At 43.1% G+C, this 71,819-nt stretch overlaps 1 protein-coding gene and 1 pseudogene across 1 annotated transcript; one reads left to right on the top strand and one right to left on the bottom strand.

Moving 5' to 3' along the window:
• The first annotated feature begins 15,477 nt into the window (after positions 1–15,477).
• Positions 15,478–49,141, top strand: LOC116438263 (annotated as a pseudogene).
• A 13,730-nt stretch (positions 49,142–62,871) lies between these two features.
• Positions 62,872–71,339, bottom strand: LOC116437774 (rho GTPase-activating protein 44-like). The gene is made up of 8 exons (XM_032095938.1): positions 71,118–71,339; positions 70,775–70,877; positions 70,481–70,629; positions 68,503–68,656; positions 66,923–67,219; positions 65,896–66,083; positions 64,267–64,387; positions 62,872–63,170 (listed from the first exon to the last, which is right to left on the bottom strand). The coding sequence occupies exons 1-8, from the start codon at positions 71,337–71,339 to the stop codon at positions 63,100–63,102; spliced, it is 1,305 nt and encodes a 434-aa protein (XP_031951829.1). The 3' UTR covers positions 62,872–63,099.
• Between the last annotated feature and the right edge of the window lie 480 nt (positions 71,340–71,819).

The following is a 71,819-nucleotide window of genomic DNA, read 5'->3' as shown; positions in this document are numbered from 1 at the left end:
TTAAAGCTAAATTTCAGCTTGGATTTTCCATCATAGTAGTATTAATAGTGCATGTTGTTTTAGAGTGGGACAGAAGAGGAAGGGAGATTTGCTTGTTTGGCAATCCATTTAGCAACCGGGGGTGAAGAATTTGCCGAAGATTTTGCCAAAGAATTCTGTGTTTCTACAATTGCACTAATGGAGAAATAACTCTACTCTTGTAATGCAAAAGATAGCCATAACTCTGTAGGGGGCTTTGAACAATTTAGAGAGTTAAATATTTCTGGCCTTGTAGCAAACCAGCGTGTATTGGGCTCTGCAAATGCTGGATCTTGGGTCTCTAGAAAAAACATTGCAGTCAAAATTCCTTCAAGACTTTGAGCATCAAATTTGAAGCTTTTTAGGAAGGGGCATTCATAATACCTTGAATATTTATTTATATTTACTTTAAAATTAATAGACATAGTCTCCTTTAGAGCATCTATAAGTTCCAGAGGTCATTCTGAGTCACACTACAGAGGAGACTGACTGTCTCCAGGTCAATGTGGCAGCTCAGTTGTGAATCATGCTCCTTGTTCAGGCACTGAATTTATGTGTCTAACGTTAGACAGTGTTATCGTTCTCATCTCTTCCCCCCTCTTACTCTCAGGATGGTGCTGAGCTGTGCTGAGCCCACATTTTGTAAAGCTGAGCTGAAGCTCTTGCCCGTGTGTTCAGACAATGGAGCACTCCAGCCCACTGATGGCTGCAGAAAATTTGCAGGGATCTCCCTTTGCTGACCAAGATTGTCCTCTGCAATTGGATTGTTCTCTTTCCTCAACCCCCAGACTTGAGAAAAATCAATTCAGAAAACAAAGGCATTCTTTGCTTTAGCGAGTTGTTTAAACACAGGCTGCATGTGATGTAAAACCATTAAACCTACGCTTAATCTTATTTACTTGCTTAAATCACTCTCCTGTCCTGTTTAAGTGCATATATGGGATCAAGTACCTCCCTGAGCACTTGGCTGAATCAGAAAGGATTGCTCCTGCATGGTATTTCTGCACACAACGAGGGGATATGATGCTAAAGTTCTACTCAGTTATTGCAAATACCCCCTTGCAATCCTATCTTGAGTGTGTGAGTCATGCCTGGATTTCCATACACTGTGCCACCAAGTCTCATGAGCTGCTTACATTGCTTCGTACTGGGTTTCAACCTGGCATGGTGAATCACTTTCCCTCCGGGAAATGCGTGCAAAACCTTCTTTATTAGGGAAACAACATTTGCAGAGCCCCTAACAGGCCTCATACATTTAGAGAACTTCCTTCCATGCGGGATAGCTTCATGTCCTTAATAAACACATCAGGTGTTCAGGTATTTCACACCTGTGTGACCCTACTCTTCTTGGGAAGCTCAGGGAATGCTCTTCATTTATAAGAAGCTAGACCATGTGTAGTGTATTAAAACAATCAATTTATTTTCATATTATGGGGCTGTACAGATGCATCGACATCGAATAACAGTCAGAAGACAGATGCTTTGTTATGGATTTTGAGTAACTCTGCAATGCTCACTCTGAATGCGTTCACATACCCGAGAGATGAAACAGATGAAAATTATTTGAGTTGGGTGTTATTCCACAGCAATTGAAAAGAAAGACATGGCAGGTTGGAAACAGAGCCGGGCAGGAAGGAATGCATTTTGTGCATGTTGTGCTTTTCCATTCTCTTTATTTGAGCAGCTCTCAGTTACAGTACCCTGGCTTCAAATGACAAATTTTAGAGATCTTCCTGCTGCTGCTGAGTCAGATATGGTTTGTTTTGTGACAGAATTAATTGCTTTCTTGATCTCTCATGTCTCTCTTTCCTATCAGAACTCTAATTAAAAAATCTAAAGCCCAGCATTTCCAGCTATTCAAGGTTCATCAGCTTCGCAGCTTGTGTTAATGAGCTCAGTTCTTTGAATTCACCCCTGCAATTTTATACTAGCTGAGAGCCTAAGCCATTATCCATTTTTAGGAACAGTCATCAACATGTACTTACCTTTAGAGATGATCAGAGTTTACTCTTCTCAGAGAAGCTAATGGCAATTTCCTCAGCTCAGTTTGCTGCACTGCTCAAAAACCCTTCAGATACCTATCAAAAGCATGACCACCATACACCATTCTTGCTAATGGAAGGGTCTGTCTTTACAGAAACTTTTAAAGGAAGCAGAGGGAAGGAGGGGACAACTTCCCTCAGCTTTCAGTGGCATTGGAGAAGTTAAATCCCTTCAGATATATTTTAAAACCCAGCCTATATTGCAGCTCCCTCATGCATGGATTTACAACTGTGATTATGCATTAAACTACTTGAATATTATCATCTTCTGCTAGCTCAAAGTCAAGGCTCAGCCTCCAAATGTCTTGTGTTTGCATCTGCAGTACGTGCAGTCATACAATTAGTTTCTCTGTGTGTGGGAGTAAGAGTGGAAGAGGAAGAGATTTGATTTACTGCACTGCATGTAGCATTGCACCTGATGTCTAGATCACCCTGCCCCACCATCTCCTCCTTTCCTGAGTCACAAGTGGAGCTCATCAGCTCAGGCACTTCGTTTTCATCAAGCAGTACTGCCATCCCTCAGTAATAACCAAATCATGAAAAAGAGTTAACATGCTCATGGGATTTAGACATTTAAAAACAACAAGGATTTATCTTCATGGAGGCAAGCCCTTTGCCCTCAACCTTCTTGGCCTTCACCCTCAGTGAAGGGCATTTTTGGTGGAGTGAAATTAATGACAAAACACAGTATATCTCACACATTTTATTCTCATTGCCATCACTTGGATCTACACATGGTTTGCATGATTTGCAGGTCCCATAACACATGAGAATATACTGGTTCTCTTGAAAGTACCAAAGGAGACTCCAGGCAGTAGCTAGCCTGAAAAAAAAAAAAAGATATACTCAGGACCAGAAAGCTGTAAATCAGCCAAGAGCTGTTAGATTTGAAACAGAACTACCCAGCCTGAAGGTAGTGGTCATTGTTCTCTAGAATTACCAATATCATACACAAACAAGCATGGATATATCTCTACATAAATCAGTAGAAACCTTACAAAGGTAGGTATCACTAACTGCTCTCGAGTAGCATTAATTTTCCTTCGGTGACAATGCTCCACATTTTTTTGTAGACAGCAAATGGAGTGCCAGAGCCCTCCTGTTCCAGCAGCTGTCATGGTTTTTAATTTTTTCCAGCCCACAGGTGGCCAGGAGAAAGATAATAGAATTATAGAATCATGCTGAGTTGAAAGGGGCCCATCAGGACCATCGAGTCCAAGCCCTGGTCCTGTGCAGGACACCCTAAGAGTCACACCATGTGTCTGAGCGTTGTCCAAATGCTTCCTGAACTCTGTCAGCTTTGGTGCTGATCCTCAGCACTGCCCTGGGGAGCCTGTTCCAGGGCCCAACCACCCTCTGGGGAAAAACCTTTCCTGATACCCAAACTAAATGTTCCCCGGCCCAACTTCAGGCCATTTCCTGAAGTCCTGTCACTGGTCTCAGAGAGTGACCAGATTGGTACCTGCCCCTCCGCTGCTCTTTGTGAGGAAGTTGAAGCCCCAGAGAGGTCTCCCCTCAGTCTCCTCCAGCTGAACAGACCAAGTGCCCTCAGCTGCTCTGTATAGGGCTTCACCTCTAGGCCCTTCACCATGCTCATGGCATCCTTTGGATGGTCTCTGACAGTTTAATATCATTTTTATATTGTGAGGCCCCAAACTGCGCACAATGTTCCAGGTGAGGCTGCTCCAGCCCAGGGCAGAGCAGGACAATCCCTCCCTGGCCTGGCTGGCCATGCTGGGCCTGGTGCCCCCAGGACAGGGATGTCCCTCCTGGATCCAGAGCACTTCTGGCTCATGTCCAGCTGGCCATCAACCAGGGCCCCCAGAACTATCCCAGGGGCAGAATCCAGCACTTTCCCTTGTTGAACTTCACACAATTGGTGATTGCGCAGCCCTTAAATTTGTCAAGGTCTCTCTGCAGGGCCTCTCTGCTTCTGAGGCAGTCAACAGCTGCTCCCAGCTTAATGCTGTTGTCAAACTTAGTATTCCTTCTAGTTCTTCATTCAAATCATTTACAAAGATGTTGAAGAGAACCTGCCCTAAGATGGAGCCCTGCAAAACCCCACTAGTGACAGGTCACCAGTCTGATGTTACCCGATTCTTTATAACTCTTTCTTCCCAACCCATAAGCCAGCTGCTCACCCATCTCATGATGTGTTTATCCAGCTGTGGGATGAACATTTTGTCCAGAAGGGTCCTGGGAAAGACAGTATGGAAAACTCTGCTGAAGTCCAAAGAGATTACATCGGTTGGCTTCCCTTGATCCAGTAGGTGGGTTATCTTGTTGTAAAATGAAATCAGGTTTGATAAGCAGGACTTTCCCCTCATAAAGCCATGCTGGCTGTGACTGATGACTGTGTTGCCCTTCAGGTGTTTTTCAATACCTCCCAGACAATCTTATCCATTATTTTACCAGTCAGTGAAATGAGACCGACAGGCCTGTTGTTTCTGGGGTCCTCCTTCTTGCCCTTCCCGAAAATCAGAACAATGTTCACTGGCTTCCAGTCGTCTGGGACCTCTCCAGTTCCTGAGTGGTCACAAGTCATTGAGAGAGGCTTTGCAATGACATCAGCATCTGAGAATTCTCAAACAAATCCCATCAGGCTCCACAGATCTGTAGGGATCCAGCTGGAGCAGCCGGTCCCACAGAAGGGTCAGCTGGGAGTTAATTATTCTTGCAGCTGTGGTCTTCCAGCTGAGGGCTCTGAGACTCCCATGGTCCATCATCAGTGTTGAAGACAGCGGTAATGAATGTGTTAAACACCTCTGCCTTGTCCGTGTCCCTGTTGGCGAGGTGACCGTCCTCATATTCCATCCTGGAATGGGGCAGTGTTATTTCTACATTGTCTTTTGTCATTAATATATTTGAAAAAACTCTTTTTAGATGAGCACTAGCACTTCAGGTAACCAGAAAAATAACACAGGTGGGGAAGGATCACCTTTTGTTTGCCCTGGAGAGGGGAAGGTTGAGTCATCTTCTGATACATCTCATGTTTAACAGCTTGCTGTGCCATTGGTGTGACTACTGTTCAAAAACCTTCTGATCTGGGGTAATGCTTGGCATACCCTAAGTACTGCTGCTGACAAATAGGGTTGCCCAGAAGCCCCTCAGCCAGATTAAAAGGTTATACTTGATTTTTTTAGCTTCAGGTAATACATGAATTCCCAGCACTGCTTTTCTCTGCTCGATAAAACTCTGGCTTTATCCTGATAAACACTCTCCGAACCAGATGAAGCTGGCTGCAGGAGACAGCTGGCAGACAGGATTTGTGTGACAGTCCCTGCACTGAGCAGACCAGAGCTGGAGCAAAATGAAGCAAGAAGAAGAGTGAAAAGGGTCCAAGAGACCTGCAAGGAGGAACAAGGAACTCCTGTCATTATGCAAGAGTAAACAGGAAATACACAGGAGACGAAAGCAGACCACTTGGAATGAACATAAAGAGGTTGTCAGAGTAAGTAGAAATGAGACAAGAAAGGCCAAGGCCCATTTGGAATTAAATCTGGCCAAGGATGTCAGCAACACTCTGAAATTCAATAAGGGCAAGTGCAGGGTCCTGCACCTGGGCAGGAATAACCCCAAGCAGCAGCACAGGCCTGGGTGATCTGCTGGAACATGGCTCTGCAGAGAAGGACCTGGAGGTCCTGGAGGACAAACAGCTGTCCCCGAGCCAGCGGGTGTCCTGGGCACAAGGAGGCCAGTGGGATCCTGGGGTGCACTCAGAAGGGCATTGCCAGCAGGTCAAGGAGGGATCCTGCCCCCTGCCCAGCCCTGGGAGGCACCTCTGGAGCGCTGTGTCCAGCTCTGGCTCCTCAGCACAGGAGGGACACGGAGCTCCTGGAGCGGGGCCAGCAGAGGCTGTGGAGCTGAGGAAGGGCCTGGAGCATCTCCCTGCTGAGGAAAGGCTGAGGGAGCTGGGGCTGTTCAGCCTCAAGAGGAGCCCCAGCTGAGAGGGGCCCTCAGCCCTGGGTGTCCCTGGCTGCTCCCAGCAGGGCCCAGGCTCTGCTCTGTGGGGCCCAGCAATGGCACCAGAGCAACGGGCAGGAACTGATGCCTGGGAAACTCCCTCTGAACATGAGGAAGAACTTCTTCCCTGTGCAGGGACCAAGCACTGAGCAGATTGCCAGGAGAGGCTGTGGAGTCTCCCTCACTGGGGATATTGCAGAACCCTCTGGACACAATTCTGTGCCCTGTGTTCTGGGATGGCCTTGCTTGAGAAGGGAGGTGGGACCAGATGAGTCACTGTTGTCCCTTCCAACCTGACCCATCTTGTGATTCTGTGATTCTGTGAACGACTTGCTTTCTTCTGCTGTAAACAGAAAGGATGCAAGCATTGCTGGGAGCTGCCAGCTTCCAGAGCTCCTTCTCCCTGGATGCTGTTCAGCAACTTCCTTGACACAAGTCTGCTTTCTGCTCAGGATGAGCAGAGAAGTCCACATCCCAGTGCTGCCCAGACACAGAATAATCCTCCCTGCCTTTGCTGCTCCTCTGCAACAACACTCTGCAGTTTTGAACAGACAGGTCCCTCCACTGAGGGGATTTTATAGGTTTTCTCTTTCATTAAAATTTACTGAGTGGTCTTATATTCTGAAATGTGGGAATTTCCATGTGCACTATGGCCCAGATACTTTGGAAAGGGTCCCATCTTCCTTAGTCAACAGGCAAAGCTGTGGTTCTAGTGTTCTCAGCTGCCTTTTGCTTTCCTATGCCTCCTTCCTCTGCCAGTGATGGATGTGCCTCCCCATCACCTTTTCCAAGCCATGCCTTTCCCAATCTGTGCTACTGCAGTGAAGCTGCAGCACTTGCAGGCTTTTCCGGGAGATCGAGCCACCCAGCTCCTTTCCCACCGCTTTTATTGCTCTTGTCTGAATTCTGGCAGCAGCAGGGACATGCAGGGCAGGGCAGCTGAGCACAGTGGTGGGAATTAATTCCCAGTATGGTGCCAGGACCCAGAGATGTTGGAGCTCCCTGCTCGGTGGTGTAGCTGTATGTGTCCCCAGCTGTCACTGGAGCATCTTCACAGCACAGCCTGGCCTATGATAACTTGTCAGGTCTCCTGCTGAAATCACTTCCCATATTACCCTTTCCTAGGTTTCCTCTTGCTGGATTGATGTTTACTCTGCCTGCAATTCTCCCAGGTTTCTCTTTATTAAATTTTGCTTCCCACACGTGTGCTCTGCGCCTTTTGCTTTTCTGTGCCTGTGATTCTGGTGTCTGTTGCTTTGCATTAATTTGCAGCTCTCACCCATTCTAACTAATCCTCCCAAGTATCAAACCTCATTACTCTCTGCTTGTTTATTCTTCTGAATCACTAATGAGGGTGTTAAATAGAACAGCTCCTGACACTTACCCTTGTGCCATCGTATTATACAAACACTCCCCAGTTTGCTATATTGTCACCTATCATTTTGTTCCAGTCCTTCAGCCAACTTTGAAATGAGAATGTTCCTTCCAAGCCTGATTTACATTGATTTATCAGAGAGAAATTACATCAGTGTGTCAAGTGTTTCACTGCAGTCCAAATCTGGTTGGTTTTGCACTCCTGCAACTGTGCCCTCTAGTGCATTTTTTGGCTTGCATTCTTTCAGAATAAAAACATCAGTAATATTGCCAGGCAACACTTGTTGCTTGCTGCTCAGGTGGTTTTGGCCATCTGAATTCCTGGTGGTACAAAATAATGCATGTAATCTGTGTTTCACTTCTGTGTTAAGACCCAGACAGTCTTTTCAGTGACAAAGTTCATCTGCTAAAATTATCAGGTACACGGTATTTTTTCTTAAGCATAACCTACTGCAGATGTAATATTTTCCAGGAAGCATGGAAGCAGATGAAAACATGGATTTCAGACAGCTGTTTGGTTTTCATCTTGTTCAGCTTCAAACCCTTAGAAGTATTCCTTGCTGTTTCAGGTAACAATGCAAGAAAAGCTGGGGTGAAAATGGAGAAAGGCAGGCTGGAAAGTGGCTGCTAAGTACAGGAAGCTGGTAAATAGAGGTAAATTAAGAAAGGTTTTCTCTTTGCAGCTCACAGGTCAGGTTTGGTGAAGGTTTTCCTGGTGCTGCTGGTGTTACTTGTAGCCTTGTGCATTGCAGCTGGCTGTAACAAGCCAGTTCCTTTCTCATCCTGCTGCTGGTGCTGAACTTGCCAGTAGCTCATCTGATGGGAGTGACCATGCTGTCAACAAATTCTTCCTCTGCTCTGGGGAAGCACCAGCCTCCCCAGGGGTTGTCATCTCTATCAGTAGAGTCTTTATTTGTGGATAGACATGTATGCAGTGCATCAGTGGTACCAGATTTAACACTGCATCCAGAATCATCACATTTTTGGTGATAGCTGTCCCCACTGAGTGACACAGAGCTCTTTCAACTGGGCATCATTTTGTGCCCTGGTAGGCACTAATAAATAGCATGGTTTTTGAAGTGGAAAGGGAATTGGGTAATGTTTGTTTTGTGTTCTGGTGTGAGAAAATGTGATGTCTTTTTCACAGTCAACAGTAAAAAACACCCTCAGGTCTTATTTTCCTAGTTAGCAAGAAGACTGTGTACAAAAAAAACATTGACAGGTGCCTTCCTATTCAGCATGCTGACACACCATGCAGAGCACTCGGTCTGCCTTGAAGCTCATGGAACTTGTTAAAACATAAAAATTGTACCAAATAATTGAACAATTACAAATTCCTGAGAACATCCTTCATTTTACCAGCAGAAAATTACACCCTTAACTGCCTAGGTAATTTTGATAAAATCAACACTCTGGGCTAGGAATTTATCAAGCAAATAAAGCTTGATTACCATTACTTGATAAAAGCATCAAATTGTCAATAATAACATACTATCACCATGAAAACCTCTTGCTCTTTCTATTTACCAAATCACCTTATCTATTCGTGCAGCAATTGCAGCATGCAAGTTGAAACAGTAGTCTTGATTTTGCCATCTGTTAAACGGAGGAAAAAACCAATATTACTGTGAAGAGCTGAAAAGCTGTTTTGTAATTTTCATATTGCCTTGAGACCTTTGGAAGGAATTGCTCTCTTGCAGGAAAAGCACTGCACCTTTTTCTTCAGCTCGTCTAGGCCGTATGTTTCATTTTTAATTAAAGCATGATCTTGCAATGAGGATGGCTGCCACCTCATCATTAGCTGCATGAAGTGTTCCCCCTGACTTCCCTAGGTGAACCAATGCCATGATTTATGCCATCCTTTCATATGTTTCTATGGCAAACAAGTCTCCCTCCAGCTGAAAACATTTTCCCTCAGCCTCTGCTTCCCCAATCCTAAATGGAATTCCCTCCCATAACAGTAAGATAGATATAGTCTGTGGTGTTTTACTCGGCAATGTATCATCACAGACTCATAGAATCACTGAGGCTGGAAAAGCCCCCTAAGATTCTCGACTCAAACCTCTAAACCAGCACTGCCAAACCTACCACTAAATCATGTCCCTGATCGCCATGTTTACACAGCTTTTAAATCCCTCCAGGAACGGTCACTCCAGCACTGCCCTTGGCAACCTGTCAAAGTAGAGGCAGGTACTGAATGAAAAAGCACTTGTAGTAGAGCACAGGCCTTGTGATTGGAGATAATGTCCCATTTGTATTGACATGTGTTTTACTTCCCACAATTTTGGCTTTGTCTGAGGTCAAGTATTTCCTATGCATCACTCAAATATGAACAAAACAGGTAGGAATCTTCCTCATCAATAGGGAGTATAAACTCGGTGACAAAGGGCAAATGCTACTAAAATGCTGACATTTAGGTAGAGACCACTGGAGGTGGTGCCTTCTGATCCCAAACACAGCAGGCTCAGTGTGCCAGCCAGAGGCATATCACCTCTCCAAACTGATTCCAAAGGGCTGGGATGTGGAGCTCAAAGCCCACCTGCAAGGCCTGGGGCCACCAGAGAATCCCTCGGAGCAAATCTGCCTGGAGCTGCCAGGACTGAGCCTTGCAGGTGACACAGGGACTGAGAGCACCTGTAGCGCAGCCCAGGGAAACACCGCAACCGCAATCTCCCTCTGCGGGAACAAGGACAACTTCTGCCTCTCCTCAGGTGACATCGGGGTGACAGCAGCACTGCTGCCCTCTACCTTAGGAGAAAAACAAGCAGAAAGGCTGCTGAACAAAACCATCCCTTGCAAATGTGGGCAAGATCATTCTAATGACTCACTTGGTCTCCAGGCCAGCTGAAGATACTGGGAGTTGTCTGTGCCAGGGCTGCAGGAGGGACATTGAACTTCCTGACACACTTCCAGAAACTGGAGAATGGTAGAATTACCTCAACATCTTCAGCAAAACCTTGGCAGTTCTTGACCATGCTTCTGCCTGGGTCAATCTCCATTCACTGTCATTGCCAACCATCTGTGCCCACCCACAATCCCTGCCTTTGGCAGCTTTCAGCAGGGCGATAGAGTGAAGCTGCCCTGATGCTCTTTGCTCGCAACTGGGCCCCACTCTCTGGTCAGACTCCCAGGTTGGTATTTCTCACCCAGCAAGGCCCGTGGCTGGACAAGAGAGCAAGCCAGAAAAGTCAGAGAAACAGATGATTTCAAATTGATGTTTGAAATAAGCACTCATTCAATAAGCAAATGGATTACACACCCACAGTTCTGCAGGAAGGAAGATGGGGAAAAGTGAGTGCAAAGAGCAGGAGGAATTGTGCTCACCCAGCTCATCCTCAGGCTCGGAGCTCCATCTCGTGGGTGCTGGCCACCAGCAGTGGCCACTGGCCAAGGGGGCAGGGGTCCATCCAGCCTCTTGGGGACCTGGAGTTCAGCAGGGCCATGGACATGCCTTCCAGTGGCCTTTTACTTATTGCTTTTTAATGCTGAGAAATGCAGGGTGGGTGCCATCAAATCTCTCTTAAATGTCCACGTTGGAGTCACTGATGGACAAACCTGTGGGTCTGTCAGGCCTGTCTGTGAGTTCCTCCTGCTCTGTCATGGTTCAGGGCTGCTTTGTCTCAGCACAGTAGTGAGCGGACAAGCATTTGTCATCTTTAAGCTGAGATGTTGCCCCGATCCTTCCAGAGACACTGGGTCAGCTGACTCAGACCTTCTGAAGGTGTGCAGTGTCCGTATGTCAGCTGCGAAATACAGTCCACCATAAATGTCAGTGTTGTACCCCATCAGCTACAGCCTTTGCTTCAGTGGGAACCAGGACAAAGCCATGGGAGAGTGGGATGGAGCCTCTACCAGGTGTGTGCACTGAGAATAATGATGGGGCAGAAGTCAGTGGAAAGCTGCTGGAGAAACAGAGTATCATGGACTCTGATTGCACATCTCCTGCAGAAGAAATCCCTTGATAAAAAGAGATGTAAACAGCTGAATTGATGTCCAAGGCAGTAACACAAAAGCAGTGGTGAGCAATGCTAATCTGGGGACATTATGGACAAAGTGAAGAAACCCTGCACTGGAAAAAAAAAGGGTGTAATTTAATCTTCTGGACGAAGAATACTTCACAGTGAGTACTTATTCTTGAAGTACAACCAAACAAAAATGGTTGTAGCTCTTTAAGGACCTTTAGATCCACACTAAAATATTTACAGGGAAAAGAAAAAAGAAAAACTAAAAAGCCATCCCCCTACAGCACTGATAAATGTGCAGAAGCTAAAGTTTTTCAATTAAAACATGAGTTAATGGCAAGTGCCTAGGAAAGATTCAGCTGGCAGCTTCTAACAGTTCCCTGGGTACAAGGGAGAAGATCCTGGAGCAAGGTTCACACACCAAAGCTCGCATATGCTCCCTGAAAGCAGAGCTGTCATTTTGCCACATCACACAGATGTGTGTGGCTGCCAACACAGCCCTAAATAAAGCAGCCAGCTGGACCCTTTCCAAAAGCCTGATGGGACCTGGATACTCCTGGTGGGAGGAGTTCAGGCATCACCCCAAAGCAGACTCACCTGTAGATGTGCAGGACCAGGTGGAACATTTTGGGAAACAAAGTGGAGCCTCTTATTCCCCAGAGATGCTCAGAGTATAACTACAAGACTAAGGAAAGGGATATAAAAGCATCTGGCTAAACCCAAAATAAAATCAGCTGGGTGGAACCCTGGACAAGGAAGGCAAGAAAGCGGAAGATTGTGTTATAGAAATACTCACGTTTCTTAGAGCTGTAGTTTTACCCTACAGGAGATACATACCTCAAATCAGAGAGAGATTAATTATTTTCTAACAAAAACCTTACACCATGTGCTTACACCTTAAAAAAATAGCATCTTGAATTTCAGTAGTAGTCAGTGATGTTTAAGCTGCCTTTCTGCAGCTGAAAATCTGGCTGATGAGACCAAACCCAAAGTCATCTTCTCCTGTACCAGCACCTGTGACAGAGATGACAGCAGGCTTGCAGGCAGGGCATGTTTTTTAACAAGGAAAACAGCTCCTTTCCCCACATGCACCAGGGTGTGCCGGTTTGGCCAAATTTAGAAATATATCCTCTGAGAGAAGGCAGGTCACAACCATCCCTCCCCCACCAGGTTTGGGAAAGAAAAATTTTCCTTGAAGGAAAGTGAAAGAGATAAAAACTATTTATTTAACAAACACACGGGAAAAGGATAATAATGCTAAATAATAAAATCTCTCACTGTGGAGGAAAAACCTGGGAAAGTGTCAGAGTCCTCCCTTTGGTCTCCTCGGAGCTGGGACTTGGCCCAGGGCCAGGCCCTCTGTGCTCGGTGGAAAGTCCTCCCGATGTGTTCTGATATTGAAGCAGTCCAGCAGAAAAGGGAGAAAATCCGAAATTCCAGGGAAGAAAAAAAAGTCCAACTCTCAGTCTCTCTCTGGAGAAAAAAGAACTGAACAACTGGCCAAAAGCTGAATGGCAAGCAGCAAGCTGGGTGCTTCCTCGGTCTCCTGCCGCAGCTGAGAAAAAGTGTCTGTCTCTGTGTGACCTTGAACAAGCTGCAAACTGCTTTGAAGAAGTTTTGCTCAGGTTTTCCTTTCCCCTCTCAGGCTCAGTTTAAAGGCATAGAAAGGCACAAAAATTAATTTCTGGGCATAGGGCAGCGATATGGGATACACATCACAAAGTAACCCCAAGGGAGATTGAAGGCAGGGTTAAATGTCTCTAAAGTCTTCGGCTGCAACAGAGGTTTAATCCCCAGAGAATAACAGGGTTATTAAGAAAGAGGTTGTGCTCCCAGCAGCAGGATTTAAGGCTGAACCCTGTCCAGCATTTTCTGCTTGGTGTAACAACCCCAAAATCTCCAACCTCTCTGTCCCAATTCTCCTCCTGTCTGTAATTTTGCACTGTGGTTTTGCCTCAGGATCTGATGGATGGAGAATAAACTGCTGAACACTTCAAAACCCAGCTCCCTAGGATCAGCTCTAATTTGTCCAATTTATAACTACCTCGCTTTCATGAGGATTTCTCTTCCCACCAGCTAACTGGCTCAGAACAAGACAAATCATTATTATTCCTGCAGAATTCAGAGTGGCCACTGGAAGAAGATGATTTTTTCTGGCATGTTTTCTTTCTGAAGGATATACTCAGTGTGATAGGGCATGTGCTTGCCGGGCTCCAGAGTAATGGTGAGCTGCCACAAACAGATCTGCTGACTTCCAAATCCTCAGTAGCTGGGTCTTGCTGCACATACAATACATGGTCTCACATATTTTGTATGCAACAGTGGCTGTCCATTTGCTCTTGATTTCAGTCTTCCTTGTTTGCACCTGTGCTTAATAGCGGCCTTTTTTACTTCACTCCATGTATAGAAAACTTCCATAAGCTTCTAATTGTTCTTATTTATGAAACTGGGGCGATCTCCAGGACATTTGCAGGCAATTTAAAAAAGGATTTAGAAAATGTAATGAATAGGAACAGGCAAACAGGAGCGTGTCATGGCTGCATCCTCTCTACAGCCGTGTGCTGTGTTATCCCAAAGGGACCCTCTCCAGGACCAGGTGAACATCCACGAATTAGTGAAACAGAAGATCAGGAGCCTCCTTCATGCTCCCCCTGCTGATGTGGAAAACAATGAGGACAAAGCAGAACCGAAGGCCTGCTTTATGTGTTCCGAGGAGATGTGACTGCAGTTTTGGCAGCTAACAGGCTTGAAGATTTAACCCAGTCTTCTTGTTCCCTTTTCACCTGGACAAATGGCTTGAAAGGAGGCACTGGATTTCGAGTGTGTGTAGGAGAATCCAAACACAAGCATAATCTTCCAGTTTGTGAAGAGGAAGAAATTGACTGCTTTGAAGCACTCAGCTGGTTTCCTGGTTAATTTCCGTGCTGCAATCATCAGTTCCATGACTGAATTGCAGAATATTGTTAACCAACCAAAGTCCTGGCTTTGTGGACGCTTACAAGTAGGTGCAGCCAGAAACTCCTTTTCAGAGATTATGGACAAGATGAATGTAATAATAGGAACAGTTCCACTAATCCGCAGCAAGTGCACCACTTGTCTGGAGAAAGGCTCCTCGTCTGGACTGTGGATTGTGTGACAGACTGTCCAGTATGAAGAATAAAGCATCCTTGCAGAAGCCAATATTTGAATTTACAGGAAGGCTTCATGCAGCACAGATGGAACACCACTCACTGCACCTACAATTTCCAGAATTCAAATGGAGTTTCAGTGAGATGAAAAAAAGAAGCTGACAAAGCCCAGAGCCTGTGAGAGCAATTAATTATGCTTCAGCAAAAATTACTCACTCGTGAGAAGTTTGACAGTGTAGGAGGATTAAATAATGCATTACATGGGAAGCAGCAGGCACAATCACTTTTGAATGAACAGGAGCAACAGCTACAGGAGTAAAATAAAAAACTAGAACTGCACTCCAGTGAAGAAGGAGATAAAAGCCAAGTCTTACATGAATCTCTAAAAGAAGACACACAGAGAGCATCTGGCTGTGGACCGGACCTGGCAGCTTCTCTTCACAAAAGCAAAGAGAAAGCAACTGTGAAAAATTCTATATTCTCTAACTCAATCTTTATTTCATATATCCAGATTTAAACTTCATTTTTCTGTGATTTGTCCATGGAGTTAGTTTATTGTCTTACTCTCTACTTTTATTTGTTTTAAAATCACAACCTTATGCATTACAATCTCTTGGAAATAATAATGAAAAAATGAAACAACACCCCCTCTTATTTCATCTGGCACAATATATTTAAGATAATTACGTGATGCAGAATTAGCAAAACCACGGCCAAAAGCCATTTATAGAGATCAGGTCACAAAGGAGAAATGAAGTTTTGAGACTTATCGCAGAGGGTGTAAAATGTAACGGAGTTTTTGTCTCTTGCAATTAAAACCTTCAGTCTTGAAGGATATATCCCGGGGATCCTGACGGATGTGTGCTTAGGACACCGTGGTTGGTGCCAACAAAGAGTTAAATCATCTGCACGCTAAGAGTGCAGACAGAGAGACTTTAAAAGGAAGTTTAAAAACGGAGCTACAGGAAGTACACCAGTGTTCGGAGGAGAAAGTGCTTTTCGAACTTACTGTAGGGTGGATTTTTTCAGTTGTTTGCCATATATGCTCACACCTGGGGCTCGGAATCTCTCGACTTGAGAGGTTTCACAACAACCTTTCCCTTTGCGCAGCAAGGCAGACGCAAGGGGAGTGGTAACCTGCTCTCCCTCATCTACGGAGATGTGCTCCTGTGCGCCAGAGAGCCGCCTGCTTTGAATTTTGTCCACAGACTTTAATATCTTTCTAGCTGTTTGCTCCTCTCTATAACCTGGGTGAAGGGTGTGCTGCCCTGAGGACACCCACATCTCAGTCTGGCTTTCGTGTCAGGGGGTCGTTTTAACTCCTGCACTTTTATTTTACTGTCCGGAGCCCGGATGCCTTAAAACATGGCTGGGACGGCGGGAGAGGGCGGCGGGAGCCCGGCGGAGCCCCTCGCTCGGGTCGGGGCATTGCGGCATCACCGTGCACGTCCGCGGCAACCGCGGAATTCCCGGGCGCCCGCCTGGGGCTCCGCCTTCGTCCCGCGAGCGGCCGAGTCCCAGCGGGGCCCGGGAGACAAATTCCTGCGGTCCCGGGAGCCGCTGCTTTCCGATGGTGCCGGGCTGTCATGCTGGAGCCGGAAAGCCATCTGGAGAGCTCCCGACTCCGGCGGTGGCCTGTCCGGTGAGTTTCTATAGTTCCACTGCGGATTTGTTACTTGCTCCAGGCTCTGCCTGTTTTAAATTAGTGCGTCTTCAGATCACGGTTAGATTTATTCTTGACTGGTCTCTGTCACCTTCAGATATCGTGGGACCTTCAAATATCGTCTTGTTCCACCCCCTGCCAAGGGCAGACCTTCCACTATCCCAGCTTGCTCCAAGCCCTGTCCAGCCTAGCCTTGGACACTTCCAGGGATGGGGCAGCCACAGCTTCTCTGGGCACCCTGTGCCAGGGCCTCCCCACCCTCACTGGGGAGAATGTCTTCCTCATATCCATTTCTAAATCAGTGGCCTATTCTGAAGTATTCAGCATGTATTTAGACATTTGCAAGTAGAATCTGACACAAGTTTTTAATGACACATCAAACATAATTCCTCAAGCAAAAGCATCCTCGACTGTTATGTTTAATTATGTTTAATTTGTTTAATTATGTGTAATTTGTTCAATTATGGAGCTCCCACAAGCCACTCCATGGCACTGCAATTTTTTTTCCTACGTGAAATAGCATGCTTTTAAAATTTATCCTTTTGTGCGCTAGTAAACTATTGATACGTATTTTAACAGAGGCATAGTGCATATTCAAAATCATTAGCATTCCCAGGTGACACTCCTCAGATTCGGTTTCTTCTTTTCCTCTATGTGACTTCAGAGTAATTTAAGGAAGTTTTAAAACTTCAGAATGATGTGGATGTGACAGAAAACATTTTGATTCTGTTATGAAACATAAGGTTTTCTGGTGTTTTGCTGTTCATTATGAGATTTTGGTGTAAGTTGCAATAATTTAAAAAATGGTGTTATGAAAACCTTGTTTCTTAATTCTCAGGGTTACATCTTAATACAAAAATTCTGTGCAATTTGTGAAAGACTTAGCAGCCTTTATCACAGGGAGTCTTCTATTAGACAGCCAACCTTGGATAAATCACAGTACCTACATTTATCTCCCTTAGAATTGTTTTGAAGAGAGGCGGAGTTTGTAATCTGCTTAGGACAATGCAGCTCAATCTACGCAAACATAACATTTTTTTATTGATGTTCTGAATCGACACTGGATATTCTTCTATATTTATTTATTTATTTATTTATTTATATATATTTATTTCTTTGCAATATTCAGGCTTAGAGGACTAGCAGTACACTTCTGTTTTCTAAAGCTGATGTCAAATTGCAGTTGTAATTCCTCACATGACATGGTAGTAACACTGTTGTGCCAGTGTTCATGAGTGATTAAAAAAATTAATATTTTAGTAGGTTGACAAATAAACTAGAGCATGTCTTTGCTAGAGGCTTTAATGATTTTATGATAAAGAAAAGACTAATCTTTGAAGCTCATGAAGTAGAAGTTTATATGGTTAACTATGATATTCATTATCCACAGTTTATAGACTTAAAAAAATGCATTTTGGGCACCATGAGTTCATCCACTTTGGACAACGTCTCTTCCTGGGAAGCTAATCAGTGAGATCCAGTTCTGGATTTTTAAGTCTAGTAGTTTAGATCCTGCTTTTGTGGCTTATTTATTTTCTAGATGCCTGAAATGATGCAATTCAGGCTGAGGAGGAACCAGACACAGTGTGATACATGCAAGCTGTCGCAGAATCGCTAGGAGGTAGAGATAGCTTCTGCCAGCATGTAGGAACAGTGCCCAGCAGGCACAAGAGGGTTTTCCACATTAACTCAGGAGGTAGAAGTTGGCTTTAAGTGTTCTCCACCACCCCTGTGTTTTATAACCTGATATGGGTTTGACCTTTGGGCCAAACTATTTGTCTCTCTTTAGTCTGTACAAAACTGCCAGTTCCATAGGAACAGCAAAATTCCACAAACATGGACTTTGGTTAGAAAATCAGACTGCAGTCTGCTCCTTCAGCTCCAGAAGTTTAGCAAAATTACACTGCTAGGTAGAAAGTGAAAGAAATTTTCTCTCTGTTGCAAAATTACCCTGCATTTTCTGCCAGCTGTGGAATTGAAGCTAGTTAAAAGCTGGTTTTCTGCAGTGGTCATTGTTGACTGTAACCAGCTGACCTGTGAACACTGAGAATTTAGGTTCTGAGCTACAAAATACCTTCTGCAACATAGAACTCAAGAGCTATTTTCACCTGCTTATATGCTTTCTTGAAGATTCTTAAAGTCCTGCTGAAAATGGTGTCTTAGATAAAAGCTGTAGTTGGTAAAAAACATATTTGAGTTCAAAACCAAGGATTGATGAACTAGTAATACATGAAAATGGAAGTAGAAAACATTCTCTGAATTCTGTTAGACTGCAAAGCATGCATGCTTTGAAACTTTTCAGGACTTTGTGTGGTTCTGTCTTTGAATCTTCTGAGAGCTTTATGGTTGTAGCACTTCTATTTGTTATATGAAGATGGAAGGAAGAATCTCCTACAAGTGGTAATAGGGAGCTTTCATAAAGTATTGCATGTGTTGGCTATGCTGTGACAATTAAAGAAAGTATCACAGAAACAAAAATTCTTAAGGCTAGTTTCTATTTTACTTGAAAATGTTGAAGTAGACAACCAAAATGAAGTGGTTAACGTAGTAGTAGTCCATCAGTTCTGTTACTGGTTGGCTGGGGGTCTTTTTTTGTTTGTTTGTTTGTTTTTGTTGGTTTGGGGTTTTTTGGTTCTATACTAAGAAAAATTAGGGTTTTCTGATATATATTTTTAAGTTTCCACCCATTGCATTGTGAGTTCAGAAGCTGTGCATAAAATGCTATTTCAAAAAGGTGTCTAATGTTTTTTTTTGCCAGTACTTAATATTATGTCCTCTGTTTTAATGCTCTAATACACATTTTTCATTTCAATAGCAACCTTAATTTGCTAATGCATATGGTGTCATACAATTTGTGCATGGTATGGTTTTGGTGGGTTTTTTTATTTCTTCCCCACACATACACACACACACCGAGGTTCAGTTAAGCAGAATAGTTAATTGCATAGTCAGTTTCTCCTCTGAGTAAGCTTTAAAGTGTAGATGTTTCCATTTTGATTTTTTTGTTGGTGGATATTTAATAGGAGAGCTGAAAGAAACAGATTTCTTTAACTCTGACTGCCATACAAACCGGTGTAATTTAATTAAAGACTTAAAGGTGTTTCTTATTTACTTTACAAAAAGGGATTATTCTCTTGCTTTCATTCCATGTGGTCTCCATGCAAAAATGTTAAGTCTCACCAGGCTTAAAGAAGCCAAATGACTCCCCTGCTGCCCACAGACTAATTAAACGGTTATCCTTTCCGTGAGCCTTTTTTTCATAACCAGGTCTTACCCAGTTTTCAGTTTGGGTTCTGTTTTTCCCCCATTGGTGCTTCTGGCTTTTAGCTGTCTTCAGCTAAGATTGATACTTCATTCATCATCTCTGAATAAAATTATTTGCCCTTCTTTCTTCTGTCTTTTCCCCAGACCAGGAGAAGCAAAGATCTCTCAAACTTCATTACATGGTGTCCACAAACAAGATTTTATTCAGCTTATAGATGCTCTGGCTGTTCAGGTTTTACTTATTTCCAAATCTTCTTATTGCAGCAGCTGAGTTGCATTAAATAAAGTGATTTTAATTGCTGCTGATCTCTTGCCCTTTGAGTCATGTTGGTTGCTCTGGCAGTAAGTACTGAAAGTTAATCTTGAGCTTGTGGTTTCCTTGCAGTACATGCAGGTTTTAAAGATTCTCATCTCCTACACTTTTTAAATATATAAAATGTGTTAAGAACATGGCACCTTGTGGGACAATTTCTGATGACATACAACTGTTCTGATCTCACAGATGAAGTCTGTCTTCTTTTTAAATGGGAATATACTTAGCATTTGTTCAATTATAAAATATTTTTAGTCTGCAGCTAAAAAACTGAAATTTCATCCTTTAATAGCAGTAATGCCTTTAAAGGGAAGATTTAAACAAAGTTACTGATCCCCTCATTGATGGCATTTGTGTCTTTTTTGCCAGTCAAAAAAAACTGTGTGAGAAAACATAAGTCATCAGGTAAATTTTTGGTCATGAAAAATGTTAATTGTACCTGTGCACAAATGTAGGTGTATAGTGGTAATTTTTTATTTAGCAAAATCTATTCATTAAATGCTGGTATGGTGTCATTTCAATAAAAAATACTTCATGTAGACAAAGGTAATGTATTTTAGTACTTACAGTTCTGTATTATAGGATACCATTTTAGTGTTTAATTTAAGCATGTTTCTTTTTACAGTATATTTCACATTTATTGCCCATGAACTCTTGCACTTTTGTGCAGAGAAAATAATTACTGCAGTCTGACATGCTTAAAATAATGTGAAAACCAACATATATCCAATAATGTGAACACTGATTTTCAAGTACTGAAATAACTTAAAAGCTGTCTAGTTTGAAATTTTAATAATTTCTCTTAAAGTTATTAAGTTAGTTAATAAATATGTGTTTTAATATACATATTTATAAGTGTATGTATAGATATAAATTTACATATTCTGTATATAAATTTCTCACTTTATATATAGAAGCTTGGTTTTGACTCTTTTATTATTGCTTGTGCTACTCAAGGGCTGCTTCTACTAATTCCCAAGTAGATTTTGTTTTAACTGCAATAGTAGTGGAAATTAAGATAAAACAGGGTAGTTTAGAGGACTAAACCTTTAACTAGTGTTGTGTTTGTGATCAATTGTGTGTCTGTAGTTTAATGTATGTATCTCTGAAGACAAACTGTGTAAAAGAGAGGTTTTTTCCACATCTGTGCATTTGTTTCATGACAGAGATGGTTTTGAGATGGTAACCCATGTTAAAAAATGAGACCTACTGTGGAGACAAAAAGCTTGCCAGTTATTTGAGCTTACATGATTGGAATGATGCTTTTAAGCCTTCTGGAAATTTTTAAGCCTCCTCTGCATCCCCTTTGGATCCCCATGGGCTGCAGGGACACAGCTGCTTCACCATGGTCATCACCATGGTCATCACCACGGCCTGCAGAGGAACCTCAGCTCCAGCTCCTGCCCCTCCTTCTCCACTGACCCTGGTGTCTTCATGTTGTCTCTCTCACATGTTCTCACCTCCCCCTCTTCTCTGACTAGAAGAAAAATTGTGTGCCCTTTGTTTTGATTTTCATCTTAAATATGTTATCACAGAGGTTTTACCAGCCTCTCTCATTGGCCCAGTTTTGACCAACAACATGTCCATCTTTGGAGCCATCGGGGATTGGCTCTGCTGGACATGGTAGAAGCTTCCAGTAGCTCCTCACAGAAGCCACCTCTGTGGCCCCCCCGCTACCAAAAACCAGGCCGTGCCAAACCAATACAATGTGCTAGGCTTAAATCAACTTTGTTAATCCAAAGTGCATCTCTCTTTTAAGTTCCTGATGCTACATCTCTCACCCCTTGTACAATAAGCAATTCTATGTAATCCTTTCTTCAAAGAGCAATAGTAAGATGAAAACTGCACAAAGTACTTTTACTTATGTGAATGTTTAAATCTCTGGGCCCATGACTAGGTAATTGAAGTAAAGAAGCATTAAAACTTGAAAGGAATATCATGTTTTTTGAAAACGTTCTTATTTTTCAGCTCAAATAATGATATACAAGAGTCACAGTTACCTCAGAATAGAAATCCATCAGAAATGGACACTGTTGCAGATTTGACGCGGAAACTCCGTCAGGCTGAGAAACAAAATGTAGAATTAATCAATCAACGCAATCGTGAAGTACAGACATTTTTTTTTCTTGTTTGCTTTATTTTGCCCTTGGAACAAATGTAATTTGTTTCCTTAAATGTAGTCTTTGGTCCTTAATCCTTTCATCAGCTGGATCAAAATCACAGTCACTAGCTGGAAAATAACCAAGAAGTAGCGTTGTCCAGACCTCTCATACCTGTCCATAGGAACTGATACCTCTTTTACTGTCATTGACAATAGTTGAAAGTGTGTGTAAGAAACTTGAGCACTACACAACAGCAAAGTCACACAGAGGAATAGTTTGCACCGCCAGCTTTCGAATTCTCAATGTAAGACAAGGTTTGTTTGTTTGAGTGTTTTAATCCTGGTAATTCCAGGGATCCATTTTATAGAATCATTCCACCAACAAGATGATGGAGCAATGGGAGCATGACAAGAGCAAGTCACCAAGGAAGAAGCAGGAGTCTCCAAACAAATGGATACAGAACAACAAACTTGGTTTATTGGCGGTATTTAATCAAAACCAGAGGAATGAGCACCCACACCAGCTGCCCCTAACAAACTGCTGAGAGCAGAATTGTTACCTACAGCAGTAATAATAATTCAAACTAAAGAAAATTTCAGTGAAGTATTTTCCCACTGCTACTTCGTTTAGGTATTAGTTTGCCACAAGAGCATCAGCGAAAACATTTGTAATGGGAGTAAATTATTTCCCATGAATGGAGCTCCTGTTGATAAGGATGCTGCTGCTTTGTAGGTGCTCTGAAGAAATGCATGTTTTACTTTCCACCTTCTTGTGTTCAAATGGCTTGAATGTGACTTCCTGGATTCAGTTTCTGGCAGCAGTGACTAGACTATCTTTCTTACTCCGGATAAGATCCCTTTTTGAAGCATTTTATTTGTTTTGTTTGTTGTGTTTAATAGCATTCTGCCTGACTGCTGAACATCATTGTGTTTACACAGTGAGTTACCAGGTGTCTGATAGTCTAGTATCCCAACATGGCTGTTTTTCTTGGTGTTAAATATAGTTACCAGAAAAATTGCCTGGAATATAATGTTTCTGTTGCTGCATTTTTTCCTCTAAGGACCAGGAAGAGGACAGTATTATAACTTTTGTTTTCTGAAGGCAGAGTATGTTTGGAAAAACAGAGGGATATGTTTAAGGTCCATGAAATTAATCTAGGAATAGGATCAGTTTGCATAAAAAACCATAAAAGTATCTAAAAATGCATAAATGTGCAGTTTCAAGACTGTATTTCAAATTCAGATGGGATAAGATGGCAGCTGTGAATGCAATTTCTGAAACAAATTTATTTTCTAGATGTCTCGCTATGAAAAAGATCATGAAATTACGTTTGGAACTTGAGAGAGGAGAGGTTCTTCGTCAAGCTCTGCAAAGAGAAATATCAGTCACTAAAAAAACGGCTTGTATACAAATGTATTCTGCAGAGGACGAGCTATGTGAGCTAAAAACCAAACTTGTGGAACTTCAAGGTAATTATAAAAAAAAAAAAATTGTGGACCCGAGGCTACATCAGTCCCAAGTCATTAAAACAAGCAGAGACTTAATACCAGTTACTGTGTTTTTTGGAATTCTCTTCTCTTTCCCGTGTCTTCCTCATCTGCTGTTGTAAGCTTACAAGAGTTTACAAAACCCTTGCTGTCTCATGTGAATTAGACATAACCTGCTAAGATTATCAACCCCTTTTTGTCTCTTGCTCCTTACCTTCTGTTATTCCTTCCCTCAGTGTGTACAGAGTTGTAATTGAGGCGTCCCTCTCCACATCCTGCTTATCAGTATGTCCAGAAGTTCTTCCGTTTACATTTCAGGGGGAAAAAAATAGATCTAGTCCTGTTTGTTTACGCTATTTCCGATGACTTTTTTTTCCCCCCAGGAGTTTCATCATACTGCTTTTTTCTTTTTTCTTTCATCTTTTCAAATGTTTCTAGCTTTTCATTGCTCATGTTTGGCTTCTTCATGTCACCTTTGTTTTTCTTTTTATACAAATAACATGTGCTATGACACTAGTATGTGGAAAGGAAGGGTTTTAGCTAGCCTTTTTTTCCCCTACTAGTTTCACATTCAGAAACTCAGATTTTTCTTAATCCTTCTCAAACAGAGAGAGTTTCTTGTACTTAAAAGCCAGGGACATGCATTTTTTGTTACCTAAGTTAGTATAATACCCTTTAAACTTCGTACAGGAGATGTATTTGTGAACCTTTGATGTTCACTGAGAAGACTGGAGCACTCCTCCTGGAGTTTGTAACCTTACAAGGATGGAAGGAGACACTGAAACTTGCAAGTGCACTTACAGTGCCAGATATTTTTTAAAGATAATAAGAAAAGCTGCACTTTCACTCATCTGAACAACACACAAATGATAAAAATCTTATGGTTAGTTGATATTTCTCAAACTGTTTTTTGTTTGTTCATTGGGGTTTTTTTCTGTTTTTGTTTTTATTGTGACAAAGGTCAAGGAAGCCAAATCATCCTGGTGTTGCTTCTCATTTCTTTTGCAGTTTGTAACTTACTGCTTCTTTTTCCTGGTCTCTTGGAGCCTTGCTCACCTTGTGTGGTGCTTTAATATGATCCCAACTTAGCTCCTTGGACAGAGAACCTCTCTTGTGCCCTGTCTTTAGTATTTTCTCCAAACTGTTTTTCTGCCGTTCTTATTGAGGCTTCACTTCCTGACATCTGACAGGTCTTCCCCACTGTTTTGTCCACTAATTCTCTGTGTTTTCCCAACGTGTCTTTTCTGTTTGTTTCATCCTTCTCCAGCTAAGAAGGAATTTCAGAAGAACGGGATGAATTTGAAGTAAAAATCTATTAGAAAGTGGTGATGACAAAAATGCCGACATAGGTAGTTGTACTCAGTAACATAAAAAGCTAATACAAAAGATTTTGATCCAAAAGCCAGTTTGTGAAATGAAGCAAAGTTCTTAGTAAAACTGCTCATAGGAAAGGAAGTCTTCCTTGGCATTTAAACTTTCACAGAGAAAAGTATATGCAGTATTTCCCTATCTTGAGGCATTTGCTGGGCTGAAGATTTAAATCTCTTGAGCAGTAGTAAATTTCCCCAGAAAAGCCAAGCCTTTGCTCACTAGCCCAATATGCTTTAGGTTTTCCTAGAGTCCTTTGCATGTGGCAGGCGTCTGTCTTCACCGTTACTTAAATTGAACTCGAAATGAACTGAGAGAGACTAATGTATCAAATGGATATTTGGAAATAAGCCAGGCAAGTGTTACAGAACAGTGCTATTAAATTCCCCATGCTATAGAGGCCTCACTTAAAGCAGTTGACTTGAGTTCTTATTCCTTTCCAAGAGGAGAAGACCTTTAATTTGTAAAAATTTCCAAAGCATTTCTATGTCCTTGTGTGAAAGATGCTATAGGAACACAAAATATGATTGTTTCTATGTACTGCAACTGGAAGTGTTAATGTTTCACAGGGTATCACAATCCACAGAAGAACTTATGTTCCTTATACTTTTTTTTTCTGAACATGCTTATTTGCAGTGCTATTTATCTTTTTCTCTTTCTCTTTTTTTTTTTTTTTTTTTTGGTAAACAATAGTACTGAATGACAAACATAAACAGAAAGCAGCTGAGACTGAGAAACTGTTTAAAAGTGCTCAGTGGGAATGGGAAGAGGAGCAACAAAGACTTTCAAGGGAAAGGGATAATATTTGAAGACTATACTGTGCTGGAATGGAATTCCTCATCAGAGAAAAATCTGAAACAGAAAAGGCCTATCAGGTATGATGTACTAATAGATGGAAAATTCCATGAGATGCTGGCTGGAAGTTTTTTTGGTGCAAAGTGTGTGGTGGGTTGGGGTTTTTCTTGTTTAGAGGGAAAAAATCCCCCAAATAGCTAAATACTGCAGAACAGTTCTGAAGATTATAGCTTTTTAAAGTTACACTTAGTGTGTCATGCTGGTTTTGGGCTTTGATGGAATGTGTTGTGGCTATTTGTCATGGTAAACACCCAAACCAAGTTATCAGTACCTAGTGTTAGTGAAAAACAAAGGAGTTCATGGACAGGACCTAAGGTCCTTCTCAAAACAAGCAGAAACACAAGTCAATTTTCAGTCAAAGCTGATTCTTATAAGGGTAGGGCTGGATATAGGCTGTGAAGAAGGCTACTTTTAGATACAGTTTTCTTTTCAAAGTTCCCACGTGCAGCAGGGTAAGCTCTGAGTTCTGGCTAACAGTAAGTGGCTGAGTTATTTTGAGGAGGCTCTGGAAGGGCCTTGCCTTCTGTTGTGTACAGTGGTTTGTAGAAGCTTCCTTCAGAGTGTTTAATACTGCACCAAACGAACAGTGTTGAAAAAGTATGCTATGCCCTGTCAAATGATGTTTGTCCTCAGGAAACGAGAAAAGGAGCAGTGGATGGCTCAGGACGTTGTGTTCTCTGTCAGTTCCCTGTCAGTGTTCTCTGCCAGCGGTTGTAAAGGAAGGTTTTCTGTTGGTCAATGTATTAAAGCTACAAAATTGTTGGAAATCTAATTAACATGAACAGACTAAGATTGCCATGAGTACATCAAGCTCATTAAACAAGTCAGTGTGAGCTGTAGGATTCCAGAATCTTGAAGTCTCTGATTTCAGAAGTCTGTCAGAAGTCTTTCAGAACTTTCAAAACTCTTTGAAAGGACAATGTGATTCACTACTAGGTGCCAAACCCTAACCTGCCTTCATTAGTAAAAAATGTTCCATTTTCCCAGTTTGCTTTTGTAGCTGTTCCCCTGCCTATCACCCTACAGTTACATTATGTATAGTTACAAAATTACAGGAAATAAGGAATGTTAAATCTGAACTTGACTGCATTAGTTGTTGCTTGAGAACTTACTTAAACTTGTCAGATAAATATCAGAAATATCTGGGTTTATAAATTATGACTTTGAATGTGTTGCAGTCTTTTGTGTTGTGTATTTACAGGCCTGGTTTAAATCTTCTTTATTTATTCTGAGTTATAAAATGAAAGCCAGGGAGATTTAATTGTGGTCTTAATACATGCAGAGAAGTGGGATTCTGAGCACATGGGTGAATCCTGTCTGGAAAAAAATGCACTTCATGAATCACAGTTCTGAACTTGGCTGTGAAAATGCTGATATAGGCATAGGGGTGGCATCACCTTGGAGTATTGAAATGTGTCCCTGGGACACGCAGGAAAAGCCACCCTCTCTGCTTTTGCAACAGGTTTGTGGTGAGCACTGTTGGGTGTATCCTGGTCCAGGATGAGAGGTGTTGGGAGTTCCATAGGAAGGGCAATAGCATCACCTCGTGGTTAGGCAGGAGATCATATCCCTTCACGATTCTTTCCTTAGAATACTTGTGGGATTCTGTCGTTTACACATGGTTTAAAAAAAAAGAAAAAAAAAAGACCAGCCGTGTTTTTCATGAGCAAATATATGCAAGTGACTACTGGGATGATATTAAACAATACTAAACCACTTCTGAAAAGTTCAGAAACTTCAAAATTCTGAAATCCTATGACTCATGTTGATTTGTTTAATGAGCTTGATGTATTCGTTGACAATTTTAGTTTGCTAATGTTAATTACATTTCCAGTATAAAATGTTTTAAAGTCTTTATGTAGTATTTTACAGCAAATGATCTGTTACTTATGTCACATTTTCCAGTCCACTTTGTTAGTATCTGGAAGAGTAACTTGAAGAAATAAATATTTCTGTATCTTTCCAGGTATATATTTCTGTAGAAATGGTTGACTTTGTTTCAATTTTTAAATGTATTTATTTATTTATTTATTTGCATTCTGAAGGGAAGAAACCTGTCTTGGTGTACATGCAAAGATAGAGGATTAGCTTAAATTTAGTCCAAATTTAGTCCAAATTCATATGGGCTTTGGGGATTTTGTAGCAGTGACTCCATAGAGCTGCAGAGTCCAGTAATGTCAGTAATTCTCCCAATCTGTAGCATAGTTCAATTTCTGTATGCAGAAATGGAAGTGGGGACCAGCTTAGCTATTTTATTCTACTGAGAACTTCATATGTCATAATTTTTCAAGTAATTCAGTTTCTAGATGGAAGAAAATCCTTGTCAGAAAAGCCGAAATTAAAAGTATTTAGTCTGTGGGAGTAACTATTTCTGAAAACATCTGATTTGAAGTTTTAGCAATTAAAATCAAAACAAAATAGAACTTTTGTCCCTATGCATCATTTCACCAAATGCACCCTGTTTCTATCATTGCCACTGAGCTGGGAGAGAGAATAGATTGGAAGGGCTGTATTCTTTTAGGGAAAGATTTCCAGGAGAGATCTGGCTCTGATTTTAGTCAGAAGGTCATGCTCACAGTGATTTTTGGGCCAACACAGATTACTTGGTGGTGAATGAAAAGCATGTTTGCTGTTGGGTAAACACTTCTGTTGACATGTGCTGGCATCTTAGATGTTAGGATTTTAACAACCTCTACCGACGCAGTCTCCACTCCTCTGTTGAACGATCTACTGCAATACTTTATCTTAGAAAAAGTACCTCTTGATGTATTTATTTATTAATTTACCTATGTATCTTTAGGAAACGAATGCTGCCCTGAAAAACATGCGCAGGATATTGAGAGATATGGAGATAGAGCACAACGGCTGCAGTGAGATGCTGAGGCTCCAGGCCAACTATCTGGATTTCAAAGCTAAACAGCAGGAGAGGCTCATGAGGGAACTGGAGGTAAAGCTTTCTGCCGGCTGCTGGGAGTCTCAGCAAGCACTGGCACCTTGAGCAGTTTCATTTTTGAGGGATGGAACCTCCGATTTAGGCTATGAGTGCCTTGTGTTTGAGTAACAAAATGTAGAGCGTCTGTTTCTCAGGACAGGTGGATTCACAGGTGAATGCTGTGAGCCCGACTTGAGACTGGTGTTTGAACAGCAGATGGGAAAAGTTTTATGCCACTGGGAAAATACTCTTAGCAATATGGAGGTATAGGGGGAGTATTTGTGCAGGATTTGGATATATTTCTTTTAATTAACTATGTTAAGCAGATAAATCTTGTGGGAGGAGTCTTTTGGCTGATATTGCAGAGCAGGTTTGGTAAACTCTGTGCTGTTGCTGACTTTCTCTTTAATAGGCTTTCCATGGATCTCTGTGTCTCAGTTCTTTTCTTTTGTGAATGTATGAGATTATACAGAGTTTGAATTTATTGCCAACAGCTTTTAAAATTTTTATTTATTTATGTATTTATTTTTCTATTACTGTTACCCTCACTGAAGTGCTTAGAGTCAAGATTCAGTCTCACATACTTGCTACTTTGCTTTACTTGTCCAAAATCAATGACTTCACTTCTATCTATTTAACCTTAAGTGTGTCTGTCTTAAATGGCTTTTAGTAGTAATGAATTTTTCTTGACCTTTGTTGCATCACTTGAAGGCAGGAGTCATTTTGGGGTTGTCTTGGTTTTGAAAGACAGGTGTCTGCTAAGGAAGGCAGAAGCCTCCTGAAGTGGCAGATATGACCCCTTTCCCTCTGAGTTATTATATTTTGAAATCAAGGGCCTTTAGGCAAAGATGTGGGAAATAGGAATAACAGTTCTTTACTATATATATATATGTATATAACCAGTCAAACAAAACAACAACAACTATGGCAGTAACAGCAATCACAAACCCAGTGCCAGCCTTCTCGGCTGTCAGGCCCTTTCCCCTCGGGTGCAGTTCCGCTCGCAGCCGGCAGGGGCGCTGGCGGCTCCCGGTGAGCAGGGCAGGTGCGATGGTTCCCCCGCGGCTGCAGGGGGCGCTCCGGAGCGAGCTCGGGACACACGCGGCACCGGTGCCCCGGGATCCCGGGAGGGATGGAACAAAGGCTTCACAAACCGCTGGGCAGCCGATCCCGGACTCTCAGGAACAGCAGGCTGGAACGGCAGGCACAAACACAAATCCCGGGTGGCAGACGAGATGTATCCAGATGGGAGAGCCCCACGGAGGCCCAGGCAGGCAGGGCGAGAAGGGCTACAGCGTAGCGAAAGCTCGAAGCAGCAGCGGGGCAGGGCAGCCACAGCTCGGTCTCCAGCAGGGCAGGGAAAGCGGCTTTTGGGGTCCCGGCGTTGTTTCCAGCAGGAAGAAAAACGGCCAAAAAGAAAGAAACAGCAGCTCCTTTCTCTGCAGCTTCTCTCTCCGGACGCTCAGAGCGAACTGACCCCACACCCAGGTGTAGACAAAGGAGTAGCCAGGCCCGCCCCATCCCCCTTTTTGTCTTTCTTAAGTACAGCTATTTGTCTCCTAGCAACATGCATATGGGAGAAAATTCCTTTAACAGGAAAAAACTAAAACTAAACTAAAACCCCAACAGGGGTGTATTGTTCTTTTCAATTCAGTCATCAGTCAAAGTGAAAAGATATTGTTCATAGTAAACAGTGTAGTTAAAATTGCATGCGAATTTCTATTCTAGCAGTTCTGTAGTTACTGCTTTTGCTAAAAGCATTTTTTCAGATGAAATTCCTTGTCCAGGTCTTTATCTGGAGATAGGTATCTGTGACAATAAAAAATGCAGCAAGAACATAATCCTGCATCAATTTCTTTAACTAAACAGAAAATGTTATTTTAGTATTCTGGATATGTAATTTTTTTATTTATTTATTAATATTATTTATTTTTATTTATTTATTGGTACGAGTTTTTGCAGTTCCAAGGTGCAAGTAGTTCAGATACCACAGGCTGGTTTATGGAGCCCTAATAAACTGAGCACATAAAGTTGTCTTTGTGTGGTGTTAACCATCTTTCTGGACTTAAATATTTTCAAAATGTACTTTTAGGCAGCTACAGTGAAAACAAAGAAGCTGGAGGAAAACACTGAAGCAGCACGAGTAGCACATTTGCAGTGTAAATACACTACAGAAATCATGCAGGTAACTTTTTATTAAATATTTGGTAGAAGTTTACAGTAAAACAGAAGATGAACTTGCAAAGTACAATCTTCCAAAATGCTAAGACTTCCTTGCTTAAGTGAAAACACCGAGTAGAGTTTTTGCAATGAGTTTCAAAATGGTAAAAGGTAACAGAAAAATATATATTTTTAAGGTAACTTCCAAGTTATTAGAATAAATATTAACATGAAATATCACATTCTTATGTTTGAGAATTCAAAGTAGCATTGAAACAGTGAGGGGAAGGAAAATGTTTCACAATAGTTAGACTGTTAAAATGTCCTGTGCTGTATCTTTGGAATGAGCGCTTAGACAATTTTGGAGATACAGCGCATACATCCAACTTCTCTAGGTGTGAGAGTGAGAGATTAATGCATCCTGAGACTGCAGTTTCCAATGTAATTAGTCAGAGTACATTTCAGCTTCAAAGTTATGACATCTGCAGTTACCAGTGAAGTTTGAATATGTAATAAAATGTAATATGTGTACTTGAATATTAAATTCTTGTAGTATTGAACTGTATCACACAGGGTTTGATCCCATAAAGCAGTTGGGGTTTCTTTTGAAAAACAAGTGTGAAAAACCTGTGTGATGATTGCTGAGTGATCTCGTGCTGACTAACAAACCCTTCACATTGGATTTTTGAAAAACGAAGTGAGAAAACAAAGAGGAATTTCATCTTTTTTTCTTGTGTTCTGAGGAACATAAGTAAGCATTGCCACTTCTTCAGTCAGTTAGTTTCTTATGACCTGCTCTGAGTACAGACACTTAGATTTCTGAAGTGATGATTAAACTAGCAGTGATGATTTAGTTTTCTTGATTCCCTCTCTAGTTTTACAACATACAAAGGAAGTGGGAGGGTAACATTCCTTGAAGTTAGAGATTTCTCTTTTATGAGTGAAGAACTGGTAAGGTTTTCTTCCTTGTTTATGTACATGAACAAGCTCCATATGAGCTTTGTTCTGAGTGCAAGTGTAGCTTTTACTGTTAATCTCACCCTTTCACGAGTCTACTTAAAAAATAGAATTCCCCTGGAAATTCTCAGTAATCTAAATAATTGAAAACAGGAAAATCCAAACACAATGAAAGGACAACAAAATGTGCTTTTGGTCAGCATATCTATTTCTCTCTGCTTTGAACTCTATGTATTACTACATTTTTAGATGTGTTCAACGCTTTCTAATTCTATATGGAATTAATAGAATATATTCACCCGTAAAAAGCAGAACAGGACAGTGTCTGCATTAAAGACCTTGAGAGTCTTTCCTAACTTCCTTTAACTGCTTTCTTATCACTTGGTAGTTAAGAATTCAAGAACTTGAAGATGCTTTGAATGCAGAGAAAGGTGGCAGCACAGAAGCTCTTTCAGTGCTAGCAAATACCAGGAAAGATTCCAGAGAGTCAGAAAATGCACAAGGGAGAGAAAAACATTGTGTAAGTTTCCTTTTAAAGCCATTGTAAAATGGCAGTAGGCTGCTTAAGTACAACTCATAGTTTACATTCCCTACAGTTTTCAGTCAGCAGAAAGTCCACTGCAATGCACCAAACGAAAGGTTCAGAACCTGGCAGTCCTTTAGTAACAGGTCCATATCAGTAACCACAGGTATTGGGGATAGGTACAGATAATAACTGGCCTGTTACAGATTATTTGTGGAAGCAAAAATTTTGAAAATCATAGTTTGGGTAGGGTCCAGCCTCCAGTAGTGGTTGGGGTGAGTGTGAGAAAACATATCTGGCAGGTGTAGAAAAGACGGGTTTTCTAAATACGCTTATATTATTATGGAAACACTGTTTCCCACTTCAGGGAGCTAGATGAATCTCTAAGACTCCTGTCAAGAAGTTGTGTATCATTTATAGTGGGTAATCTTTGTTTTCAACTTTTGAATGGTTATAGAAAGCTTTAATTGGTAAAAAATATTGAAATGTGTGAGAGCAGATGAAATCACCTGGGATACGTTTCCTGCCCAGCACAGTCTGCTGTGTCTGTGGTAACAGAACTTGGGTGACCTCTCAATCAGTCTACGACTGTATGGGTCTGTACACACAGGTATTCATGCTGACTTACACAAGGAGTAGTGGAGATCAGAAGAAACTGGTTTTCCTCCAAGAAAGGAAGTTTGTGGCTTGAGCGACTCATTGAATATTCATGGTTATGGAGGTGTTTTTAGTAAGATACTAGAACCTGAGCTATATTGCAAAAACCTTTGTCATCCTTTGCAAACATCAATTTTAAGTGAGCTTAAAATCAGGCTTTCCTGATACCATGCCTAAATACTCTGGCAATCTTTTAAAATTCTTCTTTGGATTCTTCTGTCTCCTTTACACTGTTGTTTGGCCGTGTAGTTTTCTCATCCAGTGCCTGTTTAGTCACGCCAGGCTCTTGATATACCCGTTTTCCTGACTGATACCGTACAAGAACCGATTAAAATTCTGGGTGGTCTGCTTTAGAAGTGATGCTAGAACAGAGTCAGGCATGTGGAGACCTTAGGAGCAAGAACTGTACTGGAAATCAGGGTTGATGATGCAAGATGTGACCCAGTCTCTCTGAAGAGAGCTATTGTATTAATTAAAATATGATTAATCCTGGTTTTTGTATGTAATTTTGAGGCCATATCCAAATCACCAATTGAATTTCATGACACGAGGCTTGGTAACAGAACATAAGCACTTGAAAAGTCTTTCTTAGGAGGAATATACATTTCTTCATTTAACGAAAAAAGGCAAGCAGCTTCAGAAGCCCTATTCATTGATTATCCCTTAAAAGAACATAGTGCATTTGACAAAAGTAATTTTGTTTAAAATGTCTTATTGAGGAAACTTTCCAGTTTACAAGGACAGCATATGCAAGGGAGAGAGGGGACAGATGAAAAGAAGAATATTGGAGACACCTCTGGAAGATTAGTGGGTGCCAGAACCAGCTTCAGCCTGCAGGAAGGCCCACTGGTAAGGAAAAAAGCCAGTGGCATGCGTTGTTTAGGTTTTCTTAAACATACTGTCAAAATATTTGAAGTGCTGAGGGTTTGCAGTGCTGCGCTGCGGAAGAACTCTGCCATTCTCTTACCTTGTTTGTTATTATGTTACCTTTTTTTAAAATTTAAAATGTGAATAAATGTAACCAACACTTTGGAGAAGCTAATTTGAAAATGTTTTTAAGAGGTACCTGTCTGTTTAACTGAAGGATTGTTTGCAGGAAACAGTTATTTTAAAAGTACGGGTAAGTTGTACTTGCATTCCTAATCAAAAAGGCATTTTGTAGGTATGGAATATGATTTCTTGTGAAGAATGTTCTTTCTACCCAAAATTTTGTCGAGTTTTATTAGCTACCGTTGTAGAAACATTTATTTCTATTTCATACAACCTTTTTGTTTTAGTGCAAATATTTGACTGTAAAAATTGCTTGAAATTTGCTTGTTTGAAGGTGGCAAAGAAGAGGGAATTTTTTGTTGTTTTGTTTGTTTGTTTGCTTGTTTTGCTGTGGATTTGGCACATTGGATGTATTTCACTGGATTATTTTTTGAAATATTTCTCCTCTTACATGACCACTTTCGACCTTTCTACTGTCTTTATCCAACTACACCTTGAGTAACAATTTTGCCATCTTTTTGCATAGCTGCAGGGACAAAGGAAAGATCTTAGTATATCTAGAAAATCTCTCCTTTCATTGTGTGGTAACATTTGCTCTACTTCTACTCTTAGCAATATAAACTTCTTTTTGGTGCTGGATTGGAAATTTCTTCTCTTTCTCTCTCAGAGCTCTGAGTATGGAAGGTAAATATGGTCTGTTCCCTGCTGACAGGAGCAGAGACCTGCATCAGAGGGTCATCAGATTTGTAGGTGCCTTTGTTCAGTTGATGGAGTTATTCCACACTTTGTCTTAGTGTTATCCACGGCCCAGGCAGATCTGTAGTTAATAAAATGAAAAAAAATGAAATCATAATCTTGTTTTTTCTTTCTGGGAGAATAACAGCTTCTTCTATGTAAGCATTAATGTATTAAAAGACATTTGCTGGCCTAGTTAGCCTGAAAAAATAATTTCATCAGGCACAAAAGGAATACAAAGAGATAAGAGCAACTGTCTGCCCTAACTACAGGCAGTAATGATTGTTATTTATAACTACAAAACACAATTACAAGCTGAAAATGTTCTGCTAGAAACCTTAAGTGCTTGCTAGCTGTTGCTGTGGTAAGAGTTTTCCGTTTTGATTTGTATTCCTTAGTAAAATATATGTTATACGTGACAAAAATTCAGGACAAAATCCCATTCATGATCAAGATCTGTTCTGGTAATGGAAACAGTATTTCATGGTGTACTCAAAATTATTGTTATTGTTACTGAAAAGTAAAAAAAATAATATCTATACAATCCATGCAAAACAAATTTTTTAAAGAGTTGAGAGTTTGTTGTGCTGCCAAGCCAACTGGACAATTTTCTGTGCGCTGCACAGGTGTTGGAAGTGGGCACAGTTTGAATGCACCTGGAAGTATTAACATGGGTGAATGAATTGCATCCACTAAGAGCGTGGAAATTTTTATCTGTGTCAGGTCGTGGTTGTGGCCCCTGCAGGACTGGGATTTATTTCCATGCTTTATTTACATACTGTGTCTAATGAGATACATTTTGTGAAATCTGTTTTCTTGTTCTGCTGTAATATTATGCAATATTATGACTGACATTATTAGAAATGAATTGAGGAAGCTTGTAAAGCTCTGAGAATGAGCTTCGAGGGTTTGTTTTCTGCTGCACGTGGCACCTACTACTACACGTATGATGCATCTCTTTTGATTTTAACATTGCCCAGATACAACAACTGATGTTTCTTTGTGTTCCAGGAGCAGCTGCCCATCCTCCTTGACTTATACTGGAGTATGGCACACAGCTGTGTGCTGGCCAGACAGCCAGACCGTCCCCTGGATGAGTTATCTGTGACAGAGTTTTGCACACTTCTGTGTGAGAATATTGAAGCCCTGATCGCGAACTTCCACAAGGCTAATGAGAGGGTAATGTCCCCAGGCACCAGCGGCCTCTGCTGAGCTCAGAGACGCTTGTTCACGTTAAAAAGGGCTGATGTTCATCCCTCCAAAAGGACTTGGATGTTAACAAATGAATACTATCAATTATGGCTTGTCCACTGCTCAGTTTGATGCTGTTGCCGTGGGCATTTAGATGTGACTGGAGTGCGTATCAAGTCTCTCAGTGCCCTTTTCTGTGCAGGACATTCAGATAGGACAATCCGATATCAGCCACAGGGTACTAATTAAAAGAAAATAAATTCATTGTAGTGATGAGGAAATTCACAGAATGTAGCCATTTGCAGTCATAAAGCAAGTCTTTATTTTACAATAATCCAGAGGCAAAACACACTTGCTCCAGGAATACCATCTTTAAATTCTGAGTTTATGATTCAGATGTACTATTTGAAAGAATGTCAGTGTGGGGGTTTTCTGTTTAATTGTAACTTTTGGATTATGGCTTTTGTATTCAGAAACACAGTAGGAAATACCTATCATAAAACATGTCAATATTTGGGTGAAGGAGGAGCTGTACGTTTCTGAGTGATCCATCTGGAAGTATCTTGCAGATACTTTCTAGTAACAAAGTGTAGGTGTGTGCATTTGGAGATGATTGTTGGCTTGATTCATTCCTCCATGTAGTTTGCATGGGAGGTGCAGTGTTAAACCACAAGAGTGAATCCCTTCACACTTGTTGAAAACACATCGTGAACTTACGAGCTACTTGTAAGGAAAAGATTCTCTATGCTAAAGTTCCCTGAAACGGTTTCAAAACTTAATAATAATTTGGAATGCCTTGGCTTTTCAACAACAAAAAAAGCCCCCAACAAATGAACAAAAAAATTAAAGGCTGTTTGTAAATTCTTGTTTGCAATCATTACAAACTTACAAAAGACTGGTGTACTTGGATTGCTAATTTGCGAATTTACTAAAATTTAATACAATTAAAAAAAAAAAAGTGTTCAGGTTCAGGTTTCCTAGAAAGAAGGTGACAAACATCTGCAAGGAGGTATAAGGATGGCCTTATACCGTGACCAAACAAAATACTTTATTTCAAGATATATTTAAGTTTTGTTTTGAGATAAAGTAATTGATCTGTGATGAAGGGGTTTTACTTAGTTTTAATAAACATATTGAAGAAATGACTATGTAGATTTTATGCTAGAATAGTCTGTGCTTAACTTAAAGTGAAAAGGTAAATAATAATTTCTTCTCAAATTCTTGTCACACAGATAGCTCACCTAGAATATATCTGTAAGCACAAGACTACCACTATGAACGATCCTCAGCAGAATCAGGAGGGTACTTTTGAGAAAATGTCTGAACAGTTAAAAGCACAGGAACACTGATGGCAGAAAGAAAAGCAGTATCTTGAACAGCAGTACTCAAATCTCCTCGCAGAAGCTCATGCAAGAGCACAGGTATGGTGCTGTGAATTTGTAATTTTTTCTTTTCTTGTAAATATGTAATGGATTATTTTAGTAGTTTAAGCCCCTTAGCAGGTGAAGGTCATTTGGGAATTATAATATTTTTTTAAAGTAAAGAAAAAAATACAACAAAGCAACCCAGCACTGTGCTAATGTTAACATCACTTCAAATAAGAAATAAATTACTTTTTTAAAGAGTTCTGAAGAAAATTTGGTCTACAGCCCAAATTCAGAAGCCTGATTTGGTCTACAGTTGGTAGTATTTTTTTTCCTGAGAACGTTAAAGCTGTAAGATTGAATTTGCTTGTTTTAAGAATTACTGGGAGCAGCAGGTATTTTTTGAGCATCATGATTTGCAGAGATTGTATAGAGTAACAGTAATGTGGTATCACCTGCAGATAAATTCAGTTACTATTAATATATGTACCAACCTTAAGAACAGTGGTAGATTTCAACAGCGTTAAGCGACTCTGTTTTACTGATACTACGGTGAAAAGGGGTTTAAAAGTGTAAAGGTGTCACTGCTTGTCAGATGAGTTATTTGCAATCCAAAATGTTCCCTGTTATTCCACAACCACCATTCACTGTCTTTAGCATCACATTCCTTCACACCTGTTTCAACTAGAAGTGTTGTGAATAAAGGAAATAGATGGGCCTTCTTACTTGTGACTTACTGCAACTTACTTCCTCAGAATAATGCTGTTGTATTTGATGCGGATTTCAGGACTAGAAGTCTTTGCACACTGAAAAATGTATTTATTCTATCTAGTTTCATGTTTGTTTCAGCCTCCTTCCTTTTTTTCCTCTAGTTTACACTGACTTTCTGCTTGGTAGAGCAACATTCTTTCTGAAATTGGAGGATGTAATTAGTATTGTTACATCAAATCATAAAACTGTATTGTGGGCACACAGGTGGTGTTGGACCTTCTGTGAGCTATCACCATATTGGTGGATTGTTGTCAGAAATCAGGAGTCCATTTGCAGTTGATGATCATGCAGATTTTCCTCATCCTGTTCATTTGGTTTCATACATCTGATTCTGTAACTGTTCACTAGAAGAGATGCTTTCATCACCATCATTGCTAACAATTTTTGCTCCTTTAATGCATCATTTGAATGGGAAGAGTGACCATTTTCTTCTAGCTGTTGTCTAGGTAAAAACCATCTAGTTAATATTTCTTCCATTTTTGTTTGGTTTGTTTCTCTTTCTGTCACAGGGATGTGAACAAACAGCACAGAAAAACAGGCAAAAACTCTATAGCCTTGAGCAAATCTGGGAGAAACTGGTCCATGAGAATGCTTCTGTGAGAAATATGTTAGCAAAGGCTCGGAAGGAGTGTTCATCTCTGCTGGCAGCCTGTGCACTGCTGTCAGGGGCCCTGTGTCCTCTCTATGGGCAGCTGTGTGTGATGTCTTCCCAAAGGGACCTTCTCCAGGACCAGGTGAACCTCCATGGCTTAGTGAACCAGAAGATCGAGAGCCTCCTTCGTGCTCTCCCAACCAGTGTGGAGAACCATCAAGATGAAGCAAGGCTGAGGCAGAGAAGAGCCAAAGTCCTCGTTTATGTGTTCTGAAGAGCCGTGATTGCAGTTCTGGCCTCTAACAGGCTTAGACTTCTAGCCCAGCATTCTTCCTCCCTTTTCATCTGGACAGATGGCTCAAGAGGAAGCACTGGAATTCGAGTTTGTGTAGGGGAATCCAGAGGCAGGCGTAATGTGTCACGTAAGTGAATTGTTCTTAATTACATGGTCAGTGAATAACAAAGAGCATTATCATTATTAATTGGTATTACTCAGGCATAAAGAGATATTTAGTGACATTTTGACAAATAAAATTTATGGATTTTTGTTTTTATGTTTCTTGACAAATGTATTTCACTCTAAGAGGAAATGCCTAGTCTGTTAAACGTTGCAAGTAAAATTGCAAATACACACATGGACTCTCAGTATCTGATAGCCTTGAGGTTTGCAATATGGATTTCAGAACTAGGTGCTACTGCATCTTCTTTGTGGTAATATCTGGCAATGTTCCCAAACGATTAACCATCAACTTTTTTTAAAAAAGGTATTTCCTCTTGTTAATAATTTTTAATATTTATTTCCTACTAAAAGCCACAAAATATTGCTTTCTGATTCAGGTAAAATATTAGCACATATATTATTATAATTTACTTTAGAGATTATGTCTACTTGTCCCTTTCGGCTGCCAGATCAGTTTATGCTTCCCCCTAGAAGAATAAACGGTATCAAAAATGTTTCGCAAATTAGAAGATTCATCTACTTTTTTTTCCCCCAGTAGTTCTGGAAGGATGTTTAATGCAGTCTAAACTGTCCTGATTAATTTGTGGCTTCTGTGCTTATTTTTGGTGAATTCCTGAAAGAGCTGGAGATAGCAGTGTGCCATATCTTAGTGGTTCAGTTATCCTGCTAGCTGCAATTGTGTTCCACAGGTTTTGAAGAGGAAGGAGGTTACTGTATTGAAGCACTTGACTGGTTGACTAGCTCCAACCTCTATACTGCAATAATCAGCTCTGTCTCAACTGCAGGATGTTCTCAACAAGCCAGGTAATTTTAACAGTGTATTGTTGTAGCAGAAATATATTAAAAATAAAAAAATAAATCAGGGTGATCACATAGTTTCCATTTTTACAATTTTATCTAAACTATTCTGGATCATATCTCTGAATAGATATTTCTGAATATTATGATAGACATCTTTGACTAGAGATGATATCCTGAGCTAGTCAATCCAAATTTTAGTGGGGCTGTTTCCCTGAAGGAGTAACGTTATGGCAGGGGAAAGTAATAACCCTCTTCTACAGTCTCTGAACGATCATATCCCTTCTGTTGGAACAGATTCATTTTCTTTAATGGCTGATAAGATATTTTATCCTTTTGGTATATAGAGCCATGGAAGCAGAAGGCTGGAGAGTGTGTCTGGAGTTTATTTGCAGTGAGAACTGGTATAGGTTCCCTTGGTTCATCTGCATTGCTGCCACCCTTGGTTCTTTGTTAACCTGTAGTTGTAGTGTCCAAACTTTTCTGTCACAGAAAAAAGGATATTAGAGGAGGGATAATTTATATGAATAAAGGGAAATAGCAGGACAGAGACGAGGTGATGCATTTTCCAGAAGGCTAATCACAGAATCTGTATAAAAGTTGCCAATGAATCAAATGTGTTTAGGTTCGGTTCCAGGCACTTTCTTTTTTGATCATGCTGTTTTCAATAACTTGAGTTCATATCCTTACAGAGCAAAGTTTGAACTGTGTTTCAGATTCGGTGTTCTATGCTTCAGAATATTTACAGGTTCCATCCTGTATAATTGAAAAAGAATCGCATATTACAAGACACTGGAACTAATAACCTGCTTGATCTTTCCTTTTTGTTGTTGTCTCTTAAAGATCCAGAGTCCTGGCTTTCTGGAGACTCACTTATCAGTGCAGCCAGGAACTCCTTTGCAAAACTGATGGGCAATCGGAGCATAGTGATGGAGGCAGCTCAAGTGAACCCTTGCAGGTGCACCGCTTACCTGGAGAGGGACCCCCTGATACAGAGGCTGGCTTGTGGACTCCACAGAGTAAATGCCCAGGCCCTGGAAGTTGGATTGTATGACAGACTGCCCACTACAGTAAGCAGATTTACAGTTCTCCTTCATGGAAACAGAAGGCTTACAGTAACAGTGAAGCTGTCTTGATAGCACCATTTATTTAGTTTCAGGCTGGTTATGAGTCCTTGACAATGAAATACCACTATATGGACACTCAGAAGTTGATTCTCATACATTAGGGTGTGAAGAGGTCTTTTATTGACAAAGAATTTTTGGAAGAGGTTTAGTCTACCCAAGTAAAATATTTTTTCAAGTTCTATCAGAACTGTATTAAGTTATAAGAACAAATTTTCTTTTGGCTTGATGTAAATGTTAGGGTTGTTTTTTATTATTCTTTTCTATTTTCTTGTGTTTACCATCCTTTCTTTCAGTAAAGATAACCTTCTTGCCTTTAACCAAAATGAAAGGATAAACTCTTTCTCTCATAACCCTGTCATTTATTGTAGACTTCAGGTGAAAATAGTACTTCCTTGCAAACAGAATTTGCAGTAACCCTTGGTAGGTTCAAACTTTTGCCCTTGCGTACGTCTTTCAGAGAGGGAGGAAAAAATGATAGTTTTGTCTGAATTTTCTTGGGTCTCAAATATGATTTATTTTATTGCTAAAATAGCAGATTTTCTATCACATGAATTTGTTCGTTTGCTGACAGAGAAACGTAGCAATCTTGCAGCAAGAAGTATTTGAATTTTCACGAAGGCTTCGTACAGTGGAGGTGGAGTGCCGCTCACTGGATGTGCAGCTTGCAGAATTCAAATGGACTTTCAGTGAGATGCAAGAGGATGCTGACAAAGCCCACAAACTGCAGGAGCAACTAAATGCACTTCAGCGTGTAAGTATATTTGATTTGGAGACTCTCTTCCTTAAAAGAGATTCTGCTTTCTATGCAATTTTTGATTTGTGTTCTTCTGAAAAACAAGCATAAAATTATTAACAGAATTTTCCAGTAAACTTACCTTGTAAATGTAACTAAACTAGAAGTCAGTTGTATTTAGAAATACCCCTTTTCCACAGGAGTTTCCTTTTGATTTGTAGAAGGAGGTATCCTGTATAAATTACAGTTTGTTCTTCAGCAATCCAGGTTCTCCATTTGTTGGAAATGTTGATGTGATTTATGTATCCAAAAAGAAGATCTCACTTCAACCGAATAAAGTCAGCTGGAATGAGGGTATTCAACAAGAATGTTCATGAGAAGTTCATGAAACATAAATACAGCAATTTGAACTCTGCATGGATATTGATGAATGTTGTGATAAATAAAATACAAATTGTTGTGGGTCTGTTTCCCTGAAGAAGTAACTTTATGGCAGGGAAAAAAAGCCTTTTCCTACATTCTCGTTAGCACAAATGCACCAAATTCCCCCGAGTCTTTTGCTGTTGCTGATTGATTTACTGAAGCACTGTGGATTCCCTAATCTGAAGCCTAGTTGGTAGAACCTGTCAGTGTGTCCCAATCCAAACACTTCCAAATAGAGATTATCTGCTAGATGATGTCCCGCCCATCATCCTCCCTGTTCCTAGGTGGTAAAATGGATTTTTTTTTTTTTTTACTCAAAAACATCTAATCATCTTCAGTTTTGTTCTCAACAGGTTTTATTCCCTTAGAGTTTTGGGACAGTTAGATGAAAATTGTCACAATTTAGATTGCAGTTCAAATGCAGGTGATGACTTTTCTTGAAGAATTATTTCTTCTTTCTGGAGCAGTTTTTGGAGGAGAAAAAGAGTCCACAAAGGTGTTTTCAAGGGATAATAAGCTATCCACTAAAATTTTGGACATTGATCTGCATATTTTTCCTTCTAAATACTGAAGTTTTGCATCCTAGGGTGCTAATTTGAATAGAATAATGAATGGCAAGACTTTACATGAATGTTCTTTATAAAAAATACAGTAATTAACAGGTCTGCCATTCTGTTGTTCAGTGATCTGTCTTCATGTTAAAAGGCCTCAATACTAATCCTGAGCATGCGTTTGTTTTAGAATTTGGTATGTTTGCAAGTGGAACTCAGAAAGTCAGGTAGGGAAACCAGTGAATATAGTTACAGGATCAGACACAACTTATTTATCTTTCCAGAGAATAATCACCCAAGACAATATACACGAGGAATTAGATAATGCTTTGCAGCGTGAGCATGAGGCAAAACTACTTTTACAAGAACACGAGTGATGGCTTCAGGAGTTAAGTAATAGACTAGAAGTGCACGCCACTGCAGACACAGATAGAAGCCAAGACTTCAATGTGTCTCTAAAGGTAAGATTATTCTGAAATAGTCACCAGAATTTTACCTTTTGTTAAAGAAGCCAAAGAGTGCAGTCCTTGTGCTAATAAAATCATGGGAGTAAATACACACGTACTGCTCAGTCTGCTGGAATTTTAGGCTACTCGGAAAACACTTCAAAGATTTTTTTTTTTTTAGCTATAGATATTTTTGTTTTAAAAATTTAAGAAAATCTTCAGTGAGGTTTGTGGGTTTTTTTGCCTACAATAATTTTGTTTTCTAAAACACCCTTGTACATAGCAAACATAATAAAAACTGGGGGTATTCTGAGTCAGTAATGCTTTTGCTACGAAATTCATAAAACCTTAGTATGCAGTGGCCCAAATCTACTTCACAGTCAATTTGTCTTTCACACTGGTCAGTAGCCAGTGGTATAAAATAAAGTTTATTCGGGCTGACGAGTAACTCTGCTCTCTGTCTGCTGGCAGAGCCTCTCTGAGGCATCGGAGGAGATGAGGAGAAGAGACAGACTTCTGAATCACCAGAAGAGACTCCTTAAAGACGTGGTGCAGGACCGGCAGCGGCTGCTGGAGTCTCTCCAGGAGGCAGAACGTGACCTCCACAAGACAGCAAAGTGAGCACTGGGGCCTGGGGGACGTCACTTAAAATGGGTAAAAATTTCAATGCCTACTTCCATGGGTAGGGTTTTAGATCTGGCCAGTGTAAGGCTAGAAGACAAAAGTATATCTGCCTCTTTTTTTGAAATCCAGGGATAGTCTTCTAAAGAGAAAAGTGTTAGTTCAAAATACTAGGTGATGAATTTTCTGCAGTTATCCCATAATAGTGCTCCAAATTCTGGGTGCTGAAATAACGGGCAAACAAAATGCCTGTGCTGTCTTACTGCTCTGACAACATCTCTTTGGCAGATCCTTAAGGTTCTGCTTATTTAAGAAATGATTGATTGTTCTCTGTGTTTCCACACCATCTTTTTATAGACAGATACAATTTATTTATAGTAAATATAGGAGTATCAGCTAGGTGACAGATCTTAGCTGCCAAAAGAACTGAAACTCAGGACCTAGCCTTTCCTGAGGGACAGGATAGATCTTACAGCTGATCTCAGAGAGTTTTGGATTTAGACACTAACCCCACGCTATTTACACAATAACCTGGCGTGGAAGGAAAGGCTTAGGCACCAGTCTTGAAAAGATTGGTAGTCAAAAGGAGCCCCCTTAATTTGAAGGAGCTTACTACTAACCTATTCTTACAGTTATATGATCAGATAAAAAATTAAATCCTTGCAGACTTTGTTTTCTAATACTTATCATACTGTGAAGTATGTTTTATGAATATTGTTGGTCCATGGCTAGGATCTAAAAAAATTTTATTTAATTAAAATTTCTTATTATGCCTGGAATCATTCAACCTCTGAAGAACAACATCTGAGGAGCTTTAAGGGTTTTATGCACCAGGGAAATAATGCAATTCGTATAGTCCTCAATGAAATGTTTAACAATCTAATTAAAATGACAAAAGTTATTTGGTATGATTAGATCAAAGCAGGTGTGACCTACAGAAGGATTTGTTCTAGAAAGCTTGCCCTTTTCACCCTGCCCCAATCTATTTTGGACGCTTTAGTAAAGATCATTCCTTCTGGCCATACATATATCCAAAAAAGGTTATTTTAATGTGAAGTGGCTTTTTCTCTCTGTATATAGCAGTTGAACATTAACAAAGAAATCTTGTCTTCCCTTCATTGTTCTAGCAACTCTTCACAAGAAATGGGGGTTTTTTTCTGCCGTTGGAACATAAAAGTGAAGTAGGTGAAATAAACAGAATCTGTCAGTGTTTTCCAATACAAGATAGCACCATCCTGCTAGAGTCTTTTTATGCCCTCTATCTCCAAGCCATGATAGTTGTTCATTGATAGGCCTGTAGTTACATCTGTTTTAATTGCTTCTCCTCAACAGAAGCATCTCTAATATGGAAATGTGCCAAACAGTGGTACATGAACTATTTTTAGGGTTTGCATTGGAGATCTGAAAGAGAGACAGAAAATCCTAACAGTTTGAGTTACCAACAGTTATTTTCTAAGACATGACAATCATAAAGTAGCAGAAGATTAATTTCTACTGATGCCTTAGGTTTTAACTTTTATATTTTTCAAATCCTGTACTGCTTAGTGTGTAAGTCTGAAGTTTCTTGTAACCTGTTAATTTCTGCTCTCTCATGCTAGGTAGACATAACATAGCCTCTTCAGACTTTGTCTTCAAGGACATCCAGACCGTCCTAGGCCCAAAAAGTATAAACCAAAAGCCCTTGAGAGGGGGGCAAGCTGAGGGGAAATTACATCATTAAACGAAAGCTTTAATTGGAGAATTAACCCTGATATACAAATGAACCAAACCTATGAAAGTGTGAAGAGCTTGTGACCTGTCGTCCAGCTTGGGGTCCATTTTGAGAATAGCCTCTGGCTCTGTAGGGTATACTTTTGAAGGCTTTTCAAATAAATAGCTACCTTTGTTCCCTTACTCCTGTCTAGTCTCTGTTTGTAGGTGGCCTCTCAAGGCATCAGTTCTTTGGCACCCCAGATGAAACAATGAGGCTTCTGAGGCTTCACTACATTGGTAGCACTTCAGTTCTATAAAGTTACTCCATTGTTCTTGTTTTTTTTTCTTTTCTTTTCTAATAGAGACAAAGAGTTGCTCATTGATCATATGAAAGCTGTGCATGCCACCCTGACTGAGGTAAGAATTTGAAGTCTTCCCTTTGGTTTGTGTTTCCAAAGACACCAAAGCCTTAGAATTGCTTATTCGCAGGGGGGGAGAGAAGTTGTTCTAAAGCAACTTCCTTTCCTTAGGGTTGAAGTTTCCTCCCTCAACTTCTTCCATCTTAAAAAACCACAGTGAAATGAAATGCAAGTTAGTAGTAGACAAACAACTTATTCTGAATGTAGAAGTTATGACAAAATTCACTTTCCTTCCCTCACTGAGCACTATTTCTGGTTGCTAAGTGAAGACTAATGGAACACACCAAAAATTGGCAATTGTTCTGGAGTTCACTCCCTACTGAGTAAGGTGAGGTCACATACATGGTGGCCATAAAACATTTGGCTTTGTGTCTGCTACTTTGACCTCTAAAACATCATAAATAGGAAAAGAAAAGGCAGTAAGTCATAATCTGTGGTCAGAAACTTTCATGATATTTTTTTATAGCATATTTTAAATTTGGTAATAATCTCAAGTTGTCTCTCTGACTTGTACAATTGTGCCCTAATGTAGGACTATTCGAAGGTCCAACAAAGCTCTATGTATTAATTATTTAGAAGAAAGGACTATTTTCCTTTATAGCTCTAATGGCAGATTGTTTTATAACTGTTTTTAATCTACAGCAGCACAGAGCAGAAGAAGTGTTTTCATTACCTTGGGGTGTCAATTTCCCCTACTACATCTTTAATTCCTAGCTACATGGGAATCTGTCATAGGTTAGCAAGCATAGTCCCGGAAGGGACGTCCTTGCTAAGGGGTGCTTACAGCTTCCTCTGGGAACTGATAGAACCTATCAGCTGGCCAGTTTGAATATGGACAATTCTTTAAGCCACTTAAAGTTGTGATCACCTCTGTGATCCACATTTAAGAATAGGCAAACTCCCCCTCCAAGCTCTCTCTCGTTTCCGGCACTGGGACAGGTGGCTGCGGGCCCCGAGTGGGGGCCAGTGGGCCCGGCCAGGCCCTGCTCGGGCCAGGCCAGGCCAGGCCATGGACATCCTGGGTCGATGGACCTGTTCCAGCCGTGGAACCCCCCCCCCACTGCCTTGCCGTGGGCAGCCGGAGCGGCTCGGCTCTCCCCCCTCTCCACTGCGATAAGAAAAATTCAACATTCCAGCTGCAAAGCTGCAAGGCCGAGGTGAGATTAACCTTTTTACTGCTGTGAAGAGCTGAAAACCTGAGGGAAGAGAAAGAGGAGATGCTTAAAGCTGAAATTCTGTTGTGAAGCTATGATATATCAGAGTATCCCATTGTAATTCCATGAAGATATGGGGGGTGGAGTGTTCAACTCGTAAGCAAAAGCACCTGCGCTGAGATAGGCAGATGCTGACGCAGCTGTAATTTCATGAGAAGTTTGGACAGGGAGAGATGAACCAGATGAGGACTTTTGCTCCAAATGGGAAAGGAGAAAACCTCAGTTCCTAGAGATGCTCCCAGAGATAGTCCTAAAGATGAAGATGATGAAGACCCTTTGCTCCCAGGGAAGGAGAAGGGCCTCTGTTTTTGTTTCTGAACGGCTCAACCTTAAAATTGTACCCCAAAAAACTTCAAGAGTGGACCCTCGAAAGCAGTTGCGGGAAAAGCTGCAAGTCGGGGGAAGGGACTCACACGCAGGCAGAGAGACTCCTCTTCCTAAATGGACTGAACAATATTTGGAAGTGGGCGGCTGTCTCGTTGTGATAATGTTTTCATAGCATGAGCAAGAAGAGACTTCTCTTTCTAAATGGACTGAACAAGGTTATTATGGAAGTGGTAACAGACTGAACATCTTAAGGGTTGTCTTTGAACATTGTCAGTGGGAGAAGGGAGGAAGGTGGGGGGAGGAGGAGAGTTCTGAAGGTGGTATAATTTTTTTTTCCCTCTTTTAGGTCTGTTAATAAACTTCTTTATATTCTTTCAAGTTTGGTGTCTGTTTTGCATTTCTCCTAATTCTTATCTCACAGCAGATAAACAGTAATGAGTATTTTGGACCAAACCACTACACTAAATTGGTGTTTCTGCCCGGTTACAAACCGAACCCGCGACAGAATCTCTTCTTTATTTTAGTTTCTGTGTTCACCAAAACTGTTGTTAATTTAATTTTCAGATACCTTTTTCAAATCTCTTTCCTTTAATGTTCATGGAAAGACTGTTGTAAATTTAATTTTCAGATACCTGTTGTTAATTTAATTTTCAGATACCTTTTTCAAATCCCTTTCCTTTAATGTTCATGGAAAGACAGAACCTAAACTGCATATTTCACCTGCAGGAAGCTATGCTGATAGAAAATTTGATTTTTGCCACCACCATCTTCATACTGGCTTCTTTTGGACTTTTGGAAGTGGATGACATAGAGCAAGTGCTGTGTTTTTACAGTACTATGTACATGTCATGTCCTTGGCCTTTCCTTTTTCAGACCAGGGCAAGATGCTTTTTTTTTTTTTGGTAGCATTCTCTCCCAGCACTGTGAATTAGAGATTTATTTGCAATGAAAAATCAATCAGTCATAATTTATTTATGGATGTCAGGTCCAGCAATCAGTGCAAGTCCACTGAATGGGCTCAGGGGGACCCAGTTCATCCCAGCTGGTGTGTCTGAAGGAGAATTATTACTGATGCTGGGGGATTTTTCCCTTTAGGCCAGAGATCGGTTCACGTCATCAGGTTATGGAGCATCCACGAGTCAGTCCTTCGTGCTGCTCCCCAGTCTGAATCTGGAGACCCTTTCAGAGGAAGAAATCAGGGGCAGGCCAGAGGCTAGAGCATTCCAGGTTAGAGTCTACAACCAATCCTGTTTAATTTGTTTTTAAATTTTCTTTCACTTCCCAAACCCATCTCCTCACAGGCTCAAGCAGGATTCCCCTGGTTCCCAGAAATATGCAGAAATAGGGCTGAGAAGACCATCTGGACCTATGTGTTCATGCCCAGGACCTTGCCATCAGAGGCGAACGTGGCCCATAATCCCATTAATCCATTCATCAAGATGTCTTCAGTTTGCTGGGATTTTTACTCTGCTAGCTCTGTGGGAATGCTGCTTGCTGTGCAAGAGCTTTTTTCTTTTCAGGAAACTCAGAATACTTGTTTAGGTTCCTCTTTTCTACAGACACAGGCTATTGTAGTTGTTGAAAAGGATGAGGAGCACAAACCATTCCTCAGGAAACTCCAACATGTCTAAGAAATGTTGATCCCAATAAAGGATTTAGGCCCTTGTTCTGCCAATTGACAGGGGCATTTTAAAGGGCACAGACACCAATGGAGAGAATGGTCTTCTTTTACTGTGTGTATTAAGGCAACACAAAAGTAAAATGATACATTCAATAAAACTATGCTCTTGGCTTTAGCAGCAAGCGAAAACAAGCAAGGTAATCTCACGACTATACAAGAGATGAGATAGTGATTGAGAAAGATCCATCACCAATGGCCTAAATACTTTACCATCATCCAGAGTCCACAGACTCTGGGGAGCCCCGTTTCACAGAGAGGACCTGGAGAACTCTTCCCAACAATTGGGAAAATCCTACGTGGTGCATTCATCCGTAGGTGAAGTCTTCAAATTCACCCTGAAAGTGGGTCCAGCTTTATAGGCCCAAATCACAAAGTCACACTGACTTTATGGTGTTTTTAGCACAGAAACATCTGGATCTGATGGCACAGCTCCTGATGAGCAGGGCCCAGGGTCTGGGCAGAGCCCAGGCCTTTTCTGGGAGGGTTTTTCCCTAAAATACCCTGCAAACAAGCCTCTATTCATGTCAGTTGGGAAAGTTTCTTAAAATAATACATTTCTTGCAGATAACTACACAAGATTATGTGAAAGTTTCTAAAGCAGCTGGTTTGGTGTTAAAGAGCTAGCATAAGTGTCTTGGTCATCTATTTTTAGCTAAGTAATGCTGATGGTGTTAGTCACATAATGCCCAGGGTTCATCTGGTAGGTCACCTCTCGCTGAGGCCTGCTGCTCAGGCCTAAGCACATCAGCCCTCTAACTGGGTTCACTTCCACAAACAAAAGTTGTATTTGTTTAAATTCAAATTGTAATAAACTGTATTTAATGATATTAAATTTTGTTCTATTAATTTAAATTCTATTAAACTTTATCAAAATATATTAAATTTAAGTTGTAAGCAACAAAACCAGGCCCATATTTTCTGTCCTGTGAATATTCTGCATCCAAACCCTGTAAAATTCTGCTGGCTTGCCCAGGCAGCACTGAACACAGAGACCCCTCCCTGCTCAGCTAGGCAGAAGTTACTCTGGGCCTGTAGCAATGGTTACATCTTTTACACCTTCTGACCTCTTAATTCTGGTACAAATTAGTAACTAAATAACAGATGTTGAATCTGGCCTTTCTGTTTGGTGATTTTCTCAGACTGAGACAAAATTAGAGTTGTCTACTCTCTTTTTCTTACCCTATGGTGTTGAAGAAAGGGAAGAATATGCACATTATTTGCATTTGAAAATATGCAAAAAATTGGCAAAGAGTTTGAGTTACTCTGTCTCACAAAAGATGGGATAAGGGTCATCATCAAACCCACACAGAGCATATCTGTGCTCATTAACAGATTTTCCAAAACAGTTACTAGTACTTGTTCAGTGTTCTTGGCTCTTCCTTTAAAGGAAGCAGGTTCTTGAAAGGTCTGGAGTGAATATTCAAACATTAGAACATCAGGCATTTAAACATTAGAATATTTAAACATTAGAACTATACAAGATTCCCAGAAAGCCAGTGGTGAGAGTGGTAACTTTGCATTAAAGCTGATTAGCAGCTGAATTTTTCACAAATACATACTGAGGAAACTCTAAGACGGAATTATTTAAAATGGAAATTGCAGACACAACTAGATTACAAAAGTCAATGAGCTAGAAGCTCAGCTGGTACAAATCACTACAGCATCATTGAATTCAAAACCCAGCTCAGTGCTTGCTGGAGGGCATCCATGACCTGATTCCAAAGCGTCTCACAGAATTTGTGCTGTGCCATTTCAATGGTGCCAGTGAAAATTATGGTCTTCCTGTAATCAACTTACTAACGACTACACAACAGAATTACCGGATTGTGTGCAAACTCTAGTGTTGGGGTTTTTTTCTCTTTTCATTGCACTGTTTCTGTTTAGCTCAGATAACAATAAAAAGTTTTTGAAAGGATATATTGTTTTGTAGAAGGTACATTTTAATTGCTGGGTTTATGATTACTTTTCTCCTTATCAGCCTTATCTCCCTGCTCTGAACAAGAATATCCATTCCAAAACAGTGGCATGGGGTCTTGTGACCAACACAGTGAAAGGTGAAATGACATTTTCAAGAGGTGAGCCCAGGTTGAGGGCCTGCAAATGTGTGAAAGGTTTAGGTCATGCTCTTTTCCTTCAGGCAAACATGGATCTTTTTCTTGTCCCAACAAGGTTGGTCCCTCAAATTATGACATATAAATACTTTAATTTTACTTCTCAAAATCTATGAAGAGAGAAGTAAATATTTTTTACTTCTCAGGTAGGGGAAATACCTACATTTGGTGTGTAGAGAGAACAGACAACCCTTTCTTTCTGTGTTTTATTTTAAAAAATGGGCAAAGACACCAACATTTTGGTAAGAAAACAATTAAGTTGAGAGTACAGAACTGCTCTTCTCTTTAAATTGTTCCTATAAAACTAACATAAATTATGTTCAGGTTGAAGCACTGATGAAGAGAGGTCATTAGTTTGTAAGCAATTGTCCAAACTGTGCAGCAGCTACAGCTACACAGAGTGCTGGAGGTCCTTTGGCATTAAGCATTTATAGAGCAGGTGCCTTCCCACTCAGGTCAGTCAGGAAGAAGCATATCCTGCTTTGTCCAAGGGAAAATGCTAACCACACGCTGTGTCATCAGTCCCTTCTGGAAAGAAGGAACACTGGATGATTTACAAACGAGCCATTGAGCCTGAATGGAGCCTGAGCAGTGGAGGACAGAGTTAGCACAATAGGCAAAGTTCTCATTGCAGAAATAATTGCTCCTGTTTCTCTGGTGCCTGCTGTAACAGTGCTCCACTGCCAGAAATTCTCGGTAGAAAAGTATCATTTCGGTTTCCTTTTGTTATTTTTATTTTTACTTTTATTATTCCTTTTCCATTTCCATTCTTGCTCCCTCCAAACATCTCCTGAACTGTTCCAGCAACAGCCAAGGTGACATTCACTGAGTGTAAGTTTGTGCTTCCACTGAAACTGGACAATGGTTCTCCCTGCAGTGCTCTGTTCTCCCCCTGCTGCTCTTACAGACTGGAGAGGGTCCAAAGGAGGGACAGAGGTGATCAAAGGGCTGGAGAACCTGTGCCGTGAGGGAAGACTGGAGCAGCTGGGTCTGTTCTCCCTGGAGAACACGAGGTTCATCACATTATTCCAGTACCTACAGCAGAGATACAAAGGGGACAGAGCATCTCACAAAGAGCCACGTGGGGAAGACAAGGAGCAACAGCACAGCTAACACTGGGAGGGGTTTTGTGTCAACATAAGAAAACAATTCGTACAGTAGGAGCAAGCATTTGCTGGAACAACCTCCCAGGGGTGCGTCAGAGTCCCCCTTGCTGGAGGTTTCCAAGATGCAGCTGGACAGGGTTCCAGGCAAGCTCTCCGACGCTCCCTCCCCTTCCCACAAAAAGTTGGACCCTCTGAGGCCCCTCCCACCCTGGGCTGCTCTGTGGTTGTATCCTTGGAGCAGAGGGCCACCTTCACCATCCTATTTCCCAGGCTGTTTCTCAGTTCCCTCAGTGCCCAGCTGTGCTCACGCCGATGCAGATCCAATGCAGGGCAGAGATGGGAGTGAGTACCTGGGTGCAGGAAAAGCACACAGAGCCTCCTCTTTTCTTACACCTGTTGGTAACTGCTGGCTGTTGGCACGTCTCAGCAGCGCCCATCTTTCAGCTTGACTCGTCCTTTGACCTATGGTGAGTCATTCTGAGACTCCAGGGAAATTCCTCTCTGGATCCAGGTGCCGCTTTAGGACTTAGATGCTCTTGCACTGGTTTTTGGTGTCTGTTACGGTTAAGCTACACTGGATTCAGTATAACTGACCCAGCTGCAGTCAGAATTACAGTCAATTCCCCAAAAAAGAGCATTGGGGAATTCCCAATATTTCATAGTTCGGATGAAGTTTTGCTGATAGCTGTTGGACATTGGTACATTTGGTTGACAAGTAAGGAAACTTCTCTTGGACAGTCAGACTTCCAGCAGATCAGCTGTGAGGACACACAAAGCAGAATATTGGTCACCAGTGCTGCCTTTTTAATGAAGAATGGAAGCCTTAATGTTTGCCAGCAATCAGTGTGCTGTTCTCAGACAGCAGTTTTTATTTGTAACAGAGCATTCTCCTTCAGCTGCTAGGTAGAACTCAGAGTGCAGTGAAAGCAAGACGGACCCCAAAAGTAGCTGTACTCCTGTGTCGATGGTATGATTACAAAACCTTCTGGGGCAAATTACAGAAACATAACTCAGTCTCTGATTATTTCCTGTTACAGCAGAGCCAGGGCTTGCTTATGGAAGGCATTTACCATAAATGCTGGTATCCTTGACAACACCAGAATACAATAAAGGGCTTTGTAATGAGCTACTTTTCAAAAATGCATTCCTTAACTTGGATGTTTGTATGATAATAAAATTGTACTGGGCCATTTTTGGAAAATATTTTTGGTGCTGTCACCTAAAAATATAACATTTCTAGACATATTAAAGTGTCTCAGCTTGCTACCAGGCATACAGCACAAAATATCAGGCTGAAGTGGTGTGAAACCTCCTCTGGTTTTTGCTGTTTTGGTTATATTTTCGACAATATGGCCAAAACTGTGCCTCAACAGTCACAGAATCATAGGATCATTAAGGTTGGGAAAGACCTCCAAGACCATCGAGTCCAGCTTTCCAGGCCTACCATCAATTAGAGCAGTTGACACTAACATGACATGGATCCACACTCTGCCCACCTTTTCCAGGTGTGTTCCTTGCACATGGACACATCTCCATTGAGGTGAGGTGAGCACAGAGTTCTTGATCAGCACTGACAAGTGAAGCTGTGTAAACACAACCCCTGAGATCCCATGGAATTGATGCGGCACCGTTTCACATGCTTTGGGTCAGCCCTCCAGCCAACAAGTTCATAACACAGCACGAGAGAAGCTGATCTTGGCTTTTGCTGGAGAATCCCCATGGAGGGGGAGTTGGTGTAAACAAAGTTCAGGATGTTGGTGACAGATGTGGTTTGAGGTGCAGCCACCAGTTCCTGTGCTTGCATTTCTCTGGAGGGCAGAACAAAGGGTCAGCCCTCATCCCATTTCAGTTTCAGGACACTGTGTAGGTTGCCTTCCCAGCATTGTGTCTGATGAAAACCTGACGGTCATGTGGCACCCTTGGATCTGCTCCATGGAAGCAGCACATGGCAGAAGGCTGAGGCTCTTCAGAGAGCATTCCCAGTGCTGCACTCAGCTCTTCCCAGAAAATGCCAGGAGAAACAAGTGCTGCTTGCAAGGTCAAAAATAGCCAAGCTGTCCCCCAAACCCAGCCAGAGCCAGGTTCCTGGAGGTGAAGAGCTCCAAGTCCATGGGTATGTGCTGGCAGACAGATGATAGAGAAACAAGCCCGGTCACTGATGGGGGAGAGAAAATGCCTGGCTTCTTACAAAAAGGCAGTGATACTGAGATGAAAGAGATAAAGGAAAATCTGGCCAATTTGTTCTTCAGATTCATGAACCATTCAGACATTCCCTTGACATAGTCATGATCTTTCATAGTATGAAAGGGCTGCACTGTGCACTAAATGACATTTACATGATGCCTTTATATAAGTCACAGCACAGTCAGAAAATGATAAATGAAAAAGAGATATGTTTTACTTAGATCTCATGTAGTCTAACAAATTTTTTTTTGTTCAGAAGGTTTCTATACTTTGGTGTCAAAGAGCAGAATGGGTTAAAATGAAAAGATTGGTAAACATTGTTGGTAAATGTTAAGAAGATTTGGAAAATCTCCTTTATTTTGGAATAAATGGTAGGCAACTCAAATTTCTCTGCAAACATGAAAATAAAAAATATTAATTGACTTCATTTGGGAACGCATTCTGTAATTATGGTATTGGCTCAAAATTTACCGCCAACCTCTTCCTTCAATATGCTCGTTATAAAATGTCTAAATCCAATAAATCACCATTAAATCCTTTAAATTCATTACAATCAAAAAGAAAAAGGAACTGCCTGATAAAATGCCATGCATTTGGGTTATGAGTGTGTGCAGGAGCTGTCATAACACACAGCGATGGTGTCACCCCTGGAGCCCTTGTGCCAGTCACACACCCCTGGGGTGAACTGATGCTGAAGAGCCCCAGTAGAGCAGTGAGAACTGAGCACAGAAACACCCTCAGCACCTCTCTGTGCAGTGCTGGCCCTTCAAATACTTTCCCAGGTCCCACAGCTTGCAGCCACAGCCTGGGGCTCGCAGGGAGCCATCAGTGTCCTGGGTCTCTTGCTGGGAGGTTTGTGATAGTATTGGTGGGGGTTTCCTACTCTGCCTCGGGAAGGGGTACACACTGATGTTGGTAACCCCTTCCTACCTGGCCTTGGGTCCACCTGAGTTTGTTTTTACAGGTTTTCTCCTCAAAGTCTGCCCACAGGCTCCTTTTTGTCCTCTTGGTTCCCAGTTCTGCAGTTTTTCTGGGGATTTTATTGTCTCCAGAACTGTCTGTACCCAATGAAGCTGAGGGACCCTGCAGTGACCTGTGCCCAGGTTGGGATCTTTTCACACCCTAGTCTCAAATTTCTGGCACCAGATTCTACTCTAAACCACCAAATTTTCTCTGTAGTCTGAAGAAGAGAACAAATAAAATTTCAAGAACAGGTCCTTAACTTAAGACAGAAACCTCTTTTCCTGTAATCTGAAATCCTCACCGTTAATTGCAATAACTTATTTCCTTCTGATTAGCTTTACATCAATTCTATATGCTGTATGAGCTTTTATGCCTTTTAATCTATATATGTTTAATAGCACTATCTGTTTATTACACCATTCCAGGAATCCCTTTTGACTCTTCTCTCCATATTCCTGAAGAAGGTCAGGTCACTCTGGGTTTTACACCAATAAAAATCCCAGTTGTTCAGATCCTAGGCATGATGGGCAAGCACAACTTCCCTGCTGACACAGAGATTGAAGACAAACTCCTGTATTGTCACTGGAAAACAAAAGAGAGGAGGAAGTTTGTACCTATTGGAAATCTCTGTTTACCGGAAGGACTCTGCCTCTCCCTTTCTCAGCAGCAGCTCGCAGCCGGAGGCCAAGAAGGACAAGAGAGGGAGGGGTGGCTGATTTGTCTGACAATTTAACAACACTTGTAAACAAGAGCTGAGTCTGGTAATAACATCTCTGCAATGGCAAGTCCGTGCTGAGGATGAAGAGCTGTGCCACTTGGGCTTAGTTTGCATCAAATTAATGGCACGGTGGGTTTTCATCCTGCAGATGTGACCTCTGTGGCAACAGTCTGTTCATCCTTCAGGGAGGTTTATACCCACAGGGACAGTGTTGCTCTTGCCAGCAGACCACAGTTTGTCCTCATGTCAAAAAATCCAGGCAAAAATTACTTCTTAAATTAACATTTTCCTTTTGCTCTCAAACCAAAGATTTAGATGTAACGGTATGATAGAAACAAATTTGCTTCTCTTTTGTCTAGCAAGACAGGTGTAAAATCCTACCACATCCAGAGAGCGAGGCATGGAAATGACTTGCAGGAGCAAGTAAAGTAAAGTAAATTCTGTGCTGGAAGAGTGAAGTTCTGTCATTCTAAATCAGTGTGATGCCTGGAGGGTTTTATACCAGGTTTGCACCTAAGCTGATGCTAAAGAAGTACATAAGGTCCAACATAGACCTAAGGTTTGCACAGCAGAGTTTAGGCTTACAGCTAAGGGAGCATAAATTAAATGGTCTTTCCAACCCAAAAGGCTAATGAGAAATGTTGGTATTTCCGCTCTCCTTCATTGTTTACAGTATAGAAACATATTTTCTGAGATTTTGGAATTGCAGCTAAAAGTCATGGCCAGTTTAAGTTATTAAGTGGTTGTTGTGTGTTTATAATTGTGCAGGTCAATATCAGTGTAGATGCTTCTGGTAATACAAAAAGCTCTTTCAAGATACGTCTTAAGAGAAATGGGTTTTTCCTTTTCATTCTTAACTGCAAAGCCTTCTCCAGGACGTACAGCAAACAGGTTATCTAGATTGTCTTTTCACAGCAACAGAACACTCCCCCTTTAATCTGCCTGGATTGCACAATTCTCATCTGTATTAAGGAATTTCATTTAGTCTCTGCTGTAAGTAAGTGATTTCTGTGCAAGAGGGTTGATAAAGGATAAACCCAAATTAACAAGAGTGGTATTTGTTAGGGCTACCATTACTCGTCACACACTTTGAACAAGCCATACCATCAAGCCCAAAGCTAATATGGCTCCTTGTTAAATATTTCTGATGGATTGCACATCTTGTGTGAAGAGGGAATTCGGATTTAAAGCCAGTATTTATGCATATATAAGCATTGTGCATGAACATTGCATATTCAGAATGAAAACCAAATATCACCTGTACAGGGTAAACACTGCAATAACACGAACACACTTCTCCCATCAGGTTCACAGGCAGCTTAATCAATTCTGTGCTTGCAAATAGCCTGTTCTGGTATCTGTTGTCGCTCTGAACCAGGGAAAGTCACACATAGATACTGTAGGACCATGAAAATCTCTCCAAATACAAAGCAGTCTCCAGGTGACACAAGTGACTACAGCAATCTCCAATAACGTAGCAGGGAACCCAGATCTGTTGTGTTCTCTTTGTCATTATGGGTTTGTAATTCACAGACTCACAGAAGGGCTTGAGTTGGAAGGGACCTTAAAGACGCTCTAGATCCAGCCCCTCTGCCATGGGCAGGGACACGTTCCACTAGCCCAGGTGGCTCAGACCCTGTCCAAGCTTTGGCAAATACCCAAGGACACCTTTTCTGTTTTACAGGGTCAGATTTCCATGCTCCTATTCACAGATGGCTCCAGTCTCATGCAGAGGATTGCTGGCTTGGTCACTCTCATCTCCACAACCCAGCAATGGTCCTATTTTGGATGGCTCTCACTGCTCCCAAGGCCCCAGGGACCAGCTACTGCCTTTGCTCCTTCCGCTTTCCTTTCCAGGATCAGTGATTTACTGCTACTTCCTCCACGTCTGAGACAATTGGAAGAGATAAGGGACTGCAGATGCAGCTTCTGACAGAGAGCTGATAACACTCAGCTGAGTATTTTCTCCTCCTGCCACTACGCTGTCAGGCTGCCTACACAAAGTTCCTCCTGCTTGGAAAGGGGCTGGTGTGAGCAGCAGGAATTGATGCTGGCTGGAACATTTCAAAGAACTGGACAAAAGCAGCGTTTTGTGGAAGGCCACCTTGCCCTTTGCCAGCAGCACAAGGTGTGAAGGCTCCTTTGAAGGCCATCCCTGCACAAGGACAGCCTGGCCTTCCAGTACCTCTGCAGTACCCAGAACACCTTTCAGGCTTTGGGGCTGGCCCTGTCCCTCACTCTGGAGAAGCAGGTTGCTGTTAAAGCTCACATATCCACAGTTTCTGGCTGGATTACCACGTTTTACCACAGACAACAGTACACAGAGGCTCAATCTGCAATAAAAGGGGATTTTTTTCCAACTTTTCCCTTGGACCAGTGTGCAGCAAGCACACCTGGGCCTCATTCAAGTCCCTGTGTGGGCTGGTAGTCAGCTTCTGTTGGGAATTTAAAGCTTTTACTCTACTTTCCACAGCAAATCGTGAAGCAAACTCAGCTGCACCAAACCCCAAATTTCACTTTAAAAATTACAACTTTCATTTTCCTCTATTCAAGCCATGAAGAAAACAAACTTTACTTGAGGGAGCTGGAGGCACAGCTTCCTCCCAGATCATTCATGAGCAGAAAAATACTCCAGGGGAAGACTGGCAAAGCCAGAGTTTCTTGATACTTAGGAAGCTTTGCAAAACCTTCCCACCTGTGGTGGTACTGCACCCTCCTGAATTCCTGGGGCCCTCACTCACCTCAGGTACAGTTTGGATGGGAAGGGGCAGGAGGAGGGAAGATTTTGCAAACACTGTCACGAGGCCAGGGCTGTTTTCATTTATGGTGACACGTTGCAGTACGTAATCTTTTCATTAATGTGAGGGAGGGAGGTGCTGAAGGGCAAAAAATTCTCAGTAACAAGGACATCTTCCACTTACACAGCAAGGTAAATGAAAGGGAAAGTGCAATCCTATCTTTCATGGAAGGAATTTTATACACATTATTGTTGCTGAATACATGCCTAGACAGTGGTGATTTAGGGCATCTAATCAGGCTCCCGCAGTATCATCACATCTGTTTTGCCACATTTTCTTTCTTGTTCTCATTGTGCACGATTTCTCCTCCCCGGGTGGCTCCTGGCTGCAGTTCTACGCTCAGGGGAGTCCCATTTTCTCAGCAGGCCTCTGCAGCGAGTCTGTAGCCAACGTGTGGCTCTGCTGCCATCCCAAATGTGCCGTTCCCTTGCCCAGCCTGGCTGCAGCTGGGGGGATCTGCTGGGCACGGCTGGGGATTTTCATAGCCAAAATCTACATCTACCCATTGCTTTGGAGAGCACAAATCACAGAACACTCATCTCAGTTGACAAATGTCATTTATTGCAGATTGCTACACCCACGCTGACAATATATAACTATACAGATCTAACTTTTAAGTTAAAAAAAGTTATTTATTAGACTTCTACACCAATGCAATGTAAAACTACACAAATACCAACTTCCGTTAACAAAAATTAATTTATTGCCAACCTATACAACAACTCACTATACACAAAGATCAATTGAAGGTTAACAATTTATTGCATACTACTACAACCATACAGCCCATATATCAGTACAAAAATATCAATATCTCTCTCTAAATAGCCCAATAAACAGCATTCTACAACTATACAACTTCACACATATTTAAATAGAAATAAAGACATTTATAACCACCACAATATACAGATATAGATTAAATATTACATATTACATACTATATATATAAATAGATACATACAACAAACCTATCTATAGGCAGCCATACCAATCTACATATCCATACATCTAAATCAATACAAATATATAGCTGTACGTCTCAACACATATGTAAATATAGTTACACATAGAAATAGATCAATATATGTATAAAAATATAAAAATATATACCTAACCAAATACTACTATACCTATTTAAGTAGCCATATGCCTATAACTACATCAGTAGAAACAGATACCTAGAAAACAGTATACATAGGAAACAGAACTTAACACAGATATAACAACATACATATATACTTAGATAGATATATACACATATATATAATTACAAACATATATGTATATATATACATAGCAAACATCCATAAATATAACAACATACATATAGAAATATACCTATACAAATAGCAACCTACATATAAATATCCATGTAATTATCACTCTCTTATGTGCAAGTCCATACATCTTTAAACAGAAATACAAGAAGAGGGATTCCAGCCGCCCCATCTTCAAAGCCTCTCCCTTGGTCTCTTCCTCCCGTGCAGAGGGGACATCATATGGGACACCTGGCAAGCAAAGGGAACACTGAGTCAGGATCGGGACGTTTCCCTTGGCAGCAGCTGCACTTCCATCAGGGAAGAGAAATCTCAGAGCCTCCCCAGGAGGCTTAGAAAGAAAAACCAGGCCCAGCGGGCCAGGCTGTGGCGAGCGCAGCCCCGGCAGGACCGTCCCGCAGCCCCCGGCAGCGCGGCACAGCCGGCACCGCTGCCGGGCCCTGCCGGCACAGCTGCCTTGCCCAAGGACAGCCCCTGTGCCGGCCGGGGCAGCCGCGCTGAGCGGCCCCGGCACGGGCAGGGCCCGCTCCTGCCCAGCCGGCCAGTGCCCGCGGCCAAAGCCCACGCCAGCCTCACGCCCACCCTGCCTCGCCGGCCCTGGGGCCTCAGCCAGGGTCTCGGGCGGCAGCAGCAGGTCCCCGTTCACTGCTCTTGCTGTGGCCTTCAGCTTCTCCCTGCTGGTTCTCATCTGTCTCTGGATGTTCTCAAGGTCTTCAAGGCAGCTGTGGCAAAAGTGGAGGCTCTGGAATTGGTTCCAAGGCTTGGCAGAGCTGCAGCCCCGGACCCCTCTGTGCTCCCTGCTGGCCCCCTGCACCCCCTCAGCCTGGCCATGCCCTGGGCAAACGCACAGCCGCCTTCAGTTTCTTCAGATTCCCACAGTCCTCTCATGCCCCTCAGTCCCTTCAGATCCATCCTGTCCCCTTAGACCTGCCACCCCCCTCAGCCTGTGCCACTTCCCTGTTACCTCAGTGCCACTTCGCCCTCTGCTCCCCCAAACCCCCCAGTCCCACCAGCACCTCAAGGTCACCGTCCTTTCAGTGTCACTGCCTCCTCAGCACCCTCAGCCCCCTCTGGCTCACCATCCTCCAGCAGCTCCTCAGGGCACAGTGCCTGCGGCCACTGGCAGCTCCCACCGCTCCAGGGACACCGGGGCTGCAGCTGCTGCTCCGCCCGGCCCGGCCGCCAGCTCGGAGCCAGCACAGGAAGAGGGGACAGAGGGGGCACAGGGGGAGATTAAAAAGGCAGCTGAAGGCAGAAAGAGCTTAGAATGCAGCCTAGGCCTATATAAACATCAATCTATGTATCTAAATATGCAAATACCTCTAACTATATAACTGTGTACATTTATAAATAGATATATAAAAATTTTTCTCTACACATATATAAATATAACTCTGCAAATCTATAACTGTAACTGCCTATGTATAAATATAATTACGTGTCATAGGTTAGCAAGCATAGTCCCGGAAGGGACGTCCTTGCTAAGGGGTGCTTACAGTTTCCTCTGGGAACTGATAGAACCTATCAGCTGGCCAGTTTGAATATGGACAATTCTCTAAGCCACTTAAAGTTGTGATCACCTCTGTGATCCACATTTAAGAATAGGCAAACTCCCCCTCCAAGCTCTCTCTCGTTTCCGGCACTGGGACAGGTGGCTGCGGGCCCCGAGTGGGGGCCAGTGGGCCCGGCCAGGCCCTGCTCGGGCCAGGCCAGGCCAGGCCATGGACATCCTGGGTCGATGGACCTGTTCCAGCCGTGGAACCCCCCCCCCACTGCCTTGCCGTGGGCAGCCGGAGCGGCTCGGCTCTCCCCCCTCTCCACTGCGATAAGAAAAATTCAACATTCCAGCTGCAAAGCTGCGAGGCCGAGGTGAGATTAACCCTTTTATTGCTGTGAAGAGCTGAAAACCTGAGGGAAGAGAGAGGAGATGCTTAAAGCTGAAATTCTGTTGTGAAGCTATGATATATCAGAGTATCCCATTGTAATTCCATGAAGATATGGGGGGTGGAGTGTTCAACTCGTGAGCAAAAGCGCCTGCGCTGAGATAGGCAGATGCTGACGCAGCTGTAATTTCATGAGAAGTTTGGACAGGGAGAGATGAACCAGATGAGGACTTTTGCTCCAAATGGGAAAGGAGAAAACCTCAGTCCCTAGAGATGAACCAGATGAGGACTTTTGCTCCAAATGGGAAAGGAGAAAACCTCAGTTCCTAGAGATGCTCCCAGAGATAGTCCTAAAGATGAAGATGATGAAGACCCTTTGCTCCCAGGGAAGGAGAAGGGCCTCTGTTTTTGTTTCTGAACGGCTCAACCTTAAAATTGTACCCCAAAAAACTTCAAGAGTGGACCCTCGAAAGCAGTTGCGGGAAAAGCTGCAAGTCGGGGGAAGGGACTCACAGGCAGGCAGAGAGACTCCTCTTCCTAAGTGGACTGAACAATATTTGGAAGTGGGCGGCTGTCTCGTTGTGATAATGTTTTCATAGCACGAGCAAGAAGAGACTTCTCTTTCTAAATGGACTGAACAAGGTTATTATGGAAGTGGTAAACAGACTGAACATCTTAAGGGTTGTCTTTTTACATTGTCAGTGGGAGAAGGGAGGAAGGTGGGGGGAGGAGGAGAGTTCTGAAGGTGGTATAATTTTTTTTTTTTTTTTTTTCTTCTTCTTTTAGGTCTGTTAATAAACTTCTTTATATTCTTTCAAGTTTGGTGTCTGTTTTGCATTTCTCCTAATTCTTATCTCACAGCAGATAAACAGTAATGAGTATTTTGGACCAAACCACTACACTAAATTGGTGTTTCTGCCCGGTTACAAACCGAACCCGCGACATTACGTCACATCTATAACTATATATATAAATTTAACTATACAGATCTATAAATACATGCACGTATAAACACAACTGTATAAATCTATAAATACTATATGTAACTAATAAGTATAGTATAAATACTATAAATAACTATATGGATATATAAACATAACTATAGACATCTATAAATCTATCTATAAACAGAGGGTTTCCACCTGCCCGATGGTCACAGGCTCTCCCTCGGTCCCTTCCTCCCACGCAAGGCAGCCCTCCTGGAGAGGTAGATCAGATGGATATCTGGGAAGCAAAAGGAACACTGAGTCAATACTGGTCTTCAGGCATCTCTCCTTTTGGAAGTAATTGCCTTTCTATCAAAGACTGTAGAAGGTGACCTGAAAGGCAGACTCTCACTTGGGAATTTGAAGCCTGCTCTTTAAAGAACAGGGACCATTCCAAGTTTTCAAAAACTCTGAAGGTTTGAAGTCTCCCGACAAAGTCTCAGCACCCGCAATGCAAATGGCACCCACGAGCGCTTGAAGCACAGACAGTCCCAGCTCCCACACAGAAGCCCAGCCTTGTTCCTCCTCTGTGCTGACAGAGACACCTCAGTTCTCACTGAAACGGCTGAAGCTGAAGGGTGCTGTGAGCTGAGTTATGAACCAGCTCCATTACCTGGGACCTACAAACTGCCCTCTGCAGTGAGCAACAGCGGCTTCAACTTGACCATCAGCTCTGACAGGAAGAGCTGGGAGGGAAAGATCTCCCCATGAGGCCTGCAGGCTGCACCAGCCTTGCTCAAGAATGCAGATCCAAGGTGCTCTCTCTCTCCTATTAGTTCTTGCTAATTTGGGGTAAGTTAAGTTTTTCCTTTCCAAATTATAAATCCTCGTGTTTTATGATTTGCTTGGCCTCTGAGCTTCTGCTGCTTGTATTTTTAATGTATCTTACTAGGGCTACCAGCAGATTGGTCCTACATTGATTTAATGTTCTGAGACAAAAAGCTCAGACTTCTACATTGACTTTTTGCTGGGGTTTTGCTCTCTTGCTTCAGGAGTCACTCAGTGTTGCCTCCAGAGCACTGTCACCCTGCAGCAAACTCATCCACAGACTTCAGCACGAAATTGGGTCACCTGAGTTGGTGACACAACTCCCACAGGGTCAGGGTTATTCACAGCTCTCTGGCCACAGCACAGCACTCGGTGTCAGTGCCTCTGGAGAAGCGTGGAGGGCAGGGCTCGGGGAGGCTGTGCCAGGGCAGGATTTGAATGAAAGGCACCAGGGAGCACCAACCCTGCAGACAAGAACTCAACTCTTCTCATCTCCCTTCCTGCCAGAGGCAGGCTCAGAGCAGCTGCCTCAGAGCTCTCTAAAGCAGTGTGGGCTCTCTCCTTACCAGGCTCCTCGGGCTCTGGGGAACTGTTCCCGCAGCTCTCCGTGCCAGGCAAAGCTCCCTCTGCTGCAGCCCTGTTCCCGGCCTCCCCTCCTGAAGACTCAGGGGCAACACTAAGATTGTCCTGAAAAGAAAACCAGAAGGAAAGAAACCCAAAGATCACTCACTGTTTTCTGCAGGGACACAATAGATCAGAGACTGCCACATTTTCTTCTCTTGAAGAAGAAAATGCTTTTGAAAACTGCTATGTCTGAGTTTACAGAAGACGAAAGGTCATCACACTTGGCAATGAGATATTTGGGATCTCAAAAAATCCCACTCACCACCTTGACTCTGGCCCCTCCTGGCTAATAAATCTGCAGCAGGCAATGGGACTGCATATTAAACAAAACAGAGAAATTCTTTGGCAAAGTTGTATAACAATACGCAAAAAGGCCTGTGCCAACACAGGAACTGAAAAATCCAGACACATCTGGGAAGAGGCAAGAGTTAGGAGGAAGGGGATTCCTAAGCCAAAGAGGGAATCTGTCAAACACAAGGACTCATGGTCCCTGACCGAATTGCTCTTCCACATAGAAGAAGCCCCTGGGCTTAAAGGAGTCCTTAACCCTTTCATGTCCAGCATCAACATTGTCCTGCTCACCAATCACACAAATCATGGGGTCTCAAAACCAACACTTCTGCCCCCTAAAAGCTCCACTGCTCACACACTTTCATCCCTTGTTCCTAAAAACAAGTCTGGCCCCCAAAGGCCTTCAACGATGAAGAAGATTGACTTCTCAAACACAGTCCAAAAGCTGCCAAAGCTGACAAAGTTGAATGTGGGGCTGACACTGAACACATGCAGTGGGCACTAAGGAAGGAGTCCTGCCAGCTCCTGGCACAGGGATGTGCTCCTCCCTCCACAGCCCTGAGCAGAACAGCAGAACAGTCTCATCCAGGCTGCAGCTTTGCAGGGTCTGGATGGGAACACACATCTCTTCCCAAAGAGATGCCCAAAAGGAAGGTGCCTGAGCTCTGGAACACAGAGAGCAAGACTGGCAAGTTTGCCCAGCTGAGGATTTGCCAGATAGAAACTGGAATGGAGGCACCAGGCTACTGAGAGGACCAGAAAGCTGCAGCTCCAGCCCATCCCCAAGCACGGCTCTGGCAGCGCCTGCACGCTTGGCTCACACAGCAGCAGCACCAGCTGCAGCCCAGCCCTTGCTTTGCCTTGGCCTTCCCACCCAAAACAGGCAGAGCCTCCGTCTGCTGCTCTAACAGAGGCACCTCTCACATGCCCCTCCCTGCATGGGACACTTTGCCTTCAGTGGCAATTCTCCCCACACTCTTCTCTTCTTTCCCATCAAACAAAGCCTCTTAGAACCTACAGAGCATCACCACAAAGGCCCCTGCACCAGGGATTCTTCCCAGCAAAAGGAGCACCCAAACCTGGCCACCACAGGCTCACACCTCTCATCCTCACTAAGGGGGGAGACTTTTCATTCCCTCTTCTTTTGGAAATCTTGCTTGACCAAGCAAATCCTTCCTTGTCCATTCAAAGCTTAATCCAAGAAGCCTTTGCTTGTCAGCCATGCAACAACATTCACAGCTCTCAGCCCAGCCCCTTTCATTCCCACCCAGTGGAGTTACCTGAGCAAAGGGAGACCTTTCAGGCAGGGATGGTGACAGCATCTCCTCCAGTGTCTCAAGAACAAGCTCTAGATCCAGCGGTGGCAATTCCTCTTCCCCAGGACTATTCCAAGCCCAGCTGGAGGCCATCCATGCTGCCCAACCAGCACTGCCAGGTGGAGCATTGGGGGCTGAACTGCCCGGTGTGGCTGCAGGAATCCAAACACATTGGTCAGGCTCCAGAATGTGGCTTTAGGATGCAGAGCTCTATTGCTGCCTTGCAGCAAACATCACAGGAAGCACACGGCAAACTCAGTTCCAGAAATGTATTCCAACTTCCCAGGGGATTGGAACACTGATTTCTTCCTCTCAAACAGTGTTTCTTCTAATTGATGGGTATGTATATTAAAGGATGGATTGTAAAACTGATCTACACACAAAGACGTTGTAATCTCAGCCTTTTCTATCTCCCCAGCAGCTTTTGGATGTGGCTGCTTCTGAGTTTCTCATCCCAACAGACCACAGAAAGTGGATTCACCCAGGAAGAGCCCAGATCTGCAGACACACATGCTAAAATTCAACTGTGATTGTATTGTAAAAAGCAACCTTGTGGGTGAGGCCGTATTCTGCAGCTGCAGCAGTTCTGGGGACACACAGAGCTCACTGAAATTTAATAGCCTTCTTTGCAGGAGAGACAATCTGCAAACTCTGCAATATCCTGTCAGCATCCTAGTTGGGCTTCATTCCAAGGAAGATGGGGGTGCACCTGACATGACCGGTTGTGGACCAATGTTTTTTGCCTCTCCCTTTCATCCCTACAGAGAGGCTGTCTGGAAAATGGCCAGAACACCCTCCAAATCTGGAGGAAGGACAGGAAAAGCAGACAGAGATTGGTTTTGTTATCAAGGTCCTGCTTCCCAGTTCACTTGACAATTCCTGTCTGATTCACACTCGAGATGTACATATGATAGACCACTGCAAGAAAATACTTCAAATGGTCACTTTTCATGATCTTCCTGAAAAGCAAGGGTAGAAACTCTCTCCCTACCTGATGGGCTGTAGGCTGGGGTGTGCTGCTCTGAAGATGTGCAGCTGCTGCTCTCTGGAAGGGCCACAAAAAGGCTTTGATGGTCTACAGCAACCAGTGGAATGATGAGCTCAGGCTGGCGTAGAAATCTGTGTGTGTCCTCTGATGAATCCTCAAGAAGTCTGGAGGTGGCGAACACTTTCCTGGGAGTTGCTGGGAAAGCCTCACGCTCTTGAGAACCTGCACTTGTGCTGGAAGGGCCTGGAGGCAGCTCTGAATCCTCAGGTGAGGCAGCACCGAGGTTCTGGCTCAAGGGAGCTGTGGAGCAGAGAGGAAAGAAGAAAGGAAGCAAAGGGAAGGCTGCGTCACTATTGGTCCTTGGGTATGTTTCCCTTGGCAGCAGCTGCACTTCTGTCAGGCAAGAGAAAAGCTCAAATCCTCACAAGCAGGGTGAGAAAGAAGAAATCCCCACATGTACTGGGGCTTTACAACAACCAATTCCTTGTCTACTTAGCTCTCCCCTACTCATTCAACAGTATGGAAAAGTGTCCCATTGCAACTCCTTGGCAGGAGGCAACTGCCAGAAACCCAACTGCCGGGTATTTTCCCTCTGCACCAAAGGGACAGGAGGCTCCCTCCAGCTGGGCCAGACAAAGACCGAGCCCTCGGCACTCCGATGCACCCATGGAGAGCTCCCCAAGCATCCCCAGGCCCAGGCAAGGAGCAGAGACAGCCACAGCTCAGGGCTGGGCCAGCTGCAGGCCCAGCGGGCCAGGCTGTGGCGAGCGCAGTCCCGGCAGGACCGTCCCGCAGCCCCCGGCAGCGCGGCACAGCCGGCACCGCTGCCGGGCCCTGCCGGCACAGCTGCCTTGCCCAAGGACAGCCCCTGTGCCGGCCGGGGCAGCCGCGCTGAGTGGCCCCGGCACGGGCAGGGCCCGCTCCTGCCCAGCCGGCCAGTGCCCGCGGCCAAAGCCCACACCACCGTTTGTGCCTGCAGCTCCCACCCTGTTTTTTGCTTCACCACCGGTGGTTCCTGCCTTCTCTCTTTCTCTTTCTCACGCTCAGGTCTGGGCAGCCAAGACCGGGGGCTGAAAGTGCTGCTCGGCTGGGCCTGGCCACCAGCCCAGCCCCCAGCATGGCCACAGGGCACAGAGGTGGCACAGCAGACAAGGCAATGGGGACAGAGGCAGCAGAGTGGGGATAGAGGTGACAAAGCAGCAGATGCCTTGACAGGTACAAGAGACGTACCTAATTATCCATTGACATAGAGCATGTGAAAGAGCGGCCTCTAGAATGAAAACCTTAGCTTGATGGTGTCACTATAAACATCTAGAAGCAGAGCTAGAGGGAGAGGGGTTCCAGCAGCCCCACCTTCACAGCTTCTCCCTCGGCCCCTTCATCCCGCCTAGAGCCATCCTCCTGCAGAGGTTCAGCACGTGGGCATGGAGGAAGCCAAGGGCTGCAGAGCCCCTGCACAGCTGCCATGGAGCTCTTGCCAAGCCCTGCCCAGCAGCAGCCCCTGCCAGCCCTTGCCAGCACCTTGGGCTGACTCAGGGCAGTGTGGAGAGGAAGGTGGGCAGCAGAGCCTGGCACATCCATACCTGGGCTTCTTGGGCTGCCAGAGCTTCCTGCGTTACTCCAGTCTTCTTTGGTGTGTCCTCCTCCTTTTCCTTTCTGGCTGGTATTCCCTGTCTTCTGGCCAGGCCTCTGCTCGCTGTCTTTTCCTTCTCTTTTTCTCTTCCTGGGGCTAGCAGCCTACAAGCCTTTAGCCACAAAGTTGGATTAGAGAGGCAAAGGTGGGAGGCACGAGCGCAGCCCCTTCTTGTTGGAACCAATGTGGGCTCCTTTTACCTTCCTGACACAGTGTAGCGAGTTGGGTTTGTAACCAGGCGGAAACACCAATTTAGTGTAGTGGTTTGGTCCAAAATACTCATTACTGTTTATCTGCTGTGAGATAAGAATTAGGAGAAATGCAAAGCAGGCACCAAACTTGAAAGAATATAAAGAAGTTTATTAACAGACCTAAAAGAGGGAAAAAAAAATTATACCACCTTCAGAACTCTCCTCCTCCCCCCACCTTCCTCCCTTCTCCCACTGACAATGTAAAAAGACAACCCGTAAGATGTTCGTTTGTTTACCACTTCCATAATAACCTTGTTCAGTCCATTTAGAAAGAGAAGTCTCTTCTTGCTCGTGCTATGAAAACATTATCACAACGAGACAGCCGCCCACTTCCAAATATTGTTCAGTCCATTTAGGAAGAGGAGTCTCTCTGCCTGCGTGTGAGTCCCTTCCCCCGACTTGCAGCTTTTCCCGCAACTGCTTTCGAGGGTCCACTCTTGAAGTTTTTTGGGGTACAATTTTAAGGTTGAGCCGTTCAGAAACAAAAACAGAGGCCCTTCTCCTTCCCTGGGAGCAAAGGGTCTTCATCATCTTCATCTTTAGGACTATCTCTGGGAGCATCTCTAGGAACTGAGGTTTTCTCCTTTCCCATTTGGAGCAAAAGTCCTCATCTGGTTCATCTCTAGGGACTGAGGTTTTCTCCTTTCCCATTTGGAGCAAAAGTCCTCATCTGGTTCATCTCTCCCTGTCCAAACTTCTCATGAAATTACAGCTGCGTCAGCATCTGCCTATCTCAGCGCAGGCGCTTTTGCTCACGAGTTGAACACTCCACCCCCCATATCTTCATGGAATTACAACGGGATACTCTGATATATCATAGCTTCACAACAGAATTTCAGCTTTAAGCATCTCCTCTCTCTTCCCTCATGTTTTCAGCTCTTCACAGCAATGAAAAGGGTTAATCTCACCTCGGCCTTGCAGCTTTGCAGCTGGAATGTTGAATTTTTCTTATCGCAGTGGAGAGGGGGGAGAGCCGAGCCGCTCCGGCTGCCCAAGGCAAGGCAGTGGGGGGGTTCCACGGCTGGAATAGGTCCATAGACTCCAGGATGGCCGTGGCCTGGCCTGGCCTGGCCCGAGCAGGGCCTGGCCAGGCTCGCTGGCCCCCACACGGGGCCCGCAGCCACCTGTCCCAGCGCCAGAAACGAGAGAGAGCTTGGGGGGGGAGTTTGTCTATTCTTAAGTCTGTATCACAGAGGCGGTCACAACTTTAAGTGGCTTAAAGAATTGTCTATATTCAAACTGGCCAGCTGATAGGTTCTATCAGGTCCCAGAGGAAGCTGTAAGCACCCCTTAGCAAGGACATCCCTTCCGGGACTATGCTTGCTAACCTATGACACACAGAAAGGCTCGTCAGGGCTTCAGCCTTGGCCAGCGACTCTGGGGAGCTCTGGTGGGTGTTTGGAGACAAAGCTGGAGGTACCTAAAGCAGAAGTTCTGGAGGTGGGGTGGAGATGGGGGGATGGGGGGGATGAGGAGGGAGGGAGGGGAGAGTGGGAAAGGGAGGGAGGGAGGGAGAGAGGGAGGGGGGGAGGGTGGAAGGGAGGAAAGCAGGGAGGAAGGGAGGCCAGCGGTTGCAGAGTTGTGCTGTCAGGAGGAGGCACAGCAGCTCCTTGGCCCCATGACAAACTGCCCGCCTCTCTGGGACGCGTTGTGCCAGGCTTTGTGCAGCTGCCATACCTCTGCTCTTTGGACCTCCAGCACCGTGGCCTCTTCTCCATCTCCTTGCCGGGTCTCAGGCAGAGAGGGGGATGCATCTGGATCGCTTTCTGCCTGGGGCTTGTCGTCTTCTCTTCCTGCAGGGCCACTTTGCTCTTCCCTGTGCATCTCTAGAAAGCAAAAGCACGTGCAGCAAGTGACAACTTGGAAGACAAGAACAAAGAAAGCAAGACCCCACACTGCTTGGCCTCTTGATGCTGAGATTTCTGGGGCCCTGAGCCCCAGGCTGGGACAAGGCTCTGTTCCTGCTCCTACCTGTGCATAGCTCTGTGGGTGCTGGTGACTCGCTGGGGCCAGCCACCTGTTCCCCAAAGATGTCACCTGAGTTCTCCAGCGTGAAGTCCACCAGAGCATTCACCTGCACACAGGAAAGCCTTGCTCGCAGCCCAGAGGCCCAAGAGCGTGCCAAGCAGCCCCTGCCATCACGGCTGAGCCTTGCCTCTGCACAGAAGGAAGGCGCTGGCTGGGGGCAGCTCTTGCAGGCAGCTCCCGCAGCAACCTTGGCTGGACACAGGGGGCCGCCAGGCACAGGCACCTCTGGGCAGCCAAGTTGCCTTTGGCTAGGAAGGCTGCAGCCGGCTGCTGAAGCCAGCCTTACCTTCTTGTTCCTGGCCAGCATGGCCTCGAGCTCCAGCTGCTCCTCCTGCGGTGGGCTCAGCAGCTTTGGCCCCAGGCAGATGGCCAGGCTGCTGCAGGTCATTCTGCTGCTGGACACGTGCTGGCCGATGAGTCGCAGCAGTGCCAGCAGCTGCCTGAGGAGGAGCAGGTTTGCTGCGGGCAACTTCTTGGCCCCCCGAGGGAACAGGAAGGCAGCGTCCATCAGCAGGCCCACATTGCCCACGGCCGCCCCCAGAGCTGGCCCCAGGCAGGGGGAAGCCAGCGGCTGCTGTGCAGCTCCGCAGGCGCTCTCAGCCAGCGCTCAGGGCTCCAGCGCCACCACGGGAAGGACGCAGGGAGTTGCTGCCCAGCTCCTGATTTCCCCTGAGCCCACGCAAGGGAATGCTCCCCGTGCATTGCCCCAAAATCAGACTGCCAGCCAGCAAGAGCAAGCTGTCCGAAAACACAGCCCCTTCAGGAGAGCGTCCCCTTTCAGGAGAGTGCCAGGCTTCCAGCAGTGCCTGCTGCAGAGCTGGAAGCTGCTGCCCACGCTTACTCTTTGACCTGACAGATCTCGTCCTCCCTGCTGGCCATCTGCATCGCAGCCATCCAGTCCTCGTAGAGGTCGGTGACGAGGAGCTTGCCGGGGATGCTTCGCAGGAAGTCCTGCAATGCCAAGGGCTGCCGGTGAGCCTTGGAGCAC

Source organism: Corvus moneduloides, chromosome Z (genome assembly GCF_009650955.1).
Source record: "Corvus moneduloides isolate bCorMon1 chromosome Z, bCorMon1.pri, whole genome shotgun sequence".
Taxonomy (NCBI): domain Eukaryota; kingdom Metazoa; phylum Chordata; class Aves; order Passeriformes; family Corvidae; genus Corvus; species Corvus moneduloides.
The sequence above is the reverse complement of the archived record's forward strand: the minus strand, read 5'-3'. Positions and strand labels throughout refer to the sequence as shown.

Excerpts from the sequence above, each read along its gene's own strand:
- LOC116437774 (XM_032095938.1), bottom strand. The coding sequence starts at position 71,339 with ATGGACGCTGCCTTCCTGTTCCCTCGGGGGGCCAAGAAGTTGCCCGCA. Across the intron at positions 70,878-71,117 it reads TGCTGGCCAGGAACAAGAAG|GTGAATGCTCTGGTGGACTT; the intron begins GTAAGGCTGGCT and ends TCCTGTGTGCAG. Across the intron at positions 63,171-64,266 it reads CCCAGAGCCCGAGGAGCCTG|ATATCCATCTGATCTACCTC; the intron begins GTAAGGAGAGAG and ends TTTGCTTCCCAG.